This window comes from Stegastes partitus, unplaced genomic scaffold (assembly GCF_000690725.1).
Source record: "Stegastes partitus isolate 25-593 unplaced genomic scaffold, Stegastes_partitus-1.0.2 Scaffold90, whole genome shotgun sequence".
Taxonomy (NCBI): Eukaryota; Metazoa; Chordata; class Actinopteri; family Pomacentridae; genus Stegastes; species Stegastes partitus.
In genome coordinates this window covers 743,474-815,562 of record NW_007577821.1, presented here as the reverse complement: position 1 = coordinate 815,562, position 72,089 = coordinate 743,474, and the positions used below count along the sequence as shown (strand labels likewise).

The 72,089-nt window shown below is 39.3% G+C and overlaps 1 protein-coding gene across 1 annotated transcript; it reads right to left on the bottom strand.

Moving 5' to 3' along the window:
- Window positions 1-12,661: 12,661 nt before the first annotated feature.
- LOC103353958 (netrin-G1-like) lies at window positions 12,662-67,573 on the bottom strand. The gene is made up of 6 exons (XM_008277165.1): window positions 67,328-67,573; window positions 43,949-44,592; window positions 23,436-23,608; window positions 20,812-20,838; window positions 19,619-19,663; window positions 12,662-12,900 (listed from the first exon to the last, which is right to left on the bottom strand). The coding sequence occupies exons 1-6, from the start codon at window positions 67,571-67,573 to the stop codon at window positions 12,662-12,664; spliced, it is 1,374 nt and encodes a 457-aa protein (XP_008275387.1).
- Between the last annotated feature and the right edge of the window lie 4,516 nt (window positions 67,574-72,089).

Below are 72,089 nucleotides of genomic sequence, written 5' to 3'. Positions count from 1 at the left end.
GAGATCTCTGTAGGATTTCCAATTCCACGTGTAGTTTTCAGGAGACCGTGGCATTGCTACCAGTTTTGATATGCATGTTAGCATGTTTGTGAAACAAGCCTTCAGCTCTTTACTCGTTGACCCTTTGATCCAGACCAGTAGCTTGAGAAGAACGGCTGAGCCAAAGTAAAAGAATATGGGTGTGAAGTTCAAATCTCAGCACATGCCACAAGTTATTTTTCATTCATTTGCTGCATGCATTAGGCATGCGCAAGTAAATAAATACTACTGAATAGAATTGTAATTAAAAAACAAAAAAAGGTTCCAATAAATTAGAACCAACATGTAATTTCTTTAAATTAATTTGAAAACCATCACCATCAAAGTGCAGAGGATCTGCCGGGTGGCTCTCGGAGGACTCCAAGTTTTAGGCATTTTGCCACTGAGCACATTTTATTTTTAGGTTTTAACAGCATGTTTCTGCCCTCTGGGGAAAAAAAAACATTAAGTTGTCCTTTAAGAGACACACAGCAGTTAATATTCTGTTTAACATTTAACATGAGATGAACAAGCCAGAAATGAACAGGAAAATACACAGTAGTACTTTCTGGAGGGTGTTTACTTTTCATTAAGTTTTCAGATTTTTCTGAAACTTAGCTGAGTAATTAAATGTATGCTGTTTTTTTTGTTGTTGTTGTTTTGTTGTTGTTTTGTCAAAAAAAACTCCCCAAAACATAATGAAGCAAAGGAAGTTTATGTGTGGAGTACCGTTCAAGCACAAACACAAGAAACAGGTAAATAACAGCAGGCTAAATGACAGCTCCAAGAAGAACATGATTATTAGTATGAGGGTGTAAGCAGCAGGATGATTATCATGAAATACCAGAATCATGATAAAATAAATTGCATTGTTATAGTGTTTTTAGTTACCATAAGACAGTTTACACAATTTTATCATCAGTGATGCGAAATCGAAAATCCTGCGACACAGTGCCTCTCACATGATTTGGTGTCTTGATTATCTATTCATCACAGCTCCCGAGTTTTTTATTTTGTTTATTTATTTTTCCATGAGTGGGGAGAACAACCATCTCCTAGTTTACTGATTCAATTATAGGACATGCAATAGGTCAGATACAATTAGTACATGTTAGACAAACTTTGATCAATAGATCGTTATGCATGAGATAGTTAATTGTTGCTCACAAGTCAAATCGTTGTTTTAGTAGAAGTCATGAGTTGCCTAACTGCTGCTGTGCAACCACTAAACACTGTGCCGCTCTTCTGTGTCATGTCAGTACCTGATGGTTTTGTATGCAAATGCTGTTAAAAGAGAGTCTTTGACTGTATTAGGGTCTTAAGTCTTTACTGGTGTACACATGGGGCCATTTAGGGAGACTCTCAGGGGGTCACGACAACAAAGAAGACAAGGTTCACATCACTGCTTCCACTTTCTATTACATTGTCTGTTCAGTGTGTCATTAATACTGTGTAATTAAGGTGAACTGTAAGCAGAATGTTACTTTTCTTACATCTCTAACCATGTTGGTTGTACTGGTTTTGGTATGTTTTCCTGCAGTGATCTGATGCTCTGAGCCTGTTGTCTTCGTCACAGCGCTTGTCTTTCAGTGGGCTTTTTCTACTGTTTTATACACTCGTGTTAATTTATTACCCTTTGTATTCAGTCTAAACTGTCAAATATGAGACTGCATCTCTACTCCGGAGCCTCACAGTATCAGTCTTCTTGTAATGTAAACAGTCCCTCAGGCTTACTTTTCCCCCACTGCTCTGCAGCCTCTCTAATGACCGAATTCAGCAGAGGGAGGGCTCTGCTGCACTTACCCTCCCGTCACAAAGAGGCAGAAAGAATGGCTCCCCTAATACTCTTCCTCTCCTTAATCTGCCTGTTCCTGTCTTAGCCAAAGAGATGAAAGGCGACGACAGAGAAGTTGGACAGCAGCCAGAGAGGGAGAGAAATGGGTGTACAAACGTGCATGCAGTAGATAAAGTATGTGGAGAAGGAGGATGGTGTGTATGTGTGCATCTGAGAGATGGACAAAAGACAGACAGAGGGAGAGAAGGAGGCCCTGCATCATCTTCATCTGTCTGAATGATCTCCTTAACCCCAGTCTTTGCCAGCCAGCCCCTCTGGATCTCTATATGGGGGTTAAATACGGATTTAGCAAAACCTGAAGCTGCCCTCAAATACGGTGAGCTCTCAGTTCCTCTCTAAAGAGCTTCACTCTCTGTAAGACTTTATCTGTAAGATTTACATTCAACTGCTGACTCGTGACCATCAACGCCCTTACAAAATTATAAAAGTACAGCTACAGAGTATTCTGAATTCAGGCAAGGTACAGAAATAGCTGTCTTGTAAGACAAAACAGGACTGTAGAAAAAAAAAGTGCTTTAACAAAATCCATAGAAGGAGGTGATATGTGCTGTTGATGGCTACCATTACATGATACATTAAAATCAAGATCTGATCTAGTAGAGAGTGACTCCACCAAACAGCCAATACATGAAAAACCTATTGATTAAGAATCATTTGTGATTCTTCTCACATTCTCATTAGTGCTTTTATTGGAATTTTAAGGTGAGTATGTGATCATAAGAAAAGACAATAACATTGATTGTTCAAACAGCTTAACAGATGTTAAGACAAAATCATGATTATTCATTTAACCAACATACTTTCTGTCAGAAACATACGTAAAAGCAGCACAATAGATTGGAGAAATAGCATAGCCTTGAGTCTAGATACCGATTTGTGGTGAAGAAGATGTAGCCTTTCTTATGCATCACCTGTAATAAACTGAAAAGCATGGGGTTGATGAAGGAAGTGGTATCAGCAGTGGGATGAAAGAAGGTAAGATAGAACTGCAAAGACAGAACGGTTGATCGGCTGGATATAAGATGCTATAGCATGAGCTCTAACATTATGGAATAGCAGAATGAAAAAAGAAAGAAATAGTTGAAATTCACCCAACAGAAGAATAAAACATTTGAAAAAGTTACAATTATTTACCATTTGCGAAAACCTTCTGGGGTGATAAAACGTACGTGCACTCTATCGATATAGATGGCTCGCAGAAAATGCTCATTAGTCGTCTTTTTTTTTTAGGTATGTTGATGCATGATATTGAGTCATGTTTATCTGGAATACAAGCACTAAAAATGAGAAGGTAAGAATGAGACCACTCTCCTCCTTCCTCGCCCGACTGCTGCTGTTAAGTCTCAATGAGGACTCTATCAGTGCTCCCCAGCAATTAAGATCTCACAGATCAAAGCAGTCTAATTGAGCTAATCCTTAGAGAACGGCTGTTCTCTCCTCCTCTGTCTATCTCTCGCTTTCCCTCTCTGTCTCTCCCTCACCCCAGTTACTTCCTCCTGACTCATGGCTCCATGTGCTGACTGCGCTTTGATGCTTGACAGCAGTGGGTCTTGGAAATATAAAATGGTGAATAAATGTGCATTAATGGGTAACACTTTAATATCCGTAATTCCAATTTGCACAGGCTGGGGAGCTTGTTTTCAAAGGTCTTAAGACGTAATTGGTGATCATGAAGCTGTAGCCAGTCTATCTGATGCCCACATGCAGTGCAGCTGAGTGCAGAAGTCTAACATAAACGTGTGAAGACCACATCAGCAGAAGAGCATTTAATACAGCATTTGATAACAAGCAATATTCATGTGTCAAAGCCTGCAAAAACAAAAACTTATGATGCAACCAGCCCCTTTTGAGCGTGGTGTGTTGGAACTAGCACAGCCATGAAAGAGAGCGACAGCTTTGAGGTCAATAGTTGTTCAAAGGAGTGTGACGCTGCTAGCTGCTTAGCAGGTAGGTCATTATCACAGAAAAAGCAGAGCATCTGCCTGCGACTCCCAGGGACAGGTTTAACGAGGTGGTGCTGCTTGTCATGGGGGCCGCTTTGGCAGGACCTGTCTCTCTCTCTCTCTCTCTCTCTCTCTCTCTCTCTCTCTCACCCCTCTCCCCCTCCGTCTCTCTCTTTCTCTACAATCCCATCCTGCAGGTCTGCCAAACAGGAGTGTTCATGTTTGCAGCTGCCTCTGTCCATCAGGGGACCATTGTTTCATGGCAGCCTTTTGTGATGAAGGCTTCTGTTTTCCCTCCTTTATTTCTCCCCACTGTAACTTGATTCCCTTTGTTTTTTTTTGAGCCCCTTGTCTCCCTCTCCACTGTCTCACCTCATCTCCCTGTCAGTCTGTCCCTCTCGCTATCTGTCTGTGTGTCTGTTTCTTCTCTAACTGCTTCTTTGTACATGCTATTTGTTTTGGGATTTTGTGCCACCGCCACCACCTGTGCTTTTCCTTCCTCCTGTACATAAGATAACAGTCCTTGGATTGACTAGTGCCACAGTCAGCACTACAACAGACATTGTTTGGCAGTGATAGCAATTACTATTTAGAATTTAAATAGTTCAGTTTAAGTTGTTAATAGCAAAATACAAACTGAAGAGCTAGTTGCTTAAATCACAACAAAAGTAAAACAACAAAAAACACCAATAAAATATATTTAATCACAAAAACTCAGAGGTAGCCAAAAAGTTGTGGTTTAATTTAAGATATTGAGAAATCTATTTCTGTTGCCAACCTAGGTGAGTAGTTTTTATTGAAGACATAGTGCCGTTAGGGTCTGTGGCTTATCCAGACGAGCATGTCATTGTTCCTGGAAAGACATTTTCCTTTTGAATTGTGTAAGTGCAAACACATATCTGGGCCTGATGTTGCACTCCCACCTTGTTATCTGCACATATAAGCCTGCACACCAAAGACATCCCAACAATGTAGGTGACGTGAGTGAGTATGTCAGGATTCAATGCTGTCCTGTTTCCAAGCTTTCTTGCATGTCAACTATTCAGAAAGCAGCAACTGCATCACATTCCTTCTATCAGTCTGTGTATCTCAATAAGTGGTCCATTACAATTCTCCTACAATTCCTCTGTCTGTATAATACGTTTGTGCTACAGGTATAAATGCTGTGAGCATCCACTGTGTCGGGCTGAAGGTAGACATTTCATGGAGCTCGTAGAACAAATAACACCAGAACTATCCGCATAGTTAGATATGACTAAATGAGTTAGAAAATGGTTATTGGCATTTGAGTAATCCCGCTACTTTAGAACTGTAAGAAGCTTCCAGCAGACCAAATACTGCACCTGATGCAAAAATGTAATTAATCATTGATGCTTCCATTTGCAAAATGTATGCATGCTTTTCACAACTATGCTCACAGCTTAACAACCTCAGTATTCATTTTTATCAATGCAGCTTATAACTGTAGCTCAGTTTATCCCTCACAGTAGCAGAATGTGCAAGGTACTTTGGAACAGGTGGTAATCTTTGACACATTCTGCAGGTATGTGATTTTTTGTTACCAGTCAGAGGTGTTTATGATGAAACCCGGGGACCAACACAAAACTACATTCCTCCCATCACATAAAAAAATGAGGAAAAAACGTTTTCTTCCAAGCTCCAGGAGCTCTGGAACAGACTGTGAATGGTATCTTTTATTTATGGACAGTGTTGGTGTGATACATAAATAATTTCTTTAACAGGGTGTTGCAGGCTGGCGGTGCCAATCCTAGCCAGGGCTGATTTGCAATTTAGGTGTGGCCCTGAAGGCCAGAAGAGCTGGATTTGGCATTGAAAAAAATAGACAAGAGCTGTGATCATGTGTGACACTGAATAGGATTACCATCTGTAGCCAAAGAACCGATTGCTGCCTCAGATTGTATTGAAATGAGGGGACATCAGATTGGTTTGTGGTCGTGACAAGCAAGCAAAAAGCTTTTCTTAAAGCTTTTGCTTAGCTCTGAAAAAATAAAATGGTCCTGCTTAAAGCTGCCTAGGCTATTCAAATAAATATTCTTTATTCCATTTTTTGACTGCAAAATTGTCGTGTGGCTTGTGTGAAACCTACATTACTCAATTACAAACAGTTTTTGCAGTAGAAATCTGTAGCAATACAAGGATTGTTTCAGATAAAATAGATAATTGATACCATATGATTTAAACAATAATGTGATTCACATCTTTTATAGGGCTAATAGATAGGAGCAGAGTGGAAGAATTGCTTCGTTTTTAGTTCATTGTTAGCTCAGAGTATAGGAGAAAGGTATTTCAATTATGTTCCAGCAGAGGCAGCTTAACTTCCTTTTTGTTCTGTCTATTGATTCTAGTGTACTCTGGCTCTGTGTGCCAGCCCAGTGAACCACCCACCAGCTGTCCTTGCAATGTCAGGGATGTGAATAGGAGTTTGATAAAGCCACAGATGGCATGCTGCTCCATCCTCTCCATAAGTGCCATTCCTAACATGTTGTCACATAAATGCAGTCAATATACTTTCTACAGCTGGAGCTGAAAAATTGATTAGGATGGAGAGGGTGGAAGGTCCTATAGCTGTTTGTACAGCAGCGTGTCTGGGTACATCTACGGGTTCACATATATAAGCATACAAGATAGACTTTTCCATAAGTGCATGTTTCATGCAGGGTGCTCAATCCTTTTTTTCTGGTCTCCAGGCATACGCATCAAATAAAGTAACACTGCTCATCACAATTCTTGTCAACAAAAAAAAAAAGCAGCATCATTTCCATTTATTTATTTTTTGTCTTTAAATTTTTTTGAAGCAATTTATTCTTTATTTTATTTTATTTTTAAAAAAGTGTACACGATAGATGTGCTTTGATGACTTTAAAAGGTGGATACACTATTTTATAGCAGTGAGGGGATTTCTCCCTGTGGCACTTCCACCCACTTCCACACTTTTTTAATCTAAGTTCAGAAGGGAAGCAATAAGAAACTGATTTGCTCATGTACTTGTTACTTGAGTTGAGTTTGAAATTCACTGTCAGGCCAGCTCGCATCAGCATTTGAGATTTTGGCAGCGAAATCACTTCATTTTGACAGAATTGCAGCAATCAAAGGATTCACTCCCAGGGACCATCTACATAATATTTTTGCAGTGTTGAACTTTGGTTCAAGGAGAGCTATCGAGTCACTTAAATTAAGCTATTACGGTCTATTTGTGTTGCTCCATCCATTTTTATTTAACCCTTCTTTGCTGGATACAAAGATGAATGATTTATTTAATTCTTCTATTCATTCATCTATTTGCCATGGGCAGTGCTCAGTGATCAACAGAAAGATGACCAGGCTCATCTCTACTGCCTAATTTTCATTTGTCGTTCCAGTCAACTTCTTTAAATTGTTACTTAAAACTGGAATTTGCAGAACGTTGTGAGACAAGAATCTCTTAAAGTCCATTATTAACAACTGAAATAAACAAGCTTACCAACAGTTTAGACTAGTCACATGACATTTAATTAAAATCAGATTCAGCATTTCAAAATCTAGTAACCAGAGCCAACTTTTCCTAGCTGTCTTCGTTATGTATTGTTCAATAAGTGTTTTAATTTGATGCATACAAACATTTTGCAAGAGGTGATGTATCTTTTTCCTCAAATGCCGTCTTGCATTTCACAGAAACTTTCTAAACAAACAAACAAACTGACAAGCAAATAAATAAATAAAATAACTTTCATCGCCAGGCAGCAGGCTGCTTTCACTCTATGAGAATAGCACTGCTGCTCAAAGAAAGAGAAGGTCTTTATTGAAGCTGTAGCTCTCCATATGGAATCAGTTTATAGTATCATTTCTTTGTTACAGTGACAGTTGAACCAGCAGCTGAAGCTCGCTTGGTGACAGGGTCAAGGACAACTTATTCTCACAAACAGAGAGCTACAGAGTGAGACGTATAAGGACCTGCAACCTCTCACGTCTATGGATTCTAAGCTGTAAATGTATAGAAACATTGCTTAAATACACCATCTCAATAGAAGCTGCACTTTCCTCATAATTGCTGATTTAAACCTACTGGGGGAAAAAACATGAAATGTGCCATTTTTTTAGCATAAGGATTGTTAATATTCAAATAGTTTGGAAAATAAATGAAGCTGGGGATTTTATACGGTCATGAATACAGAGCATTCGTGCTATTTACAATGTTGACAGACAGAAAAATTTCCCTTTCTATCCCTTAACAGGACCAATTTGTGTTTTGATTTCCACTGTTGGGTTTTCTTAAGATGGATATTGGTTAATAAGCTGAGTGCTCCGGCATGCTGCTGAGCCTCTTCTTTTCTAGATACTCAATACCCCTTGTCTTATGTTATGTAACTTTCTGTTGGTGCCACCAGTGCTGACAGTGGCAGCATACAAGGACTGCTCGTGTCTAAAAATGTCCTCCTAATACCCCCTCCTGAGTCTCAGATGTGAAAGGAGGAAGGACAAGGCGTTGCTGTGACACGAAACAGTAGGGAACATAACTAGTGAGCTGAATCCTCAGGTCTTTCCTTTGTGGTCTGATTCTAACCCCTGAAAAAGAAGCCTCGTGTTGCGTTCATGAAGTCTTACCAAAAAAAATCATCAAAACAAAAATCATAAAATGTTTCACTGTTGCTACATATAAGTTTAAAGGAGTATTAAAATAATATTGTATTAATGCATTTATTCAGTAAAATTGTGCATGTGGTTGCCATCCTCATTTGTTCTCGCTCTAAAGCCGAGTGCAGGAAAAGAGAAAATTGCATTAAATATTCCCATTACCATACTGCAGCATTAGGCAAGCCATGTAGAGGAATTATGGTGCTCATTTTCCCTATGAATGTCAACGCTGCCAGTCTGTTGCACCTGCTCTTGAGGCCGAGCAATGGTCTCCATTCAGTTGTTCATCAACCTTTTGGGGTCATAATCTGCATTGAAGTGCAAGAGACTTGGATTTAACCTTAAAACTTTTTGTGGTAATAGCTAAATACAGCCCAAAGCCAGGAGCAAGGACCATAAAACACCAGTTTTATTGCACTAACATGTCATAAAGGTAATTGTCTTTCACACACACACACACACACACACGCACGCACACGCACACGCACACTCAATGGATCTTAAACACTGCTCTAAAACTTCTTTTCCCTAAACTGTCACCACAAATAGTCTCAAGTGTGCCACTTCACATTCTGCAGAGCTCGTTCAGAGAGAGGAACCTTGAAGAAAACTTTTAAATCACAGAAAGTGATACAATGCTGGACAGATATGGTGTTGCTGCTGTATTGCTTGAAAGAGCAACTGGGGCAGATCAAAATTATAAAGCAAGTGGGTCTTTTTCTAGCCAATAATATGAAAGTCTGTCGCTAACAGAGTTGATTAGTGAAGTTTGCTAAATATTACAAAGCTGTCTCCAAGTTGCTTTTTGCTGTTTTGCACTGACTAAAAATTGAAAAGAGTTTGTCTTTTATGACATATGACTGGATGCTGGAAAGTTCAAATGAAGCCTCTTGAATCCTTTTGGGCATCTGTGTCTGTCCATATCCTAAAATGTACAAATGTCTTCAATACTAAAATGACTGCTAATTCACTTAATATGAAAATTCATCAGTCCTTATGGAGTGATGGCGGCTGTGGCTCCAATAAGTGGTTGTCCTCTGATCACAAGGTTGGTGTTTCGATCCCCTGCCCCTTCACAGTCTAAGAGTTCTTGGGCAAGACACTGAACCCAAAGTTGCTCCCAATGGCAGGCAGCACCTTGCATGGCAGCTCTGTCACCACTGGTGTATGAATGTGGGTGTGAATGAGAAAACATTGTAAAGTGCTTTGAGCTCCGTTAAGGTAGAAAAGCGTTATATAAGTGCAGACCATTGCTTATATTTCTTTCAGACTCCATCAGATAAGACTGACCCCTGTAGGTAATAATCTAATATGGCATCAGCTCTTCCTCTCAGCACCTTTTGCAATAGTTACAGTCATTCTGTTTTGGCAGGATGGCACCTGGTGAACGTTTTTATTTAGTTTTCCATTTAAAATGATCAGCTAAAGCAACTTGATAGCTTCTGATAACATTTACACTATAAATGTGATGCTCACCCCAACTGTTGTGTAAAGGTTGAATATTCTCGACTGGTTATACTGAGAGCAAGTGTCAAGTTTTACTCAGCTTTACCTTATCTACTGCATTAATAAATACCTTATGATTTTTTTTCTTGAAAAAGGGTTTGAAATGTGAAATTTTTAGGTGATTTACTGTCTTTGAACATGAATGTATCGTGCTACAAAATTGAAGCTAAAGCTGCGTGTCCCAGGCAAAAATCAGCATCGCCAGCTGATAATACAAGACAAAAAAAAAAAAAAAGAAAACGCATTTTTCTTGTATGGCAACATAGGACTGTATGGTCAGGAAAACACTTTCATTTTAAGATAGCCAAAGCCTTTCTTGCAGCTCAGCTTACATACTTAGCTACGTAGCTGAACAAGCAAGTCAGATTGTAGCCATGTTTGTATTTCACCAAATGCTTCACTTCAAACATTAAAAAACAGAAACAAAGGAAAACCCTTTTCGAGTGAATTTCTTGCGGATAAATCTAAAGCTATCTTGGATAACAGGATTGGCGGCAGTTGCTGGTGTGAAAACCTCCTTAAATCCAATACAGAGCTACTCGTGTGACCCAACCTCTGACAGCATCCACTGGCGTCCACACATTTGGAAAATACTACACAGTGAATGTGCTATTGTCCATGGAGCTTTAAATACAACATTAAATGCTCCTTTGCCTTTGCCAGTTCCTGTTGTTGTTAGTTTGGTGGGAGGTTGAACATACCAACATTTGCAGCTGATGGTGGTAGACAAAACATTCATTCCTTATGGTTTTGCTCTTGGATTTTTGGTCGTGGAAAGGCTGTAAAAAAGACCTCATCATCTCTGTATGGATACTCTGAATACACCCCAAGGCACACCAACTCTGATGTTGCTGATTTATTTTCTAAATGCAGTTATTTGACAGTCATAAAATAGTTTTGTTTCCTCCATCAGATTTATGCTGACCATTGGCTTTTGTTTTTCTCTTCCAAAAATGTAATCCCGTCCCATTCTAGCTATTTCGCACAGCTGATCAACCTCTTTCTAATATCTTATCTTGGTTTCCAAAAGTCAAAAGGCATTTGCTCCTCTTTTCATAGACAGTGTCATTTAATGAGAGGCACTTACATTAGACTCCAGCACAATTAGGTGTTTCATGACAACCTCAGGAGTAAAATTAATCTCTCAAATGAAATTGGTCTCAGTGCTCAATATGTCACCCAGTGGGACGCGACTTCATTTCTATTCATTGACCCTCCGTGAATTAAAGCTCATTTCCTGAACGTGCAGCTTTTGTAGGGGCTCCCACAGCAGGATCCGGGCTTTCAACTGTTCCAGCTCAGAAATCCTTCCCCTCTTCCCATTTGATTCAAGGATTAGACCTGATTACAGATTTGAACAGGACAACCTCTGCGACAGTCGTGCAATCTCCTTTTCTCTGAGTCTTTTTGTTAAATTAAACATAAAGTTAGTGGGATTTGGCTTGAGATTCTTCTGATACTCCCATGTTTCATGAGCACAACAAGGACGTAATATAGCACAGTAAAAAACAAATTAAAAAAAAAATACAACTGTATAGAACCAGTTATTTGTTGACTGATATATTATCATCAGCAACTGCTGTTTCAGTGAAATGGTCAATGATTGGCATCGATAGTTTAAAAAAAAATCCTTTAAAATGACATTCAGCTATTGTCATTGGCTTGTATGAATCTACAAACAATACACTGTTTCACTCTACACATCTTGTCTCAAATGTCATGTCACTACCTAATAAAATAACTACTATTCAACAACAAGACAAAGACATGTTTTTCTTTTTCCGCTTTGGTGGAAGTGTATTGTGTAAGTGTGTATGTAAACATAGTTTTGACAGCAGCTCTCAGACGAAGAGAACCATGTGCCACACAAGCAAAGAAATAATACAACCAAACTCCTTACACACTCATAGTCCACATCTACTGTAGGACAGCTCAGCAGCAATAGAAAACAAGTAATACATCTTTTTGATCTGCGTAGTCATGAAAATATCTGTTTTATACAAAATTAAATACAGTTACAGTATGTTACAACTTTTTTTTTTCCCATACAGGTGAGCTCAAGCATGACTACAAAGCCTCTGAAAAAGAAAAAAAGTACTATACTGGTACTTGTAAGGGGCTTGATAACGATACATGTGCAGCATTTGGCAAAACAACAGACACCCGTCAGCAAAGTAAAATCACCAGGGTCACCAAAGCACAGGAAGAGGAAAGGTATAGGGAAAAGGGGAGGGGAAGGAGAGAGGAAGATAACAAGTAAGGAAGGAGGCAGTGAGGCAAGATGTTTTCAGATGTTCCCGTCCACACTATTATTTTTTAATAACTTCAGATGATACTTAGAAATCTGTGTCTAGGTTTGTACAGTTTGTTCTCAAAACGTAGGTAGCTCTAGCTGAGTCCCCAGTCTGCTTTCAAAGAAGTATTAGCCACTCACAAAGCAAGGGCTCCAACCGTTTCCTTTGTGAAGCTATAAGAGAGCAGTGTCTTCACCAAGCCTTCTATCATTCTGTACACACAACAGTGCACAACCCGGTGCACTACAAACACTGTCACCCACCTCTGTGGCCTTGGATATACAAAAAAAGTTGCTTATATTGTATGCTGAGCACATTGTCCACAAATTCTTGTTCTTCATGTCCATACGGTTGAGAGTTCAGCCTCAACATTTGCGGTCTTGGGTTTTGGTTGAGGATTTGGTTCAGGTCTCTCAGCAAAGGGAAACAATCAATAGTGGGAGCACTACAAGGGTAAGAGCAAGCTGGCAGCCTATGGGGTGATGATGAAGAGAGGCCCGTCCAGACAATTGGTCATCGCACTGCCCGGGACCCTGGCAGCGAGCTCTCTCGCACAGGACGCCTGTGAAGCCGGGGGAACAATGGCACCGCTGATGGTGGTGGCATGTGCCGCCGTTCTGACACCGCAGCATTGCGTTGTCACACACCCGAGCTGAAGAGACAAAGCAGAAAGGGCAGGGGAGACAGGAAGGCGTGATTAATAGATCACTCTGTGATAGGCCGGCAGAGAACATCAACAGGCAGGTTCACAGGGCACAAGCTGCCTCTTCCTGTCCTGTCTGCATCGCTCTGTGTCCTTAGAGCACAGCTGACACATTAGAGAGGGCGAAGCCAAGGACTTTAGAAAGTGTGCAAAAGGAAGAGGAGACAGAAAGCCAGGGCACACATTAGATGAGTAGTGGAACACAGCCAAAAGTGTGTGAAAATGCCTAAACTGAATGACTATTTATGACAAAACAACACAAACATTTAATGGATTTATGGGTATTTTTAGGAGCACTAAAGGGACATTAGAGCAAATAATCCTGGCAAAACAAAAGAGCAAACAAACCATGGCACTGATGATTAATGATTAGTGAATCAAAGGTTGCCAGAGTATTGTGAAACAGCCCCTGTGTGCTGTGGACAGGAGAACAGACAGACAAGAAGACATGGGATGGATTCTTGGCTCCATGACACCACAACAACCTTTGATATGCAAATAAGCATTTCCAGGTAATTCACCAATTGCTGTTATTTTCTTCTCTGCAGTTAACCTTACAACAAGCACTACGACACTGTCAGAGAACATGGCTGCGATAATCAGAACTGCATTGTTTTGGTGGCCATCAAACATTTCTTTGTTTTGATGTCGACTGATTAGGACTACATAAGCTAATATTCACATTTCCAGACAAAAACTCACAACTCAATTATCCCAGGAAGCCTCTCTGCTGGCAGAGGTGAAATCCTGGAAGAGGTAATATTTGCCAAGAGATTTCAGTGTAATTGGATATCTCTCCCTGCATAAATAGTAATCACATTTTTGGTTTTCAGTAATGTGGCTCATGCATCAGAATAAACTCAACAAATAATCATTGCTCACGCCAAAACTGATTAAGAAGGCATTGGTATTGCATTTAACTTAATAATATTCCTACCCATTTCACACAGACACCACTGCTGTTATGTGCTTTAAATGGAAATTCCACCTGTGGATACAGGGTTTTGTTTTCACTATTTGTATATATGATTTTCAATAACTTTGTGATGAAGTGTTGTAACTAACGCTTTTGGTCGATTCATTTTCTCTGACCCACTTCTACTTTTGCTAGTCCGAAAAACAGATATTAACAATGATGGCCTTGTGTCTAAATGTTTTGTGTATGGAAGTTTCAATAACTGTAGCCTCACATGGGCAAACATAGCAGCTACCCCAGAGCAGTCAAACTTCTTATTTAAAATGCAGGAGGTCTTGTATCTGTGTTGCGTGAGATTAGATAGATAGATTTCTCTCTGTATGGTTGATGAACACTGGCACAAAATAATGGGTCTGGCCAGAACTCTTTGAATCAGAGACGGACACCAAAACCTGACGTTTTAGATAGATTACGTCTTTTTTCTGCCACCAAACTACTGATTTATCGATGAATGTATCACGATGTTTAAAATGAAATAAAACACACAAACAAACCCCAAACACATCCGTATGCAAATCATGAATAAGCTGTTTGTTTACATTAAGTTCGCTATAAAGATCAAATCAATACTGAACAAGAAAAAGAATTATGGTGCAGATGTGCCAGATTTGTGATAATTTTCATAATGACTGGAGCTGTGAAAGAGATTAGCAGTAGTATGGCGATATTATTCGTGAATTTATTAAGCATCAGCCTTTTCTGTTAAAATCAGCTTCTCTTCTTCTGTTAAAAATGAATGTCTTCCCTTTTATGACCTGGATGAACCTGTCATTTTATGTACTCATATAATGTAGACCATTAACAACAACATGGTGCTATACCTTTATCATTGCTACAAAAAGTAACATTTTGCGGTTTTCCAAACACTATATATTATGTTTATACACATTTTCTATGAAAGATGTAACTGTGGAATATATTTAGTAACTATAAGTATCACATTATTGTAATTAAGTTAAAAGTACATCATTTGAAATGTAGCAGAGAAGAAGGATAAAGTTACAACAAATAGAAAAACTAAGCACTAAGTAAAGTCCAAGTAGCTTGGACTAAATAAGTACATTTTCTTAGTGAAGGTCCATCAGACCAAAGCCTGATCTGAATTCTGCCTGCTTTCAACGCCAAACATATTACCACCTTACAAATTTAAAACTGTCTGTAATTGGACTTTGCATGCATGAAAATGGACTCCTGAATTATGGAGTGCGGCTTCCCTGTCCTCACTGGGTTCAAACGTTAATGGCCTTCTGGCTACATCCCAATCAGTGATGTCTAATCAGCTTTTTCCCCATTTTTACAGCTAATGCAAAACACCTGCTCTGTGTGTTTTGGAAAACACTTCCATGGGATCGACTGGGTCTCAGTTGTCTTGTCCACACATTAACATTGTTGCCTGTGGCTAAAGGATAATCTGTGTCCCCCAGCAGACCCTCAGGACCACTGTCTTTCTAAAAGCATCAGTAGCCCAATTAGTTGCTGATGCAGAGCCTTAAGCCTGTGATGTTTCTGTGGAGCCACATGGTGAGCTGTCATGACAAAATACTGTCTAAAATAAATCAGACGGCCTGCATCACTTAGTGACTGAGTATGTGCAAAAGGTTTGTCAGTTGACATCTTTAGTTGTCCTCTTTTATACATAAGATGATGTTTTGTCTGTTTAACACAGCACAGTGCAAGATATTTGTGCTGTATTTTGGATTTTACATTGTATGGTTTAAAATGTGATGCTTTATGCCTGCTTAGAAATGAATAATATGACTAATTTATTTGATATTATATTTTCATTTAAATGTAAATGTGATTTAAAAATGAATATGGAAACACAAGTTATATATGACTTTCAAGAATCCTCCACAGTGAAGCAGCAAAGCCTGAGATATCCTGACTTTTATTCCACTCTATCCTACATTTAAATTTTCATTTCCCATAGTGCAACTTAACACTGTATTCCATTGGACACTTCTTGCCTGTTAAACAGCTATGTTTTCAAACTCCATGCCTCCGGTCAGAACCGGGCTCTCTGCTTTAAAACTGTAGTAACCAAGCCAGAGTTGAAATAACATCATTAGAGGGTTACTTTTTCAGACTTTGGAAAACTCCCTCCAGATCAGAAGAAGACATTATATAAATGCCTTCACCAGCTGTATATTACACATTGGGATGAGTACGCTGGTGTATAAAGTAGCCCTTTAATAATGCACGATCAAATACAATATCATCTTTTTAAAAGGGGCTGCAAGGTGACGCAGTTGGCTAGCACTATTGCCTCACAGCAAGAAGGTTGCCGGTTCGTGTGCCGGTGGGGGCATCGGAATCTTTCTGCGTGGAGTTTGCATGTTCTCCCTGCGCAGTGTGGGTTCTCTCCAGGTTCTCTGCCTTCCTCCCACACAGTCCAAAAACATGTTGAGGTTAATTGGTGATTCTAAATTGTCCGTAGGTGTGAATGTGAGTGTGCTTGGTTGTCTGTCTCTAAGTGTAGCCCTGTGATAGACTGGCGACCTGTCCAGGATGTCCCCTGCCTTCACCCTCAGTCAGCTGGGATAGGCTCCAGCCCCCCGCGACCCTCGTGAGGATTAAGCGTGTATAGATAATGGATGGATGCATGGATCTTTTTTAAAAGGATTTCTCTGTGCAGCTTTATTCATATACTGAGATCCACATATTTGCACTGTGTGACATCATTCAGTCTTGGACTTGTGCTGGCAGCAAGTGAGGAGCAGCGTACTCTCTCTTATGTGCACATATGTGCACCTAACACTTCTGCAAGATGTGTGACATTTTAGCAGTATAACTGTTATGACAGCTCTGTCCTTGGGTCCTGGTGTTGCATGAAGGAACATGGAGAAAATTCACCACAGCAACACCACAACAGGGAAGGGAAGGACAAGCAGCTGAATTACATTTCACATTGCTGTTTGTGTCACTGGAGGCATGATGCAATTGAGGATTTTTTTATTTTTTATTTTTTAAATGGAATTTGGCGTTGCACTGTACGATACTCAGTAACATACAACAAGACAAAAATTATTGTGCCAACTAGGACACATTTAATGTCCTACGATACTTAAATTCTAAACAGATTCTTCCCTCTTTTGTGACTTTTTAGAGGACGTGGCAGTCTGTTTGTGTCCTAAACATACTCGGGCAGTTCTCTAATCCTCTCATCTCAGTGAACACTTGATGTCCTCAGACACTCTGTGACTGAAGTCTCTGAGATACAGAAAATCACAGCATGATAACAAGTTGAAAGTCACAAATCGATGTCCTGGATCATAGCTCCTGTCACTCTTTTTGTGGAAGATCTAGATCTTATGTGGAGGAAGTTCTATTGAAAAGCCAACCGTGTTAAATACATCGGTTCATATCATCAAATCTGATAATACATAAATTGAGTTTTGTTCATACAGCCTGAAAGAGAGTTATAGTATTAGACCCTACAGAGACAGCAGAGGTTCCATTTAATTGCATATAAAACAAAACAAAACAAATAAACCACGTTCATGGTGACACTTTTAATATTTTTTAAAGGGCTGTATGACTACAGACCGTCAGTGCAATTAACTATAACTGGAGACAGTTTTCAGATACAGGATCTGCTAATTATATGCTCGGAGACAGAATAGCACTGCTTCAATTACACTGGATCAATATCTTTTGCCATGGTGTCAGTGTAAGCTGACACTTGTGTTCAGCCATGCCTCCCGTTATCATATTAACATGAAGGCTTCATCATTAGTCAGTAATTTTAGGCTCTAAAATTCAATATAATGTGGCATTTGTGTCGTAGCACTTGACAGTAGCGGGAATACAACATTACATCTGAAGACAGAAAGTTTCTGATTGTTCTTTTACTAAAGGCACTGCAACAGTTAAAGCTTGTCATGCCAGAATGAGAAGATTTGAAAATTGCTTTCAAAAACTGGTTTAAAAATTTAGGAAATGTGTTTATTTATTTTTTGGCGGCCTGATACTTCCTTCATATCTGTGTTCTAAATGTGTATACAGCCAACAGTGTGTTAGTTTAGATTAGAACAAAGAAAAAGACCAAAAAAAAAAAACAACAACAAAAAAAAGATTACGTAGTAAGCTTAATAATAAACATGTTGAAGACTGTTTAATCTGTTGTGCTTTTACAGTTTTACATGCAGGTCATCATGGCTTTCTTCTCCATTTGCTTTGCTGCTTCCAAGCCGCTTTTTGTCAAGCAAAGGCTACAGTGTTAATTACTAATTAGCAATTGGTTAAGCAAGGCAGCAAATAAGTATATTTCACCTGTTTTAACTATTCCTGTGCAGATCTGTCATTAAAAAAAAAAAAATTCTTGGGCTTTGATTATAATTTTAAAACACCTACAGTATATGCAATATTAAGTTCATGCTGGTTTACAACATAAATCTAGGTCTGTCCAGGTTGAGATTTTAGTCTGATAGAAATGGGTCATGTTTCTAAAAATAAAGTGAATGATTTGTGGTCAATCAACAGAAATAGACAGATCATTTCTCAATTTAAAGACTTAAAATATTTTCTGCTTTGAGTTCAGAAATATTTTGCTCTGATTAACATAATTATATTTCGATGCTTAGATCAAACAAGTGTTTTAACGATGTCACCTTTGACTATTTTGACATTGTACTGAGTACACTGAGATGTTAGGGTTAATGTATTCATTTGTCCATTGGCCTTACCCGCTGTGTCCTGTGGAGGGTCAGAGGGGTGAAATGGCAGGGTTCACCCTGGACAGATCGCCAACCCAACTAATTATTTCAATCCTTAAATTAATTGATAATAAAAAATCATTTAGGTGTAGTTCAATGTTTGGCATGAAATGTTTTCCAAATGAAAACATCCTGGGTGTTTCAAACAACTCACCTAATACAGAAAAAAGATGTACAGCTACATGAAAAGCTGTCTTAGACATGTTCTGTTTTGTGTGTTCTGACTCTTTATATGGAAATGACAGCGATTAAACCAGAAAACTGGAATTAGTTGTAATTGACTAGTGACTAGCATTGTTGTTTTTTTCCCCTGTGGACTGCAGGAAATACTGAATTACATTTTGTAGGTGCCTTTCATCCTCAGCTTTGAGTCCAGAAAAAGTGAGGAAATCACCCTCCCTTGATTGTGGAAATCCTCAAAGTCTTCTTTTAATTTTTTTTTTCTCTCCTGGCTGTGAGAGCAGTGGTGCAGATGTGACTTAACACTCACTACACAGGATATCTGGGCCTGAGGATTAGCTGGAGATAGCTGGAGATCAATCTACATAAACCCCCCCTGGAGCCTCTTCTCTCCTTCCCTCTCCTTCTCCTCTCCCCCCCACCTTTTTTTTTTGTTTTGTTTTTTTTGTTTTATGTCTTGTGAATATGGCAGAAAGGGTGCGCCCCCAGAGAGCATTCTGGGTAATTAAAAAGAGGGCATGATCAAAGAGGTTAGGAGGCTAGGTGATCATGAGGCATGTGGTCCATTCCCTACAGTGTTCTCACAACAAAAGGTCTGCCTTGTAAGGACCAGCGTGTGATTGTGTGCATGCAGGATGAAAGCATCTGGGCTTTGGGAAAACAACCTACTGCATTCTGCAATTTGCATATTCTGCAGTACACTTTTTTTTTTTTCTCAAATGGCCAATCAATAAGCAGTCAGTTTTTTCCTTGTGTTGTTAATGTCATGCTGAAGTTACAAAGCCTATAAGCCTACCTTGGTTACGATTTGCAACACCAAGAGATGAAGCATTTGCTCGATCTGTGTAAAAATGGGAAAGGTTATATATTACACTGGGTTGTCATATAATTCATGCTGTAATGTAGCTAAAGCACATGGACAGCATGCATAGATCCTCGTCTTTTTCAGTAACGACTTTTATCTGACCTGATTTATCTCAGAATTATCGGAAAGTTTCTGCCATACATTTAGAATAGTAAATGGGCTAATGTAAAACAGGGTGCATGCAATTTAAAAGAATTTTCTATAAGGGAAATGCAGAGATGTTTATGCATGGCAGCTGCTTTTGTTATCCAGTATGTTGAGTCACTTTCTGGCATTAACATGCGTGGGGATGCATGGCTGGAACCACGCCTTCGTAAAAGATGGTTCTTTTCTTTGGCTTAGGGCAAATTTCTGTTGTGCGGAAATAAGAAATCACTCTGTGTTGTGCCAATACGCTGCCCAAACATGCAGGACTCCCTCTATGGATTAGAAAGTCACAATAAATGCTCAACAAGTCAACAATAGTGTTCTTGCAAGTTTGAGCACAGTTACAATTAATATTTCTGACCATGCTGCAGAGTTTTAATAGTTTTTTCTGCTTACAGTTTAATTCAATACCCAGTTTTTAAAGATTCATTGTTAACAGCTCTTTGATTAAATGCCTTGTGGTGATCAGTGAACATTCTTTTCCATAGTTTTTTTTCTTTTTTGCAGAAAAGGCAGAAAAAAACAACATTTCCAAGCTATGAAACAGGGCAGCATGGTATGCTAACAGGAATGTGAAGTATGAATGGTTCTTAGTAAATTCACTAAAACATGAAAAATGTGATACAGTCCTTTAAATTTTATACATGAGAAAAATTGAACTTCTTTCACATACAGCTTATTTGATTTCAATAATTTTTTGGAACATTTGTCACTTTCAGAAATGCATTGGAGAAAAAATAAAGTTTCCACATCACCATGCATTGGTTCACTTCCCTGCATAGAAGTAGGATGCTAGGATGCAGTTCTATATGAAAGCCTTGTTGAAATGGATTTAAAGAAAAAAAGGAAAAAAAAATGGTAATGGCAACGTACAGCACAATTTCTGGTACAAACCTCATCAGTCAAACAAGAGTTAGTCATGACTGATAGAGGAAACCATTACTCAGCATGCCAGTTAGAAAGCTTTATTGACTTACGCACTGGTCCATGATTACTGGGAATACCTGTGGAATAGGCAAAGAAAGAATGTTTCATTAAAGTGTGGACTCATTTTGTTTCACACTTGAAATAAAAGAAACCATTTGATGTTGTTGTTTGTCTTGTAAAAGCCCACCAACATTTCTCCAGTTGGTTTGCACTGCGTCCACTGATTAGCAAGAGCTATGACTCTGCAGAGAACCCGACCACTGCATGGTCCAACATCCGCCTTCGTCTGATGATAATAACAGGTCTGCCAGTGACAAAATGTCAACAGATTTAAAACTATAAATGTGGACAATGCGTTTTTGCCAGCATTTTCATTTGTGTTTGGAATAAATAATTTGTTTTTCCTATCGGCTCTGCTCATGTTCAGTCATTTTCTGTACCATGTTTAAATCAAGAATCAAGAATCAATCAAGAATCGCTCAGTCAAAGAATATCTGCAAAATATATGTTTGTTGGAATTGTTTCTGACATTCAGGTTAGTGGTATTTCAATATGTAGAAAACTAAGGCAATCAAATAATCTTCATAACAAATTCTTTTTATTCTGACACCCCTGTTATTGCACCACACGATATCTCACCTAATGCTAAATTTATAAAAGATTACTAAAAGAAAACAGAAACCACACATCTCCAATCACTGACTCAGGCTTGTCTGTGAGCCTTTGGCAATTCTGCAGCTGCTGTCTGAACCATATGTTATCAGAGTGAGGCTGCGGATTCACCATCTCTGTGTGATGTTAATGTCACCACTAAGCAAATTCTATCCTACAATCCTTTTCATATGGTTTATCACTTTGTCTTCTGTGGTTATATTTCACTGAGATTTTCATATTGTTTGCACCCTATTCATCACTCCATTACCCGTTCTGGGCTGTCACAACAGCTGCTGGCAAAAGCACAACACTGCAGCAGCAGGAAAAGCACCGATTTTAAGCTCTAATTTGCAAGAGAGCGAACAGGCTGCTCTAACCAATAGTTGTTCTGTTTGAGAAATGGGGGCCAAACAATATTGCCCTTCGAAGCCAAAACACATTCCACAGTCTGATCAAACTCACAGCCGCAACCCCTCTTAACCTCTGAACCTGCTTGGGAACACAAGATGAGTTGACATTCCCTGCAAAGTGGACTGTCAACATAATTCTCAAAGTGATTCCTCTTCTGCTGGCAACCTATGGATATTTCTCCTCCATTTTTACAGAAAATCTTGGATTTGAATCACTCTTAGTCACCCTGTTGCTGGCAGCTATGGCCCATAGCAACACAGGGCTCCAGTTTGGGCTCCAATTTATTAGATGAAGGGTCACATATGTCCATATATCTGCATATACGAGGATTAGAATTTGTAATAGACCCTACCCTGTTCTTACCTGTGAGATTAATGACTTCCATGATTAAAGAGGAAGACTTGATGACAGATGAACGCTATTAAACCATAATTACATTTTGCACGTTCAGCAAATTTATCTTAATACAAGGGCTGTATGTTTAATATCTGCATGGAAAATATGAGCTTCACATAATGGATAAAGGCATGTTATGGGGCCCAAGCTTTACTTATGAGAGAAATCAGAATAATTCAAGACAAAAGTGTGTTCATTCAACACCTGGGGGACCAATATTCTTACGTCACTTCCATGTGCAACATTATTGCATTTTATGCCACTGCCAAACAAGTGCTAATATTGCTTTTGATATGGCTAGACCTTGGTTTCATCAGTTCAGTGCAGATGCGGCCAAGTGTTGGATTTTTTAATAACGCCCTGTCAATCTGACAGTGAGCACCACATTGCAGGGAGACTCATAACACAGAAGAGGTGGAAGGGTAAATCCAGCTATATCTCCTTAGAGTTCACACACATTTCCACAAACAGACTCCTACACACAATTAAATGTGCTGCATGCGCACACAGCTTTGTGCACACACTACATGCATACACAACAGCGAACTCATAAAACACATATTCATACAAACAACTGGGCAACCTTCCAGTTCATCAACAACAAATAGCCCTAAGAGCAGCACGAAAAAGCAGTGTCACCGCACAAATTTACTAACACAAAAACAGTGGATCAATAGCAATATCATATCTCTGTACAAATCTAATCACAGCACCACATCTGAGAAATCAAGTCAGACAATCAAACTGAGCATCTGAAAAACCTGCTGTCAATCCCAGCAGACTGCTACCATGAGTGTTTCTGATTGCAAGGCTGAATCAGTGCGAATGGAGGACCAGAGGGCTAGATCTTCCACCATCTGGCCTCGCCTGGCCGTCTACCACCACATCCCTGCGTGGCTGTATTAGATTTATTGAAGCAATGAGCCCCCCGCCTCAGGCATGGGATTTGATAAATGTGACTCAACTCCCGTCCAAGATTATAATGGGGATAATGCAAAAGATCACCTTCTGCCTCAGAGATACCATGTTCACACTTGTCACGGAGTTGAGGTAGCGATACCAAATTCATTGTTAAAGAATCAGTAGGAGTGCTATTCACATTAATTTAATAACAAGACTGGAAATGGTGTGTTGTCAGCCAGCAGTATCACTTGTAAATTAGCTGCATGGGCAGTTCTCATCTACAGAACTTTAAAAATAGTTCCATACTTACATATATTTGCAGTTCCTTTGGGTATAGGGAGATAGGAGCCCACACTCCAGGCCCTTCCGTGGTAGTGTCTCTTACAGCGGCTGCAGTCTGGCCCTGTGGTGTTGTGTTCACACTCACAGCCAAGCTTCCCCTTGTCAAACACACAGCTGTTGGCATGCAGGTTGCACTTGCACCTGAGACAAAAGGATAACAACAAAAGACAGAGACATGAATAGGCATCATTCTGCACCCATTGAATCAATACCTTCTGGGGGGAATACACAAAGTCTGCCCTTGTGGCAACGTTTATTCGTGCCTTTCAAAATTTTTGACAGGGGTAAATTGAAATCCTGGTGGGTTATCTAACTTGGATCGTGCCTCCACAAAGCTTCATTATGCTCTCCTTTAAAAAAAAAACAAGGCCTCATTTGTTGCTTCCCCTGTGGAGAGAACAGCGATGCGAATAAGGTCACTTTTGCAACTCCGGGAGCTAAATGAAAAGCACTCTGTAAGATTCACTAATTGAGCACAAAATAGCGATCTGATAGAGAGATGATAGAATAAAGAGAAGCTGCGTAGCCTGAGAATTCTCTTTTTTCTCGGTCTTCAAAGTTACTGTGTTGTTTGGCAAGGGAGCCTTCAGGCAGGAAACCGTACCAGTTGGCGGAGCTGGTTTATTAGACCGAATTGTGGCAGTGCTGACAGATGCTCTTGACAGGAGAAGAGAGAAGCCCTGACGTCTTTAAACACCCAAATCCACCCCCCCTTCTGACCACATGGAACAAGCGTGCTTCCAGACTTCAGTTCAAAAAAAAAAAAAAAACAAGTTTGTTGCAGTTTGTTTCTCTTGTGTGAATCTAACAAACTGAATGAGCAGAGAGTAAATTACACAGACTCCTTAGCGTTTCTCAATTCAGAGAGAGCTGTGTTTACTCCCGGCAAAAGAGCTCTTTCAGAGGCAGAACAGGCTGTGTTTGTTGTCACATGAGATAGTGCCGTTTCATATTCCACTTGTAATCCAAATATAATTCTTCGTATTGGATTTTACTCCTAAGAGTGTAAAGATTACAACTAGTGACCTCAGCTTCTTGCGAGGTGGGGGTTGAACGATAAAGAAACAGTTGGGAAGGAGACCATCGAATAAACGTGACACTGGAGACGTCCCCAGAGCTTTGGGCAGCTCATGGTTTCACATCATGCCTGTGTTTGTTTTTACGAAAGGCTGCCAAGGTAAGATTTTCCCCATTTGAGACCAAGAAGCTGGGTATCTGTTGTCTACAATTGCCAGCGAACATGAGACAGAGAAATGACAGCGGCAGTCAGAAATACATCCATTCTAATTGACTTCCTGGCCTTACTGTGACATCTCACATTATTGATAGATAACTGCGGGAAACAAGGGAAACTATACCCCATTCTGTATCACTGATAAGCAGCAGTAGGAAGTCAGTGAATAAGGGCTAAGGTGAAGTGGCTGTTTGCTAACATTGTTCTTTACCCCACTATTTTACATTTCAATGTACCATTCACACAATTACTGGGTGTTTAGAACAAATTACAACAAGCCTGAATTCTTCATAAATACAACCTTCTAAAAATTCTTATAACAGCTTGCTTAATAAACATTTCTATTACCTTATTATGTACAACTACACTATATTATGTATGTACAAATCTTTCATATTTTAAGATTAGACACAAGACCAAATTTATGAGTAGCAAGACATACAATTTCACAATGTGTTATAAAGCTTTAAGTAATTGACCATGACCATGAGGTTTTAACTGTTTATAATAGTGTTGAAAGGTACTAACAAATTAACAAACTATGTTATGTGTTATTAATCCTTTATTAACTGTTTTTACATGAGTAATTAGACATGCTAATAATTGTTCATTAATGCATTTAATGAACAAATAAAAGCGTCTTGTGTACAGCCATGCAACAGTGTTTTAAAAGTGTTATCATCATTTAAAGGAGGACTCTGTGATTCTGGAGAAAATCTGTTAATATTTAATATTTGCTTGGTATATTTTTATAGTTTGCCTTCTTTTCCCACCGTCCTGTTCATTAGAATGGACATGCATGAGTGCAAGTGTGGACAGCACATACTAAAAGAGTGTTGTGTAGAATAGTTTGTGTGTTTCCCATTTACAGTGCCAGGGATGTGTGTGAACATCAGATTTTTATTTATTTTTTAACATACACACACACACACAGTCCAGACAGCGAGTGAACTGTATTTGCTGAATTTGACAAAAATTTGAATCACATACTGCACCTTTAAATATTGTGTACACAGCTTGTACAGGTCACATAGGGGAGTTTATAGATTGTTGCCAAATGGCAAAAAAGTTAAGTTTCAGTAGAAAGTCAACATTTTTAGAGGCAACGGGGTTAGACATCCATATATCTACTTTGAGAGGGTCACTGCTGATGTTGGACAAGAGGTACACCCTGGATAGGTCACCAGTCCATCGAAGGACTGACATGTAGAGACAGACAATCATGAATGCTTACACCCATTACAATCACCAGTTAACCTTCCATTCATGTCTTTGGACTGTGGGGGGAAGCCAGAGCAGCCAGAGGACTCATCCTGGCACAGGAAGATCACGCAAACTCCACACAGAGAGACCTCAGTGGACCAGTAGGTTCATACCAGGAACCTTCTAGCAGTGATGCAGCAGTGCTAACCACTGCTCCTCCACGCCGCCCCCACAAAATAATTAATACTTTTCCAAAAAGTCAGAATCTGTTTATAAAAGGCTCACTACTCCTTATTATTTTTTTTATTTTTTTATTTACTAGTGCTTTGGCTTGCTTCTCCTTCTTTTTCTTCTTAATTATATGTTTAATATAAAAAAAATAATAATTTAAATGACTCATCACGACATATGTACGTCTGCCATTTTTGCAGTCTTAGGTTGACCACACATAGTACAATCACGGACGTAAAATCAGGGCCTTGGGGTTGAAGAGAGGGCTTGGGTGGGGTGGCATGAGGTGGGCATGGGAGGGGAATGGCAGCCTTAAATACTGCGGCGGCTGCTGAATGTTTTTGTATTTTCCTTTCAGCAATGTGTGCTGCAAACAAAATGTATTGCAGTGAAGTTAATGGAAAACTCAATAAAAACTGTTAAAATAAAAAAAATAAAAGACTCACTACTGTCTATGCATTTTAAAATTGCTACATTAGGATCAAAGGTTTCCACAAACAAGGTCCATAAAATGAATTCAAACCTTCTGTTATCGTCCAGAAACTGTCATTCACAGTTAGATAAATTTAACAGTAATGAGTAAGTTAATAAGGAAGTAAAAGTCAATAAAGACAGCACAAAAGTAGATAATCACAAGGCCACAAACAACCTGAATGCTGTGGTAAAACAAACAAAAAAACAACAACTCATCTTTCTTCAGGTAAATGCTGAATCACAATCCTAACAGCCATAATGGATGAGACTGAATAAAGCCCACATTCACAGCAACTAAATAGTAGTGCCTCTCACCACACATTCCCCATAGTCCTTAACTTTTTAATCAATTAAAGTCCCTGCTCCATAAAATTAATGACTGGGTGTAGCTCTTCTGCCATGCAGACAGCAGCCGCTCCCTGAAGTCAAGAGCGATGAGATTTGACCTTCCTCTTAATTAAAAACCAGCAAAATCTGGATCATCAGGCTCAACCGGTGCAGCTTGCAGGCTGATAGAGTAGAGGATGTGGACTCGGGGGAGCTTTGGGATGCGATGCTTTTGCCGCTGGCATTGTCATATTGAAATAGGAGAGTTTTTCTGTAACCGGTTTTGGTCACAAGAGAGAAGCGATCCCCTGCATGTCCAGCCTTTTGAACCAACAACCATTACAAAGACATATTTCATAAAGTTATAATGACCTTTTATTCCATGTACAGCTCAACAGCAATTGGTATTATCCATTATCCAAACAAGTGACCCTCCCTGAGGAGGAACGAGGGATCATCTAGCCTCTCTGTCCCTCCTTTAAGCCACGCTCCTTCAGCTACAGCAGGGGTAAAAATGTGCTGTTAGAGACAATGAAATGAATGGTGTTATGTTACAGATAAAATGGGTTAGTGGGAGTTACTACTGGACCTTATTAAAGTGTCAGTCCATCTAAATTACCTATTACTCCATATAACGAAACTCTACAGCTATCAAGTCATATGGCTATACATATTTTTTTGTTCAGATTTTGAAATATTCATCTGCAATACGTGTCCAGGCACCAATACAATACCAAAAAACTGAAAACTGGATTTTAAAAAAAGATAAAATCAACAACAACCTTTTGATGTATGTCTGATTTATGCCTCCTTTATATCTGGCAAACAACATAATAGAGATACTGGTCTTGATTTTGACTAAACTGTAGTGTGGTATTGTGCATGCTACAAATAAAACAAATGAACAAATCTGTACAATAAAGTAAGTTGAGATTTGGATGTAGTTTCTGTTGACATCTGAGAGGAGACAGCAGCAGTGCCCTTTGTCTTCTCCTCTGGCTGCTACCTAACCTTGGCTTCTCCTGGCTGCTTGGTGCTCTGTTGACAGGCTCACTATGTCTAACACAGCTTTTCTTCCTTGTGACAGCTCCGAGCATCACCGATTCAAGACAAGACAGAAGCACAGAACTCATTAAATAAAGAACCCGAACTGGCAGGTTCGTGAAACTTTCACTTTTTGCTAATGTTCAAGTTGAACTTCTCAGTGGCTCTCAGAAGCAATACCATAAAGCCATTAATAAAGTATACGTTTTACTAAAGAGACATGTTTGTAAATGTTTGTTACTGGTCACAGATACGTGAATAAAACCTTGTTAAATGATAAAACAGCGAAACAACATACTGCTTTCTTTGCCAGAAAGCAATAATAAAGTTTGACTGTGTTCGGAATGCATGAAAAAATGGGCTAAACCTGTCTTTTTTTCTCCCACAACAACGTAAACATTCAAAATTTGTGCAATTTTATGTGAGTCCCATGGAGGGGAAATGACAGATTGAACATTTCACATCTTTAAATTTGGATAAAATCTGTTTGGGTAGAACCATTTATGTCACAATCCCACCACTCCTATCTCCTCACACAACTCCACATGGAAGTGGCAGCTATTGCTTCACAACAATGAGACAGCAAAATGTGAATCTCTTCCTCCTTTCCTTGTCCCCATTGTCATCTACTCATGAATTTGCTAACTTCACAGGACATTGCGTGTAACATCTGTGTTATGTTTCTCTTGTCCGTTGAAGACCATTACTGATTCACACTGGAACACAATATTGGTCATATTTTTTATAAAAAGATATTGTGAGTTATGAAGCAAAAAAAAAACTCGCATCAGCAATACATCTGAATTGAGCGCTAAGACTTGTTGTATGAACTTAGCTTTTGTCACTGTAAGGTACACTGTATATACCTGAGGTCACTGTGGACGATGGCGTATGTCACAATACAGTTTGTTGCTTCTCTCCCACACAAATTTACAGGAAGTAACTTTGCTTTGAACTCAGTTCCAAGTAAAATAGATATTTCACTAGTGAGAGATCATGCTTATAAGAGCCGGTGAGTCAAAGAGAATTTAAAAAAATGTGACAAGAAATATTTATCGGACATAATACTTGGAAATGCGCAGGATATATTTGTCTTTAATAACTGTTTGTTTCAGCCAGTATCTTCATACTTTTTTTTTATTCAATGCCCTTCAAGTCCACCCACTTCGCTGTTTCCACTTACTTGCCTAATTAGAGCTCTTAAGATGGTGTGGGCATTCACAGACTGTGCTTGATTGATATCACCCTTACTCTCTAGTTGCTGGGCGGGACAAATTACACCTTTTCATTTGTATAGGCCTTTATCACAGAGGACATGTTGACATGTCACACTGAGAAAAGTATGAATGATACAGTTGATGATGCTGAATTCCATTTAGGAGTTTTGGTTTCAAGTTCCTGCTGGTGTTATGCATGCTGGCTTACTGTCACACTAAGTGCATTTTTCCATCCACTTGTCTTTAATGTGCAAAGAATGAGATGAAACACTTTGACATTAAAAATCAGAATTAAAATTTTGAAATATTGCAACAAAAACATTTTCAAGCTTGGCTGAGGGTGGACAGTGCATGTATTGATAAAAATGTGACAAAATGCAGTGGAAACAAACTTCATATTCACAGTCATGATGTGTGTGAAGCACTTTAATAACACTTATCCTTGAAGAGAAGCAAAGTAGTGGCAGATCAATGTGGCCTAACAATGGAATTCATATTGTTGCATTTAATATGGGAAATAAACATACATGCAACAATTTTATTATGTTTTCTGCATGGTTTTATGTCGTTAAAGGTTTGAGCGGCATTTTAAAAAAATTAAGGCCTCTAGTTTTGATTTCTTCTCCAGTGATGAATTAAAGCTGAGGTAAGCAGTTTTTTTTTTTTTTTTGGCATAACTAGGTAAAATTATAAACTAATGTGTTTGGGAGGAGGCCAGACTTATGCGCTCCTCCTAGCTCCATTTGAGACTTTAGAATATATATGTGACAAGAGACTTTATCCAGTCACAGGGCTTTCATTGTGTGGTGAGGAACAGTGTCTGTATGTGGTGGTGTAATGGTATGGACAGAGGACTTGTACTCTAAAGGATGGGGTTGAATCCTACATGTTTATACATGTTAAAGGTGCATGCATATGCATTTAAGACAGACAGGGGAGAGAGAAGAGCTGCAAAAAGAGGACTGTGTTTTCTGTCTGTATTATTTTGGTTGTTTGATTTTTGCTTACTCAGCTTTAATGGCACTCGACTGGAAAATGAGTACAACTGGACAGCAGTGGTTGGCTGTTATGCTGAATTTTCTTTTGACATTTTTTCTACAATTAATGGATACTGTTAAGACTTACTTGGGAAATTAAATAGAACCCAATTAATCTGCTTTTTTCCTACTTAATGTGTCTGAAGAAGTGCATTGAGTTTGTCAAGTCAAGTCAGTTTTATTTGTATAGCGCAGTTTACAACATATGTCATTTCACAGCACTTAACATAGTAAGGTATAGATCTTACAAATTTAAATAGAGAACCCAACAATCCAAAGTTGCCTTTGGACTCCCTCTGACCTTTCGTTATTTCCAGCATCGCTGTGCTAACCGCTAACCTCAGCCTGAACTTAGATCCAGTCAATCAACTGAAACATCTGAGTTGTGGGAAATTCTGTTTGAACCGGGCTTTTAAAGATTAAAGAAAAAAAAAAAAAACATTATCTATTAAAAACAAAAAAGTTTTTTAGAATGAAAATGCATCTTTTCTAAGACCAGTGTTTAAAACCTACCAGTGTTTACAGAGTTACTACTTTCTGAGAAAATTCTAAAATGTTTATTCTGCATCATCGAATGGAAAACCTTTTTCTATCAGAGCTTTAACCCATGGCCGCCACTCTGACTGATAAGACAAACCAGCCTCCCTCAGCTCTGTATCTCACCTGTTCTCTCACACATGTTAACCATGGTCAGAACCTGTAATGTGCCCCCATGTTGCATAAATACATACTGAGTTTTCCTGAAACTTTCTTCGACAAGACACTTGGAGAGCTTCACAAATCCTGACCAGTGATAGCGATGACTGATATGGAGAGATCAAAGCTGTTGAGGGAAACTTTGGCCTTGCTCAAAGCTTTAGAATGTCAGTGTGTTGTCTGGGCAAACCAGAAGAACCTGCCAACACCTTACAAGAAGACAGAGATTGTTTGATATCTTTCCATGAGAGGAAAGAACTCTGTGATACATGTGAGCTGCAGGGGCACCAAAATGGAAGAATTTCATCTAAACCAAGAGTCTGTGTTGCCATTATATGATGCTTACTAGAAATGGGGTCCCTTCCCTCACAGCACTATTTTTCAGTGAAACAGTGAGTGTCTTAGACAATTTTTGAATTACCAGATAAATGTAGATACGTATCACAGGATACTGTCGTATATATGTGTGTATTTATTTATATATTTATACTGAATATAATCCTGCTGTGGAAAGATGTTAAAAAAACTTTACTTTCATATGGAAAACATGTTATCTTTTGTGCTATGTGTTCACACTTCTGAAATAAGCTAATTTCTGATGGAAAAATTCTATATTATAACTTGCATAATGTGCTCTAAACATAAAGATGGTCTTAAGATAAATGTCTATTGTAATGTGTAACCTAATTTGATGCATTAATTTAGGTTCACAACAGTGAATTTACCACCATATCTGCACTTCTCAAACTCTAAAACATACAGTTTCTTGGATAGAGGAAAGCAAAGACACAATTCTCCGACATAAACAAAAGGAGTCTGAGCAGGAACAAAGCAAATCCAGCTAACATAATTAGCTTGACAGCATTGCTTTAGATCGACTTCTTTCACATTTTGGATGGCACTGAAGTTTTTCACGAAGAAAGGGGAGAGTCACAGAGTCACCTCATTACAGCAGGCTGTGCCACCGTGAAATTGGAGAGTCCGATTAGGCTTGTTTTTGTTGCTCTGCGCTGTGGCCAATTTTGTCATTCTTCGTGGTGTAATGTAATACATATCGAGCAAATTGTTTGTGCCCCCCATCGAAATATAAAGTAGCCCCGCCAGGGCTCCCCAAATTGTTGGAGAAATATCAGGATTGGATCACAAGTTAATTCCCCATGCTCCAATTTTCTGCCGAGGCGAAATGAATTTTGAATTTGCATGGCTTGGGCCACTGCCCCTGAAAGCCTGTGATTTGTTTCAATGACAGGGACTATTATTGAGGTTGTGCATTGATGTAGGCATACAGTGTGGTAATGTCTACCCCCCTAATCCCACCTCAGTCCTCATCGTGGAGGGCTATATCAATCATGACGTGATGTAAGCAGCTGAGACAAGGAAGGAGCTGTGAAAAAAAATACCAGGCAAGGGAAAGATATATTAATATGGAAATCAGAGGTTGGCTGCATGCTCCACAGTATATTTGTGTATGCAGTAAGTATGCATGTGTTGCTTACTGCATGCAGTCATCTCCTTGAGCATCAAGAGCAAAAGTACAAATAAGAAAAAAAGAAAAATCAGAAAAGTGGTTCAGTATGTGGATGAGAAAAAAGAGCCTTGTTACTGCATTAATTATGTGAGGAAACATACACGCATGTATACAGCACTGGAACTCAAGAAGTCACAAAACCTTGTCTGTTCCACTGCTGGTAAAGCTTGATCATACAATAAATGTAGCAAAAAGACATGCTGATGATTTTACTATTCGTGGCTACTGCCCCTCCAGAGTCTGCTTATGTTGATGTACTTTCTCTGGCACCCATATATTATTTACAAAGAAATCAAGGGCCTTAATGAGCACTAATTAAACACTGGAGACTCGGAGATGACTGGCAGAAAACATCACAGCATGTGACAGACATCTGGTGGAAGATAAGTGAGCAGGCATTGGCAGAGCTGGAGCGAACCTTACGGTGGAAGCAGAGTGATGCTTGGGTCATGTGAACCTGCACTTGAACCTGACTTTCAAACTCTGTCAATCAAGCTGGCTACAGCTGTCATGGTTCACAGGGCACAGGCTGAGAGGATTGGAAGAATGTGTGTGTGTGCATGTGTGTGTGTGTGTGTGTGTGCGTATCTGTGTACTGTATGTAAGAGACTGGATAAGAGCCAGCAAGTAAAAGTGTGCTTATTTTCTATGTGCAGGCGTGAGTGCAGTTTGTGTGGTTGTGTGAAGGGCAAGTTTGCAATGTTGCCCTTAAAGCGATAACAAGAGAGATTCCAGTCCAGTACAGAGAAACTATCTTGTGTATTTGATGGACTTGACCCAGTATTTACTTTGGCTTTCAGCTATATCAATTTATCTCTTCCTAACTCGTTTATATTTTTCAGCTGCTAAATAATAGACAAAGCCAAATACTTTTTGTTAGTGAAGAATTCCCTTGGATCTGTATTCATCAGAGCCATGGCCCATAACACATTATAGACTAGACAGTAAAAAAGTGCAAACTTAGATTATTATTTTTTTTTTTTTTAAACTTTAACATAAAAATCATTTACAGGGCAGAAAGCCCTCATCTCAATTCTTGCTAAATCCTTTTAAAATTAGACTGGAGAGATTAAGTCAATACGTATCACCATGTCTATTCTGCTACAGTCCCTGAGCCACGAGATTCTATAACCTGATGCTGTGCTGCAAATTGGATGCAATTTTTTTTTCTTTTCATATGTGCTGCAGCTGCCCTTGCAACCTATGTACTGTTGCATGCAGTGCTCACACAATTGGGACATAATACTCAGTAAGAGCCTTCATCTGTGTGTGTGCCCTCGGCAGCTCAAACTTGTTTTTTTTTATACTGCAAAATATGACCAGATCTAGTTGGTTATCCTGGTATGTTTGCCATACTGCATTTGACATTCTGGGTCATACTAAATCTTTTGCTGGCATCATAAACAGTATAGCTCCAGCCTTGAAATTGGAGTATAATTTATTTTTTTTGAGTTAGAGTCTGCTACAACTTAAGAGGACAACTTATACGATTGCTAAAAAAAAACCCCAAAACAAAACAAAAAGACACTTTGCTGTTCTGCATTACTTAACATGTAGTGTATATCCTTTTAACATTAACCCTCTTTTATTTATTTTTTATTACAAAAAAAGACTAAAAGCTTGGAAACATTTTGTTAATTGGAAAATACTGTGCAGCACATAGCAATTCATCAAATATGTTCCCCTATAGACAGAACACATAAGGAACTACCATTTTGCTGTGTATACACTTTTATTTCAAAGTAAGGAGCTGCTGTTGTTGTTGTGGTGTTTTTAATTCTTAAATGGTTTCACTGTTTGAATTGTGAGCCTTTGTTGTTACAAACGATAATTCAGACGAGGCTGATGCCTGTCCAGGAAGTTTCAAAGTATGTGTGTCTGGATGCTTTGTGGTGGCTGAAAAAGCATTCGGTATTGCCTCACAAAAGTTGAGCAAGACAGTCTGCAACATGACGTATAGATATGATACCATAGATGAAAGAGTAAAATAGCAAAACTTACTGCCTTTAGGTACAACTGCATTTGCTCTTGGTATAGCAAAAGTGTCCCAAATCAGACACTCTAATTGTACAGATCTGCACGAGTTCACAGACGAGGCTGACCTACTATACGAGCATTTATTAGTGCCACTAAACTGCAAGGAGCAAGAAACAGGCTGAACTAAGAGTCAACAAAATATTCCATCAAGCTGCTCGACTTCCTTTACAAACACTCAAGAGGAATATTGATTGACTTCCTCCTGCTGCATTCTGTCCTGCATCATAAACTGAGAACCTTTAGAAAATTAAGAACAGAGAGAGAGGAGGCTCTGTCTTCAGGATAGAAGGAAATTCACACGCCAGTTTAAACGAGGATGTAAGGCACATTACACACCAGAGGACATAGTGAAACACTGTTTTTTTCCTGATTTCCTGTGTGCGGCCCCTTGGAGAGCACAAACTGTAGATATCCTCAGGGTTTAGATCCTCTGAATGTGGTTCACTGGAGTGCAATGCCCTTCACGTGAATGCACTGTGGAGAAGTTACAAATTTAGACTCCTTTTAAGTGCAATATACAGTTGAAGTGTGTGATACGGCACTTTTATGAGCTCAGGATTCCCACCGGGGGAGGGAGATACAGAGTTTGTCTCTGGCTCGAGGGGAACATTGGGGAGCATAAAATAACACTAAAATGTTTCATACCATATCTAAAACTATGATTCTTTTGTATCTAAATTGACTTTGAATAACTTCCATGTATGCCTCAGAGGGAAGGTTCAAGATAAAATGTTTTTCTGGTCTTTGAAATTTGCTTTTGTTTAACATTTGTTTGCATAGACAGTCAGTGGGGAATAAAACATCTCTTTCTAATTTCTACAAGCCTGAAGTTATGTTAACATTACACAGTCTTACATTCTTATGTGTTACAAAGCAGCGTTTTTCTGCTGGATTGCGCGCAGAATTGGCATATTGTCTAAAACTGGCTCATTGCTCACTGTAACTACACAAGTCCAGCGCCAAATCCTGGAGATAAATCGAAATGCAACTGGTAATCTTGGATTCAGCTTCACCAACTGTTCCTAATTCAAACTTTTGCATTCAGTTGTAAAAATGCAAATATGTTATAAATGTTCACTAACTGGACATCTATGCATGACTGAACAAAAAAGCCACAGAAAATAGTTGTAGATAGAAAATAGAATCATTAGTCTCAGCCAGTAATTGGCAGATGAAACTGTTGCATAGCTACCTGAACCAACAAAGAAGCTACAGTACTGGACTATGTTGAATCCAATAGTTTGCCAAGTAAAATATAGAACATGGAACACTAAACGGATACATTTGCGACAGTTGTTGCATTATAGTAGCTGCATTTTTACATGAGTGAATGGATTCTGGATGGGGCTACAGATGTTTCCCAAAAGTCAACTCGCAGTACATATTACTAAAGTTTTTAATTGTAGTTTTAATTGTGCCATCATCACAGTTCCTTGCATCTCTGGTTCCACCCAGCAGATGTCCTCAGTGGTTCAGCCTATCCTACCATCTACCACACCCACCTCACCTGCTCCAACAAGCCCACCTGTTCCCTCTCTGGTCTTCACTGCTGCAGTACATAATGAACTCTTTGCCATGTTGTCTTTGCATGTTCAGCCAGGCTGCCCAGCCATGTTTTGCCCTAATTGTTGTTTTATTACCTGTTCTGATCTCTTGCCTGATTTACAGGCTTTGATCCCTGCTTGTCCTCGAGTATTGTTTGTTGGCCAGCCTGTGTTACTCCCTCTTAGCTCCTTTACCTGTATTTCTGTTTTTAATAAAACACCATGAAACTGTTCCTGCCTGCCAGATCCCATTCTGCATTAGGGTCCTCATCCATGCTTCCCTGCCACTGTGTCAGCAACACAGTGTTCAAAATCGCTCATTTAAAACAAGCTAGCCAGTAAGAAACGTAGAAAGCCTTTACACACACACACTTGGATTTGTGATAAACTAATAGCAGATATAACCCATTTTAAATCAGAAAGTCTTTTCTTTAGAATATGTAAGAACCATGTGTGATGACACTGGCTCACAAAGCCTATACTGTTAACAGTCTTTACTGCAGTTCAGTGGAAGGGAAAACTGTAAATTGCATTAACCAAGAAGATACTCAAATTCATTTATAGAGAGGGTAACTGCTTACAGTTTCTTTTATATGACAAATATCTATTGATCCATGCATTTACAGGACAAGCAGAAGTTGACATCCTTTCATACATCTACAAGATTCATTTTTCTTAAATAGAAAATAAACGCAGCCTATTTCCCTGGTGCTTTTGTACCACAGCACTTTACAATGTGTCTATGCTCACCGTCAGCCATTATGAGCAATCAGAGTTTTATGTCTTGCTCAAGGACGCTTGAACAGGGGCAAGTGGACCACTTTTTCAAAGAATTTCTGAAACGTATTTTATATGCGCACACTTTCTGTTTATTTAAGATCTACATTAGGTCTTAGTGTATTTTTTAAATTCTGCACGTCAATAAAAAGGAGGTTATAATGGACAACCTTGGATTGCACAGTCCGCGATATGAATGATCTGTGACCAGGATTTATAGTTATGTTTAAGGATACTTTGACACAATGCTTGAATACTGGGTAAGAGCGGAAGTGAAAGAGAACGAGTGCTGTAGGAAAAAAAAGGAGAAAGGTTGGAAAAAATAGAGAATGACATGGGGAAGAGAGAAATAGCACATTAGCACTTATGGATTAGCTGCCTCTCATTCCCAGGACCCGCTGCAGCCCTGCAGATGTGCAGCGCTGACCGAGCAGCCAGCCGGTAGCGGTCATGTCTTAATTAACAAGCAGACATCTGATCAATAAGTGAGGAACAATGGAGAGAGAGACGTGAAAGGTGGGACAGCCTGCACAGTTCAAGGTTTTTGTTTTCTGTTGATGTGGAATAACATTAGAAATCAATAGCACAGCTCGCCCTGCCTCACGCTCCCACTCTTCACTTAGAAGTGCAAAAGATATTCCCCTTTCTTTTTTTTTGTTTTTTTTAAATTTTACTATCAATTTTCAGTCACATAAAACCATTGCTGATCTGTTGATTGTGCATTTTGTGTGCCATGTGAGTCCGAGCCAAACTGGCAGCATGTACAAGCATTGAACAGTGTTAAAAACATACTGACAACAAAACAAACTGAATTATGAACTCTTGGGCTATCAATTATTTATATGTTAATTGTCTGTTCATTTTCTGTTTATGCATTGCTTTTTCTAGGTTAACTATTTCAGATGGAGACTTTCAGCAAGCCTGTTTGTGTGCAGACTGCGTAAGGTTGCAAGAAAAGGAAAAGGCTTTGGGTTCACCCAAGAGACGTTTTGATCTGTACAAAGTCTTTTGTCGTTTTTGACACAGCATCTCTTATGTGATATTAAAAAACTGATAACGGGAACTAAACTATGTATACTGTTTAATGAAAAGGAATTCCGATATACAATATTAAATACCAGCAACCGAGCAAAGTTTTTTTTTGTTGCAATTTTTAAGTTCAGCTGTTACGGAAATGTATTACTCATGTATAATGTACGAATGTACTTATACGGACGACATTTATGAAGAAGTTTAACTTATTTCAAGCTGTTGACTAAGGTATGTTTTCCCACTCAGGAGGACAAGCTGTACGCTTGCTCCTGAGATCGTTCAATACAACCCCATACAAACCCGCATACCTTAACTATAGATCAGCTGCTGCTGGTACAACCTGCGGCACATGCCTGCAGCCATTCACACCTCCTGTGCATTTTAAGCTGTGCCCATATGACGAAGAAGACTGGACAGATGCCTTGGAGCATTCAGGTCTTGTCCGATTTGCTCATACACCTGAGTCAAACAGTAAACTCAGTGCTTGTTAGCTTGTGGCCTGCTTCCTGCTGTGTGCAGGCTATAGAGTGACTGGCTGCCGCAGTTTAGTAAAACACTTTGTGAACGATTTTTGGGAGAATTCTTTTATTGTTGTAATTTCTAAAATATAAATCTTGAATGAGGCAAAAGTTTCACAAAATAACATGGGAATATAATTTAACAACCATTCAGCCACTATCCATCCTTTCTGAGCCTTCACATTACATTCATGAATATATCTGCAGGTAACCTGACACTGCAAATATTCATTCCGTGTGAGTGAAAGTTTATCAGCATTTATGGAGCATTCTGGGAATTCTCGGACAGGATGGCCATTCTGTGATAAGGCTTTCACATTTGGTTGTAGCCAGAAGGCTGCTGAGGTTGGTGGGGACTCTAATCTGTCTCTCCCCACCTGCCTCTATCACCCTCTTTCAAGTGAGTTACTGATCCACCTCTGGACAGAAATCGTATGTTTATTTTCTTTTCTTTCTCACTGCAAACTTTTGGTCGAAAATTGAATTTGATGCCCATGGGCAGGATGGAAAATTGGGCAAAATAGCTTATTTTCCCCACATCCAACCTTTTGCTACTCTTTCTAATGAATGGCAAAATAAGATATCTGTGGGAGATGTTATTCTGTGCTGGGCAGCAGGCCTTGCAATTTAGAACTCATCAATTTATGTTTACAGTACAAGCGTGAAGACTGGAAAGCTGTGCCTGACTGCAGAACCTGTACATCAAATGGCCACAACATTAAAACCACCTGACTCATACTATTTTGGTCCTCCTCATGCTACCAAAACACCTCTGACCTGTCGAGGCAGAAACTCTACAAGACCCCCCGAAGGTGTCCTGTGGTATCAGAGACCAAGACGACCAACACCTCAAACTCTTTGTCATGTTCCTCAACCTATTCCTGAACCATTTGTGCAGTGTGGCAGGGAGCATTATCCTGCCGAAAGAGGCCACTGCTACCATTGGATGCTGTTGCTGAGGGGCATATGTGGTGCAGCAACGTTAAAGTAAGTGTCACAGTAGCACACACATGGATGCCAGCCCCCAAGGTTTTCCAGCAGAACATTGTCCAGACCATCACACTGCCACCATGCAGCTTGCCTTCACCCCATAGTGCATCCTGCTGCTATTTCTTCTCCAGGCAAACTACACAAAAAAATAAAATAAAAATGAACTACACATCCAGCTGTTTATATGATCTAAAAAAAATGTTTCTGCTTTCCATCATGGCAGCATTGAGAGTTTCAGCAACTTGTGTTACAGTAGCTCTTCTCTCAATAACGAGCCATGCACAACTCCCATCATTTGTCCTTCCTTGGACCACATTTCGTAGGAACTAACCATTGCATACCAGGAAAACTCCACTGGTTCGGAGATGCTCTAACTCAGCTTCTTAACCGTAGTCTGGTTCTCGTAAAATTTGCTCTGATCCTTAAGCTGGTCATTTCTCTTGCCTCCAATTCATCAATTTAAAGAACTGACTGTTCACTTGCTGCCTAATATATCCCACCCCTTGACAGCTGCCACTGTAACGAGATAATCAATGTTATTCACTTCATCTCTCAGTGGTTTTAATGTTGTGACTGATCGGTGTACGTCTCTCATCCACGGCACAATTGGGAATATCACACTCCACTATTAAACAAAGACTTGTTATGACATGTGATCAAAGACATCAAGTGTCATGAAGCGTCAGAATTTTTTTGCAGACTATGACAGTTTATGTTCAGTGAGTAATTTGTTTAGACTTTGTGAGTTGCAGTCAAAATAAAAGCAAGAGATTTTTCAAAGTGTGTCCTTAAAGCAAAAACCTGAGCGTGCTCTAAAAGGAAACCTCATAGATTAAACCATAAATTCACTCTTTATTAAACAGGGCAAGCCTAAATTTGGATTCACAGCCTGGCAATTTTGAATGCCTTCACGTTTCACTGATGTGTCCCCGATGATTACCATTTAATCAGCTGCAAATGCTCTTAATTACAAGATTAGTCTCCTACCAATTAGCCAACGTGCTAATGGTTCTAATCTGCCACTGAAGTCGACTGAATTCTAATTAGGGACTAACTGTTTCAATTCACCTAGGGCCCATCTGATGGGTCATTACCAACCTAGTTACCCTCATATAAACCAACTGCAGCAAGCAACACGGGTCCCATTTAGAGAGCAGCTGTGGAGGGTTTACGACCATCATGTGGGCCATTTCCATGCATCATGAAATGACAATGTTTCCATTCCCTGAAAATCACAAAGGCATTCTGATGACTCACTGACGAAAATATTATTCTCTGCAACACTACAAGCTGTGAAACTTAAATATGCACCAGAAAGCCTTCTCAATCTTATTGAAAATGCAGGTTTTAAAATATGAGATGTAGCAAATTAAAGGGTTTATTTTAGGTGAAGAGGGTTGAGTAAAATTCAAACATTTAAAATATAATTTAAAGACAATATCTGGCCAGCATTAAATGGCAGACAGAGTTAGTGTTTTCTGACCAGTTTGTTGTGAAGACTTTACAAGCTGATAGTATGTGTGTTGTATTGTTCCTTTGTACAAAAAGTCACTAAAGGCTCTTTGAATCTATTCATGTTCAGCTTGCAATATAAAGGTATGGAACTTTGCTCATCAGACGGATAAGCAACACTTATTAAGAAAGTATATCAACAGTTGTTTTTGTGTTTTTAACTAGACTAGCAGCTGAGTTTCTGTGTAAGAGAACTTGGCTGTAGATAGACAAGGGACATGACTGCCAGATATTGCTGCCTGGAATACAAGTGACCAACACTAAAGATGTTTTTAAATGGTGGATGTTGGTATCTGTAGTTAGACGGAAAGAATTATTTAGAAGAATGAATTATGTCCACTTCACACCAAATTTGGCAACTGTTACAAACACAAGAATGTTCATAGTCATAAAGAATTGTAGCAAGGAAAAGATTATTTTCATGTCCTGTTGGCAGTATTTTAAAACATTTAACTAAAGAAAGTTCAGCTCTTGGTTTACTACCTGACCCATTATTGTGACATCATATTATGGGATTCTGATAGTTCTGTGGAATCGTAATGTCTGTGTGTAATAAAAAATGTAGAGAGACATGCATTAAAATTGTTCACTTCACTGCAGCCCACTGGAGCCAATCTCCGCCCTCCGTCCTTGTTAGCCATATAATAAATCATTTAGAGGACTAGAGTTCAGTATCTGCTCAGGCGGTCGCTTTTACCCTGATTTAGATGAACAAACAGAATTTTGGGCTGGAATGAGTTTACAATTTAAACAAATTTGTGGTTACAAACACTGAGCAGCTAAGTTGGTAAAGGAATTGTTGAGACACATTTTCCTGTTGAATTTATAAATTTCAATTCATCAATCTTTGAGCCTTTTCACATAATTAGGATGCCTACTTATCAAAATGCATCTGTGGCCTTTTGTCATTTATTTCCATTATTATCTGGACAGGTAAACGCATATGCTATTGCAGCTTTTCTGAAACTTGGTTTCTATTTTGTTCGCTTCATGCACGCACACAGCAACACACGTGTAAGCACACCCCAGTGATGCCATGGCTTCACATTCAGGGGGCTGGACTGCAATGAAAATGCAGATAAGATGACAGACCTGAAAGTGACACAAACTAGGCAACTTCACAGTGCCCCTTTTAATTCTGCTGTTCAGTTGAGGGTTCTTTTTAAAGTCATGCATGTGTAATTTCTTTTTGATTGACAGCAAATGATAGAGGACAATAATAAATTAATGCTGTCCTTTGGAAGATGGGAAGCAGTTCTATTTGATTTCGTAAAACTCTGAATCAAAACTGGTCAAAATTATTCCAGGATCATAACTTTATTTAGTTTTTTGTCTAAGCTGGCTTGTTTATACTAGATGCATCCAACCACATGCCACAGAGAATCAACAATCAGCAGGTTTTCCTGCTGATCCCCCTAGCAGGTGATTTTACTGATGAGATCTTCCTCTGCAGACTGTTACCACTCTTGGCACTGCAGGTAATACGTAAATTCTGTGATCATTTTTATATGAGTCGGTCTGTCACCATCCAGGAATCTGAGGTGTATTGACATTTCATCAAAGAACTTCTGTTGTTTTGTGGAAATATTACCTGAATAAAGGCTATTTTTAACTCACAGAAAATTGGCAGCTCTTTCAGTGACAGAATTCCATTGTGGTTTTCAGGTTTTGACTGTGTCGATACTAAAAACATTTCTCCTGCCAGGTTTCATGCTATTCACAGAATGACAGTTGAAAGTCAATACAATTAAGAAGACACAGAAAACAAGTAAATATGGATTTACAAGGCAGAATTCAAAATATTTAAAAAAATCTACAGTGTAACTGCTATATAAGGAAAGGAGTTCAACTCAGCATGTCTGTTGAGGCCTTGTGCGTACATGTAATGCCTTTTGGGGGGAAACAAAACGCCCCAGAACAGTTTGAAATAGGTTGTAAACAGCAACACATTGTTTTTAATTGAAAGTTAGAGAAATCATGATGTACAAATTGAAGGTGTTCCAAACGCTGTCAGAATTTTTAGACGGTATTCAGACCCCTTCATTTTTCGCACATTGCAGTGTGTGGTATATTTAAATGTACATAAACATACTCATACTTTGTCATCAGTCTACAATCAATGATTGATATGGAAAACTACACATATGTGTTTAGAAATTTTAGCAATTTTACTGAGAACCAAAAGCTGAAATTTCTCATTAACAAAAGCTTTCCAACCTCCATCGTTAGCACTTCAAACTGTGATCACGTTCATCCTATGTGCTTTAATAATCTTTAAATATATTTAGAATTTGAGTGGAGGCCCTCATGTGGCAAACTACATGGATAACAACACACATTTTTCATAGCAGATATAGGGCAAATCCCAAACTCTACCCTTTGGCCCAAACTAAACCCTCACAGACATAACAGACATCACGGCTGTAGTGCTTGAGTTCATTAGTTTGTGAAGGCTCGAAATGGACAGACACTGAACTCTTTGGGCATAACTCCAACCATTATGTCAGTTGAACAGCGCGCTGCTCATCATACGGCTAATACCATCCCCACAGTGAAACATGGTGGTGGCAGCATTGTGGTGTGCGGGCAATTCTCTGCAGCAGTGACAGTGAGATTTGAATGGGTCAGAACTGAATGGAGAATGAACACAACCAAATGCAGAGAGGTTTTTTAATAAAACCTAGCAGTGGGGTGTGAGTTCACTTTCAGTACAACAGTAAACAAAAGTGTACCACCAAAACAAGACTGGAGTGACTACTACAGTCTCTGACTGTCCTTGAGTGGTTCAGGTAAAGCCCAGATTAAACCACACAGAACATTTGTGGAGTGACCAAACGATGACATCTCCAAGACCATATCCCAACCAACCTGACAGAGCTTGATGGGATCTCCAGGAATGATGGGATAAACTTGTCATATGTAGGTATGTAAAGCCTGAAGAGTCTTAGTCAAAAGGACCTGAAGCTGTAATGATTGCCACATGGGCTTCTATAGAGTAAGTGGGTTTTTTTGTGTGTGTGATAACAATTTTGTTCAATTAAAATGAAAGAGGTCTGAAAACATATGTAAATGAGTCTTACCTGCCCTGCACTTTGATATCAGATATTGCGTAGAAGTATCTGGATAGGTTGTTCTCATCCACCATGGTGGCTCCAGTGGCTGGCTTCAGCAGCCTAATCCTCAGATCAGTAATCGTGAAGAAGTCCCTCAGGTTCTTGGTGGTATCCAGCTGGCCATATAGCGAGGCCATGTTGTGTAGTCGAGGGCCAGCAAACAGAGCAAAGCGATCCTTTATCTCAAAACGTACCGTCTTGTCATTCTTCCACACGTAGCCTCGGGAGTAGTCTTCAGTGCAAATGATGTCCAGCAGGGTGCGCTGAGTGAGGTCATTCACTGTCTTGGGTTCCATGGTAAAGGCGTCCAGGCAGTCAGTGGCGTAAAACTGGTAAGGGGTCCAGGTCCGGCCATAGTCGAGCGACTTTTCCAGGACCATCTGCTCTGGTCGGCCTGACTCAAAGGTAAGCACAATGTCATCAGTCAGCTCGATTGTCTTGTTCCATGACAGAGTGATGTTGACCTGCAGAGGCTTTGGGTATTTCTTCCATGACGTTGACTGCCAAAAAGTAGTGGGGTTGCGGCCTTCAAAGTCAAACATCAACTCAGGAGGATGAGCCAGCTCCTCAGTGGCGGCGTCACATTCATTGTTGCACATATAAGGGTTCTCCTACAAGAAAAACACAATTACATACAAGTAAGTGCACAATGCAACCACAGGACAACAATGTGTTTCTCTAAAATCTTGCTTTTTCTTTTAGTAAAATGTAGGGTTATATTTAGGGACACAAGCAGCATATGCGACACCATAAAAGAAATCTGCACCTAGTAAGGAAGTACATAACAGTACATAAAAGAAATAATGCAAAGATAACATTCAGTGCATTTGTTACTTGTAGAACTATTGATGCATTTTTATATAACACAATCAGTGCAGAATCACTCCACCGTAAAACACAGTACAGCAGGTACACTCCATACAAACGCAAGTAGTATTTACCAAAGGAAATAGGACAGACAAATGAAAAAAATAAAATAAAACAAAAGAAATCCAACAACAACAACAGAAACTATGCCTACATGAATTATACCTGACAGCTTGGTCATTAAATTAAGTTTTCACAATATGCTGACAAGGACATGGTATTATGGTACGACTGACTCCTTTGAATTCTCTCAGAGAGCTGCTCCCTGTGCTAACTGACGGGTAGATAACCCTACAGTAAACTCATGGATCAGAGTGGTGGTGGGAAACAAACTGAAATCAAGGCCCAGGATGAAAATATCCAAAATTTCTAACAGTTTATCTTCGTGCAGAAATAGTTTTACACAACAAACTTGGCAGGGACAAGCTGTGCTCTGTGGTTTTAAGGAAGCAAACTCAGTAACTGAAATGTCAAAAAGGTAGTTAAATATTTACTGTTGTATGAAATATTCTGTGAAAAAGTGGAATCCTTGAACACTTGTTACTTATAGAGCAACTTGTTGTAGGAGAATCACCAAAGCCATTCCAAACCCTAAAGCGTCTCTCAGGTTGTCTGTTGGGCCACTTTGTCTTTAAAGGTTGTTTACGCTCCCAGTTCCTCACTGTCTTGTTATCCTATCATGATTCCACTGACATACTCAAGAGCATTTCTATCACATTCAGGTCAATGTGTACTTTATAACCAGTGTTGGTTCTAGAGCTGCAGAAACAGTGACCCTCTCATTAAGATGCCACAGAGGCTCCCATATTCTCGTTCACCGTCATTCCTGCCTACACTGCCACCCAAATTGCCGGTGTAATTGATATTCCTGTGTGGTATTTCAGCTGAGATGGGAATGGAATCCAGATGAGTGTTTCTTATGAAACACGCAAAGGGACATGCATTTTTCATGGGCCTGCGTCTGCTCTGTACTATAGACATTCAGTGAGTCTGGATGTTTGTGTGAGCACGTTTGTAGGGAGAAAGAGAGGCGCTCTTGATTCATTTGTGTTTGTTTGTGAGAGGGATAGAGAGCTCTGAATGTGTTTGCTTGTGTGTGCACATGCAGTATGCATTTGTGTGTGCACAAGTGTGAATGGATGGTGAAAAGAGGAACAGAGGGAGAGCTGAAGCAGGGCCAGAGAGCAGAAGACACACTCCAATTGACATTCCTCTCACCTCTGCTCCAGAAACAATGAGGTTAAGTGCTGATGAGATTCAGATCAACTGTAAAGCGATTCGATAATCAGCAATCATCCGACACTCTACACGCAAAATTATCTAAAGGTGAGAACACGGCTATCCGCAACATTCGTCACTTATCTCTCGAATATTGCAGTGCATTCAGCCCAGACTGCCACTTTGTTGAATGAATATCCCTGGCAGGAATACTGATAGGCAGACACCATTATATTTCATCTGAAAAGACCAATGGCGGCTTTTTGTCTTTGAGTAAGTACTCTGAATTCCTCTTGCCCAAAGAAAAAAATGTATTTGGTGCTTTATCTTCTTCACAGGAGAATGTATGGATGACTTCCCTGTTTAAGATACAGATCTCCAGAGTGCATTTTATTTCCTATGGGACCGTGATATGCTGTCAGTGACTTGCTCCTCAGCTAAAAGCAATAACTATCCGATCTAGTAAAACAAGACTGAGGAATTCTGGGTCACTATGTCTGCTCAGCTGACTCAAAGAAGCATTGCATGATCCAATTAGGAGGGTAATAAGGGTTATGGTGCTAAGAAAGAGTGTGAGAATAGAAGCGAGTGGGAGAGAGAGAGAGAACGTAACCTTTTTGCAATGTTTTTTTAAAGGAAGATATCAGCTGCTAAAAGTGTTCTCCTCTCACGCCCATGCACACCCACACACAGACAAAGCTAACACAGAGCTTGAAAGGCCACTGTGTAGCCTGAAACCAGAAACACAGAAAAAGAGAGTGTTGAATGAAAAAGTTAAGGGGTAATAGGGGGGACGGTGGTGGCCTGAGTTCTGCCACAGGGACAATAAATTGCACTTGAGTCAACTGTTTACCAGTGATGTGTGCTGAGGCTCGTTATATTCCCTACTTGTGCTTGAACAGGCATGGAGGTCTGCTTAGAGCTCAGACCTTCATAAGAGAAAGGGAGGGACAGAGACGCTGTAGGAGAGAGTGATTTCCCCGTTGTCATTCAAGACCATGATTTTTCACTTCTATTTGTTTCATTTGTTGTCACGGTTTGGTTTGGGGAGCAGCGGGTTGGCTGCCTTCGTGTCTTCCGAAATGGGAGCCTTATTCACAGATGATATAAAGAACTTCAACCGCAGCGTCCGTGGCTAATGAGAAAAACAATTTCCTGGCAAAACAGTGAGAAGCAGAGTAAATAGAAGCTTTAAACAGGGAGAAATTTGCCTCACTACGCCAGCAGAAATGTTCAGAAAGCAGTGGAAAGCAGTCATAAATTCAGTTCATTATCATTCTCTTGGTGCCTGAGTTGACTTCAGGCCTTCAGGGACGAGATCGTTCAAACCAAGGGGGCCATTCGTATGTGGGAGCCGGCTGGGGACAAAGCTGCCATAAAAGCTCAATTTATCATTAATAATACTCAATAATTTCTCCAAGTAAAAACCACCATGCTGGTTTAGGTGTTTAGCTGAAATGAAGGACTTGGAGAAAGGCCAGGACCTTTCATTGGATTTCCTGTGGTGGTTATTTAACATCAAAAACAGTGCCTAATAAAGATCAATACTGTCTACGGCCATTTAAGACCAAGGGCTTCAGTGCGACGCCTGGGGGCAGCTATTGAAGACAATAAACCCCATCAAATTGATCCTTTACCTGCGATCATGGCTGTAAGAGGAAACGGCCGGCAGAGGATTTAAAACAAGCAAAAAAATTAATACCCAAATGAGACACGGATCAACCAAAACACTAGGAGCTGGCCTAACAAATAAACTGCGGCCATGAAAATATAATCTAGTTTTCAGTGAGGGGGTATTGTACCACTTCTAGATGATGTCATTGTATTCAGATTATGGTGAAATAAATTTACTTTTACATTTTCCATCCATCCATCCATTATCTATACACTGCTTAATCCTCACTAGGGTCGCGGGGGGGCTGGAGTCTATCCCAGCCGACTTAGGGTGAAGGCAGGGGACACCCTGGACAGGTCGCCAGTCTACTTTTACATTTTGAAATACCCAAATAAATCTTTTTATAAAAGCAGTTGATATTGGGCATACGCCTACAGACATTATTATTTCCCTACGATATCCTAAATACATCTATTTTTATCCATTTAAGCATTTATGCATGAATTACATCACACGTTACATATTAAAGGGGCATGCTGTCCAATTTTATGCCCTTATCTTGTATATCTAAAAGCAGTTTTCTGATCTCTAAAACAATGACTGATTATGCAACGGTGAAGCCATCTAGGTTTTCTTAGCTTGGGCTCTGAGAAGACACATATTTTAACAGACAAGAAATGTAAAAAAACAGGCATTTACAAATCAGGGACCACTAAAAAAACAAAACAAACCAACAAATAAATCGATGTTGCATTGTAAGAACTGTTGTAGACAACATCCTTGGAGCTTGACCCAGACACTAAAAACTTAGTTTTGACTTATTTAATTTTGACCATTCTTTAAAACAAACAAACAAACAAAAAACAAACAAAAAAATCATTTTTTTGCAAATCTTCCAAATTTCATGGAAGTGAAACAGTAAATCATTAACTATTTAATGCTATATACATTTCTCACTATATTTTTTTGTTGCAATATAATGTTTGATTAAATTAATTTGTCAAAATCTAAATTTAAATGTACACAGGGTATCACAGATCCCATTAACTCAACTTATTTCCATTCAGTTTTATTTATATATCGGCCAATTCATAGCATATGTAATCTCAAGGTGAAGACCTTACAAACTAATAGAGAGAAACCCAAAAAATCCAAAGACTCTCTTTGAGTAGCGTTTTGGCGAGCAGACTCTGCCTGGACCGTTTGGACTGCAGGTGAAGTGAAGAGAGAACAGGATAGCTCATATATTGTTTTGTAATGCTGACTTATTGTTGTTCATATTTTTTTATTTATTTTTTTTAAAATATTGTTTTATTTTAGAAGTCTATACATACCTATTCATTTACCAATAATTAATGTATTTAATAATGAACCAATGTTTTGAAGGAAAGTTTTTGAGAAATCAATAAATACCTCAACACATCTGACTGAACTGTCTGTGAACTTTTCTGAGTACTGAACTCCATAGTTTTTTTCCAAGTTTTTTTTCTTCTCAACAGTACACTTTTCCTCTCTACCTTGTGCTGCTGTAATGCTTAATTTCCTCCTCTAACATCTGTCTCACACTGTTTTAAATGTGTCACATTTCTAATCCTTTAGAAAACCAATTGTGTTTCCATGTCCTTCCTTCCATGATACATTTTTTAAATTTTACTCTTGATTTGTATGTTTCATGGCTCACGTATGTTTGTGCAATAGAAAGTCAGACAGCCATCTCAATCTCACACCTTTTGACATCACAGTACATACAGTACTGCAAGAGCTCCTAATAGCCTGTCTGTCGTCGCTATTCCTGACATCTCTATTGCCACCGTTGCCGCTGTGTAACGGAGCCCAGCTGGTTTCTATCAATGCTATATGATCCGTCCGGGGGCACTGGCTTAGTGCAGGAGGCCTGAGCAGCAAATCTGTGACTGGTCGCAGCTAATGATGTCCTGATCTCTGCAGCCTATAAGGTCAATCCAATATCAGGGAGTCACACAGTGGGAGAGAAATAGAGCAAGAAAGACAAAGACTTAAGCTGGGAATGTGCATCCAAATGTCATTTACTGGAGAATATCAGAATAGTGCAATCAGAACGCTCAGAATGTCAGATTGTCATAAAGACTTAAAGGATATTTGTGTGTAATTTCATGGTTGTCCTCAATTGTTTATAAAGGTTTCAATTATAGGAATCAATGAACTGTAACGGAGCAAGCAACACTACACAGAATACATCCACTGCACACTAATTAAATCAATAAAATCCTTAAAATATTGACACTTAAGTCTGCACAGAATATGTTAAGTGATGTGTTTTCCCTTTCAGAATTAAACAAAACAAAAAAAAAATGTGGAAATACATATTATGCAATTGGCCATGAAAAGCTAAATACACTAACATGTGCACACACATGGGCATATGATGCGGTTCAAGGCAGATGTTTAAATGAATGACACATGGCCTATGAGACTGACAAACACAACCTCCTGCAATGTGCCTTTTGACAGAGGATGTGACTCGGAAGATAAATTCTCTGACCAATGACAAGTGCTGTTGAAAAATGGGTGCAGGCAATCTAACCAATCAGTTTGGCTGACAGATTTCTGGACCTGAAGCTCACATCACAGATTGAAGTCACTATTGTTTTCTACTTCATCCCTCTTCTTTGAGGCAAGCAAGCTTGTTATTTAAAACCTGTGACGTTTGAGCTTTGAGCTGTGCTTGCTGCTTTGTTTCTATATAAATCGCTCTGAGACAAACAGCTTTGCTTAGAAAATGCATCCAAAATTAATTTGGCTTGACTTTATGTGAGCGATGCCCCCTTTTCAGGAAGAAAAAGAAGAAATATGGTACTATCAGTTACCAAACAGTCCTAGGGGAAATTAATTTTGTTTATTTTCATTGTAAAAAGAGGCCCGCAGCATATAAAGAGATCATTTAGTGCATAAATTGAACAGCAGTCAAGTCAGAAGCTACAAGAATGGAATGTGTGTATATATATATATATATATATATATATATATATATATATATATATATATAAAGAGCTTGTCAGTTAGTAGCAGCAGTCAGACTAAATCAAACTGTAGGTCAATCAAATAATCACTCATTCAGGTTTTAACATAAGTGCCCACCAACCTTTACAATGACATAAAACCAGAAATAATACATACAACAGCATTCCTATGAGGATACACTATATGCACATATACATGCAATAATAGTGTCTTGATGAATAATATATTTGTCTAAGCTGTGGGCTTTTTGGGGGGGAAATTTATGCCCGAAAAACATGTTCTATTTTCATCAGTACAATGCCCACAACTGTAAGAGCAAAATAAACAACCTTGGGCAGAACTTTTCTTTCTCTCCGTCCACACCAATAGGGCAAAGTAGGATATGAAACCTCTAGCAAAGATAGATAAAAATAAATACAAAATTCTACATCTGTCTCATAAAAATTCTAGATTAGAGCAACATCGTCAAATAAAATCCATCAGTAGACATTGATAGTAAAAAAAAAAAAAAAATCTTATTTGCAATTTCACCAAAATGGATGCAATAGAAATAAAGCACAACAAAGACATCTTTTTTAGTCTTGGGTAGGAATAGGAAGCCAAAGTGGATGCTGAGATTTAAGAACACATTATTGTTGGTCCATTAAAAGTCTTAGGGGGCCTGTGACAGGAAAGATGATCAGAAAAAGCTACCAGTTTATTCAGAGTATCTAAACCGCCTTTTCGAGCTATAACCAGATGTAAGTAGGTCTAAAAGGTCAATAGCAAAGTTGAAATTAGGAAGTTGGCTTGTTGTGGACATTTATAATAGACTCTTCAGTAAAATTTGTTATCGCTTTTCTTTTCGACTAATCTGTGGGCTTCTTGAAATACATGATAGTGTGACTTCTATGTGCTTTGGATTTTGTTGTTGCATGGTCACTACATTTCCAAATCTCAGTCATTAAATAGACGAGTACGGTGCTCTCATTAGCACGAGGCTTCAACTAATTTTCTGAAGGCCATTTGGAGTAAAACTACAATTTGAAACATACAGTAATGTCACTGAATGACCTGTATGTACTTTACTCATTTGCGCTGAGCACTCGATGAGCTTCCCTGACACAGAGCCTCTGTGGCTGTGAGAGAAGTCACTCCCACTGGACCTGAGGTGTTGCTGGACTAATCAGCCCATCTTCCTGCCCAGCCTTACACCTCCTAACCTGCCGCATGTCACCTGCAGACGTGTCACTGGCCCAGACCCCCTCTATTACACCTCCGGACGCCCATCCTCATTCATGGCTGCACCAGAGGAGAATGCATTTATCAAATGACAGTTTGGTGATATCACTCAGTTGCGATTTACTGTTCAGGGAGTTGATCCAGGAAAACAAACCCAAAAAAAAAATGCTAATGATTTGAGCTGAAGCACCACTTGATGAAATCCAGAAATGCCCATTAGAGATCGCAATGAATTCTCAACTTTCAGGCAAACTCTTTTTGTCCTGCACTCAGTACCTCAGTATAACTGAGGATGATATAGTGGAGGTGATGCTCAGAAGACACGCCAAAAGGATGATATCCAGATAGATCTAGGTCGACTTTTTGAAGATGGAATACTCGAGTGTATAGTGAACACAGAGACTGGGTGTTGATCCTTTCAGGGCTGGGTATAAGCTGGACGGAACAGACAGCTGAGATGAGCCATGGTGAGATATTGGTAGAGTCAGAGCTTTGGCAGAAACTCAATAGAGCTTTAATGACCTGCAGTCAGGGCCAGCAGTGGCTCACAACAGAGCCAGGCTTTTCATTCTTCTGACCTTCAGAGGAATGAAGGACAGGCGATTGCATGTCTGACCTATGAGTACTCCATCATATCATATCTGAGGCTGGATGTTTATGAACCTAAGAGATCTGACATAATGGCAATTCATTATCATGCATGTCCAAAAAACCCAATTTTACATCATGGCTTGATCATCAAAGTAAACGGGACACAAAAGGATAATTTGCATTTAATTGAGTCTTTTTGTGATAATTATACCCATTTATGAATTACACAGACATTACATTGCCGCTAAACTGCAATTCTGTTTTCGACACTTCTTTTTAAAACTTGCTTGGGAAGTATAATCCAGTAATTGGCATCCTGGGGGTTCCAGGATAATTTTTAAGAATCATGAGATGATTACACAACTCAAGTAGGTATAAAACAAGATTGATTTGGTGCAGATTAATTTTCTGTCTTCATTTCTCTTGCTTGGAGCTCAGTGGTATATAAAAATGTGTTTTTTTCTTTTTAGATTTTTGATTTAAGATGAAACACTTTGCATAGACCTAGCGTTTGCATAGGTCGGGCTACAACTGAGGAGACAGAAAAGTCATGTATTGGCACTGACTGAGTTCTGTTGTCCAACTATTAAGTCGATCATTAAAGTGGATCTAGGAGGATTTCAGATGTGGTTCATAGGATCAAGTTATATCACATTATTTGAATAGGTTTTAACTGCACACAGAGATGATACAGGTCCTATACCTCATATTGAGGAACTGATGTCTTATTTTTCAAATTTTGACAACAATGAAAATGTATGACATGACTTTGTGGATAAAAGTTCAGTGACTACTGGAATAGGAGGGTTTGTCAAGTTTCATGTGTGCACCACGCACAAAATGCAAGAATATGCATCAGGTGGTCACAGGTAGGTAAACAGGACATCAGAGGGGGCAGAGGTGACGACTGTAACTTGCTATTGGCGCAGACATCTGATCAAAACGAAAACGCAAACTTCTCCCGGCGCTTGTGTTTCAATTTGCCACATACCAATCACTCCGCCCTTTGGAACACAGCCCTCGCCAAAGCAGTCCCTTTGAGGGCTGCAGCACAGCCAGTCTGGCCTTTTGAAGTACACTGCTTGGCAAATCAACCGCGCCGCAATCCAGGGCCGCAGCCTTGATTGGGATTCGCAGGGTGTCAGCAGACGAGGGGAAATGCACTCCACATTAATTAACACCTGGCCTCATTATCTTTCCCATGTGGCAGAGTTCCACTGGGGTAAATTTAACACCGCCTTATTATCATGGGGGATGGTGGTGGTGGTGAGCTTTCATGTATGTTTGTGCACACTTGATTGTGTGTATGAAAATGTGTTTAACTGTGGACAACTAAAGCAAAATGATTTGTGCATGTGTGTTTGCTGTTTTTGTGTGTATTTGTGGATATGTGTATCTTCATGTGTACACACCTGTATATTTATCTGTGTATTAATATGTGTGTGTGGTTGCAGGGTTCTGCTTGTGTGAGCTCTGCGGTGTGTGGGATTAGATTCCCTCTGATGTCAGGATTCAATAAAAAGCTTTAACATTGCTATAATGAGAGGATGTTTAATTCTCTTTGGTAGATCTCTCTCTCTTTTGATTCGCAGCGCTCTGTATTCCAAGGCAGCCACTGGATAAAACACCGCCTGCTTGTGTGGTAAAAACTGATATCTCTCTTGTCAAGACTCTTTGGACAGAATACCTAACACACACAGATATTTGTGTGTAAAATAAACACATCACAGGAGTTTAAAGGTTTTTAATTCTGCAGAGAGCATGACAGTGCCAGGGGTGGTACGTTTGAGTCTCACTGACTTCAGCTGTGTTGAAAATATTTACACTTGTTCAGAAAAGACTTGTGGTCCAACTCCTATAAATACACTCATATGTTTTAGACCTAAAGTTCATATTTAATAATGCTGCACAGTCTGAAGATTTTGTGATATGTCAAACAGCATTATCAAAGACACCACATATGCCTTGAGTATGTCTGTTTAGTCCATTTATATTTTTCATGTCTTGCGTTTATGTCTTATACACAGTAATTACGAGGTACTAAACTTGTAACTTTAACTCTTACCATAGAAGTCCTTTCATGATGATCTGTAAAGTTTATGAGTTGGTAATCTATTTACTTCCCATCCGAAATGTACATTTTTTTTTTCTTTCATGTTGTCCAAATAGCATATATGTAAATGTATTGTGTGTCATAAGCTATGATGGCAGATACACAGAGCTACAGTCAAAAAGCAGATAGCTTCACTTAACACTCAAAAAGAAACAGCTAGCTTGGGTTTTCATACTTCTAAAGCTCCGAGTTGTATCTCATCTATCTAAGACATACATACACAGGAATTTTAAAATGGAAACATGTGGTTTTTGAGGGAGCTACTTCAAACAAAAGGCGGCAAGAAATTTGCCACAGATAAACTGTTTAAACTCACTGTTGGAGAGTAAATAACTACCTCCCTAAGGAAGTGCCAGTGGTAAAAGTTTCTTCAGGTTTAGGCACCAAGTCAACTTCGTCAGGTTAAGGACAAGATTATGACTTGAGCTGAATTATGTACAAGCTAGAGGGTTTTGTTGTTATGACTACAATAATAAGCATGTAGTTCAGCTTATACGGCAGTCCTTGTTTAAAGTATCAATGCTGACAATGTTGTCAACACAATAATCCACCATGACCTCCTGCCCAGGTGGACTTTGTGGCTCCATTACAACATCATCATCTCCCTTCATAACTACTATGGTCACGTGACGGTTGTATCACTTGAATGTAAACATAAGCTATTTTTTTCTGAGAGGACTGATGCTGTCTCACATAATTCCTAGAAATTGTTTAACAGTTGAATGTAGCAGCGAACAGAGACAGTGCATGGAAGTCGTGGGCAGAAGGATTAACTAATTTTCACCGAGAGAGTCACACCACATAGCTCCACCTGGAACCCCATCCATCCATCCATCCATCCATCCATCCATCCATCCATCCATCCATCCATGGAGGGCATTCCAGATGACCCTCACCCCAGCGATGCTTTCCTGTTCCTCCTGGGGGATCCCAGCATTCCCAAGCTAAACAAGATATGCAATCCCTCTTGGGAGTTCTGGGTCTATCCTGGGGGCTCCTGAACATGGCTAGAAAACCTCTAAAGGAAGGTGCCAAGGAGGCATCCTAATCAGATACCTGAACCCTGTCACGTGAAAGAGCAGCAACTCTACTCTGAGTTCCCTCTAAATGTCTGAGTTCCTTACTCAGACATAGACTAGCTATTTCCCTTTGCTTTCAGTCTTGATGCTAAGCCAAGATAAACCAAACTTGATGCACAGACAGAACAGTTGTATTGACCGTCTCAACTAACTCTTTCATTAAAAAAAAAAAAGAAAATATTTAAGTAATGTCAAGACAGCTGCATTGTAGATTTGTCTCAATTCTATTACGTTCAATTTAAAAGCACCAGATAAATTTATTTTATACTGAGTGATCCACTGAAATGAGTACACTGACGCCTGAATTTATAAATACAAATGAACTATTACTCAGGGTAAACTGCTGTCTGTTGAGCAAACAGGCTCATGTGATGATGAACTTTTGTCACATAACAAAATGAAAATTAAAGTGCAATCTATTTGCTACCCAAGAATGCATACAATCTAACAGTACACTGATAAGCTACCCTCAAATCAATGCACTGTTGATTTAACTCATTAGTTTCATATAAGGAGCTTTCAATCTGCCACTGAATCCAGGTGTGCTCTCATTGAGAAGAAAATCTGAGGACACTGACTCAGTTTTCAGTCATTTACAATGAGGTTCAAGGGTCATCGCAGAGAAATTGAGAAAAACTGGAATGTAATTGAGAGAGTGAAAGAAAGAACAGGAGAGTGCGAAAGTGAAATTGCTGCATTGTTCATCAGTGCGTTTGCTCGTACTGTGTCAACTCATCCTCCATCTTTTCAATCTGCATAGTTATTAGAGGCTTTTATTAATTTGAAATGCCAAAGTGAGGAATAAAGCATTACTGAAATGTCATCCCTTCACTGAGCATGATAAAATCACATCAGCCACTTTTGGAAACGAACATTCTTCCCTTCTGTATTTTCATGTCCACCACTCTGACTTCCTCTCTCTCTCTCTGTCTACTGCACAGTCGTTTTCATTCTTTCTCAGAGATCGATATGGCCTGACAATATGATGACTGGGTTTCCTAAGGGGAGGTGGGTCGCAACAGTTGCCTGTCATCTCACCACTATTTCTCTCTTTCAAGTCATGCCCCTTCCACTCAGTGCATGATTCTTTAAGAAAAACTGCTCTGTAAGGCTTGACCTTTTCAAATGTTATTTTTATTTTGACTTGTTTGAGATTTTAGAGGTAACGTAACACAATGCTGATGTGCCGTACATGTTAACGCCTAAATGAATATCCAGTAATAGTCAGACTCATACTTACATTTTAGTATGGCACTGGAACAAACACGCAATGGATGTTATGAGCCCGTTACATGACTGTTGTTATTGCACATTATTCCTACACATATGAGCCTGTGGGGACCTCTTCCACCTTCTAACAAGCCAGAAGGTGCTCTATCATTCATCTTTACTGATACACAGAAAGGAACCACGTTTAACAACGACAACCTCTTGCAATCATGTTAATACATGCATGTAAACATTTTTTGGGGTAAAAATCTTACCCCAAACCACAACCTTTTTGCTAATCACGTACTTATGGTGCCTAAACTTAACCAAACACTGACTTAAAATGCAAGTAAAAACTGAGTAGCAAGTGACAATAAAAGTCAAAATATTGTCAAAAAATGCTACTAAAATAATGGTTAGATACAAGATTCAAATTCAAGTTTCCTGGCTAAAAGTACACCAACTTACAACACCACCAACCCTCCCAGATTCCAGATGTGGACTTTTGTTCCTCTGTATAGATGCAAAATCATGACTCTGCTGCCATTACGTTAAGTGATAAAGAAGTACCATTAAATGGGATGGGAATGACCTACTGAGCCTGAGAGATGTTGGAAAGGGTCCCTTCTGGCCCATTTGTATGGGAACGGTATGTGCTAACATTATTACTATTGTAATGCTTTGCTATAGAAGAAAATATTCTTCTTCTTATTATTAGCATTATTATTGTTGTTGTTGTCAAATAATAAGAATATTATTATAATCATTTTTATTATTAATAATAATAATGGCCAGAGGTAAGCAAGTTTACCTTACATACTTTCATTCCATTCTAAACTCTAAGATAAACTCTTCCAACTGTACCTCTTGATTTTCTATGATGGAATCATTAAGAACACCATCCATCCATTCATGCATCCATCATCTGTACACCGCTTAATCCTCACTAGGATTGCGACCCTGGACATGCCACCAGTCTATTGCAGGGCTACACTTAGTTTCACACTCACATTCACACCTACAGACTATTTAGAATCACCAATTTACCTCAACATGTTTTTGGACTGTGTGGGAGGAAGCCGGAGAACCCACAGGGAGAACATGCAAACTCCACACAGAAAGATCACGGTACCCCCACTGGGACCAACCAGCGACCTTCTTGCTGTGAGGCAACAGTGCTACCAATTGCGCCACCTTGCAGCCCTCATTCAGAACAGGTATGTAAAAACAAACAAACAAACAAACAAACAAACAAACAAACAAAAGTCTTGCATTTTGTAAAAGTCTGCTGGTCAAAAATATTCATACAGCAGTGTTAAGATCCAGTTAAATGTCCTTTGGCCATTTACACCTCATGTAGGTGCTTTTGGTAGCCGTCCACAAGTTTCTGGCAAACTTCTGGCTGTACCTTTCACAGCGACCCAAAACCCAACTCCCTGCCTGATGATTTTGAGTCTTCCTGAAAAAAGTGGAGGTCATTCTTCTTCTTAGTGATTCTATCAGCTTTGTGTAAAGAACCAGTTCCACTGGCAGCAAAATTGTATTTATTTATTTATTTATTTATTTATTTGTTTATTTAGATGGGACACTGCGTATTAATGTACATACAATCTCAGGTTGTAGTAAATACGCCGGATTTAGTTTCCATCAGAAGAGTAAAATACTGCCACCACCATGCCTGACAATAGGTTTGGTGTTCTTGGGTTTCACCTTCTCTCCTCTAAAGATATTCCTGTCACTGTGGCCAAATGCCCGTCTTTTTTGTTTCATCTGACCCCAGAACCTTCCTTCAGAAGACTTTTTCTTTGTCTATGTCATCAGTCGCAAACATTAGTTAAATCTTACGGTGCTGCTTCTTGAGGAAGCGCTTCCTTCTTGCATGGCAGCCTCTCAGCACATGGCAATGTAAAACACACCTGACTGTGGACACTGACGTCTGTGTTCCAGACCTGGAAGACCTGCTTTTTGATGATTGTTGGTTGTGTCTTGACCAACCAAAAATCCTGACCAACTGTCTCTCAGCAGCGGGTGATAGTTTGCGTTTTCTGACTTGTTTAAATCAATGCTTTGCTTTTTCAGATCTGTACTGAGCTCCTTAGATTTTTCTGTTGTAGATTGTGTGACTGGGTCTAATGAGTGTATCAAATGGGTCTTGTTTAAACTGATTCAGAGAAGTCTATAAATGTAGTTAATTGTAATCACAGAAGTGAAGACGCCATGCCACTTGGAAAATTTGATTAATACTGCTTTGTACATCGGCAGAACTGATAGTTCACGTTCCTGTATGTATATTTTTGACCCTGCAGATTTTGTCACATTTCCAGAAGACCTATCATAAATCACTGAAAGAACCAAAATGCATGTGTGTTTTTTGTAACAAAGATGGATGTGTTTCAATCATTCCATCAGGGAAAATTAAGAGTAATTGCACCTTGTGATTAATAAATAATATGAGTCAAACAAAAACCGGCATCCAGAGATGAACCTTGTCAAATGTGTGGCCAGACAATCAAGAGTTCAGATTGAGCTGTTGTTTGCTGAGTAGTGTGATAGAGGTGGGAATAAAAAACTGTTTAAAACGATTGCTCTTATATTTTCAGACTGTAATGTCTACCTGAAGGTAGTAGTTTGTATTCTGGAAATAAAATGTGTGAGGGTCCTTCAGGGTCTTGTGTGTCTGACACTAGACATGCACAAACTACAGATTGGTGTTAATGTACAATATTCTAATTGTAGCTCCTGCATAACATTCAGACGGAGACTATCTGCAGTGTTTTCATGTTAGACAGCTGAATGCAGTGTCCTATATTAACAACAACACAGACTTTTGAGGTTACAGCTTTCAAAGCATTCCTCTCCCATGAGAGCATTGCTTGATTGCTTGACACTCCTCAGTCTGGACAAAATAATAGACAGTGTCTTAAGGGAGGGGAAGTCCTTCACACACACACATGCGCTTCCCTTGTGAGAAAAAAGAAAAACCTTTGGCAGATGGGTGAGCCAAGTTGAGTTTTTGGGCAGCAATAGAGAGTGAGCCTGCCAACTAGCTTTTGAGTATTTCAATTACTGTATCTTTTACAAGAATCCCATTCAGCTTGTCAAGCACAAAAGGACACTGAATTGCTGTGCAAGCACTGAAGGCTGTGAGAGCGAAAAGAATTCAGTTTAATGATGAGGGAATTCCTTTTATTTTTGAAATTACAGTGTGAGGCTTCCAATTACTCATTTGTTTCCTTGTTGAAAAGGTAGAGGTGCTGAGATGGACATAACAACATAGGAAGCTCTGGGGGAGTATCAAACTAAAAGCAGCTGAGGCCTCTTGGTTACCGCAGCCATATCATCGCTGGGGAAGTACTTCATCGACAGCTCGACATTACTGATGCTCTCTAAGAACTGCTGTCATGTGCTAGTGGAAGTTGCCACAAATAATTAAATAACAAATTGTTTAAGTTCTGATTTACCAAAAGGACATTCATGCTTGTATTATGCCTTTGCTAGGGAAGCAGGAGAACGTGTTGACATGAGTTAAATCTGACTAAACTATTTTGAAAAAAAAAATTGAGTCAGAGAAAGATTTTCTTTGAATCCTTCAGAAGTACCAGCTTAACACCTACAATGTAGGTCCTTAAGGACCGCCCAGTAAATGTAAAAAAAAAAAAAAAAATAATGGCTTTGTCATCCTGCTTTAAAATGTGATGGGAATAAAAAAAAAAAAAAAAAGTGATCGTGAGATATGTTTGTACAGGTTTTAGATGTTGAATTTGAAAACAGCAGAAAGATAAGATGAGGAGTAGAGGTGCAGTCAATTTCATGCTGCTTGTTTAAAATGGAAACATGCAATTAAGTTGTTTTGTATAAGATTGAATCTATATGTTAATCACAAATTGTAATGTCAAGTTTGTTTTTCCTTAGTATGACTAAAAAAAATCTAATATATTTGATAAAAACTGTGATTTGTGTTGTACTGTGCAACACATGATTTTCTCAGTTATCTTGACATGTCATCTTTACATGCCTGCCACTGTTATGAATTGAAGCTTTAGTATTCTGTAAAACTGCTTGACCATATCATAATAATAAAATGTTTTCTGATATTTCTGCTGAATCTACTCCCTGCATTGCTTGAATAACACATGCCTTGACCCCAGCAGTGTTAAACGGAGACATAAGTAGGCAAACATTTTATCAAGAAACATCAAGGTATGAAAGTCTGCAAGGTCAAGCAGCTTGTTCCATACTGTCAGCTGAAGTAGCTCAGTATAGAATGCAATATAAAAACTGTACCATTTTTTTTAAACAGACTGACAGGTGTTTGTAGAGCTCATTGTTTTCAAAATAGATAATAGTGAACATGTAAGAGAATGTCTGTACATAACAACATTTGGATGTTCTGAGAATTTCAGCTTAGAGGCCACAAAAGGAAACCTGCAATTATTTGTTGTGCTGAGAAAGTCCTATCTGTGCATATATGAACGCAAAAATATTCAAAACTAGCTTTCTACATTTCTGCTTTAGAAAAACAAATTAACAAATGAAGCACTTATTTCAATAGGTATATGTGCTCCATTTCAGGAAAGAATAAAAAAAACCATATGCATTCAAATGCTAAGCTGTCCAGAATGACTGTCTATTTGAACCACAAAGCCCATCACTTTCTTTTATATCTCCATGCATAATTCATCTGTCTTTGTATTTACAACCCTCTAAGAATTAACCTGTCACAGATCCTGTGGAATAATGCCACCATATCTCTGTCAGGTGCTCACCTCATATGGAGCATCCAGCCTCCACATGTTCAAACAAGACATGGATATTATGCATCATCAGCTGACAGAAAACAAGGGACGGGGAAATTAAAGAGCCAGGAGACAAAAGAGGTGGCAGGCGAGTGAAAGAATAAATGATGACTCTCCCCCTCTCCTGGAGTCAGGGGACATGTTGCATGTCATCTCGGTGTCTTGGTACGCAGTGGTGCGGTGATGATGTGCTGGGCAGGGCCAGTTCAGAACAGAGTCAAGGGCACCGAGGTGACGGCAAGTTAAACGCTCCAACTGTTCCCTGTCTCCAAACAAATATATGGATGAGTGAATGTCCCACAGAGGAGGAGGGGGGCTGAGATCAAAGGGGGGCAATGACAGTTTCACGTTTGACCTCTGAACTGCTTGGTTATTTCAGCAACTGGAGACAGACATAAAGTTCATGATGTCGATGCTTAAAGTTTGCCACAGGCATGCTGATCATTGACCAGTAATTTATCTGAGCATTCTAATTCAGAGTTTGATATGTATGTGTGAAGATCTGTGTGTAGTTTTCATGGTTTGTCACGTCTCTGTTCTGTAGATGGTCTTTCATGGAATCATGTTTTATTGTTGCCAAAGTGACAGTTGTAAGACACTACAGCTGATCAATCATGATCTAAAGAAATGAAATGAATATAAATCTTAATGAGGTGCTCGCTACAGAGTGAACTACTGTCGAACTCAGAGGAGAAGTGAATGCGTGAAAGAGGTAGTGATATACAGTATATGTATATATATATATGAAGAGTTAGACAGTTGCAGATGACCAGTCCTAAACTTTCACTTTAATCAGGGCTAATCACTCAATCCTCTCCACTAAAAATTGCATTGTAATGCAACTAGTTAGTATAGTAATACAATGGGCCTTGAGCTACTAATTACAGCGCATGTTCACATGTTAGTTGTGAACCTTATCTTTTTTTTCCCCCATAAATCATCAGCCTGCTGTCACCAAGGCTAAGAAATCATGTTTTCCGCTGCTAAAACAAGAATATTGACTATGGTTGGGGAAAGATAATGATCTTGGTTGAACATTTAGTGTAACTTTAAACACATAGTGGAATTCATTTTTTAAAGTATTTTACTTAAACCGAGGAAAACATGTGATGCGGGACACAAACTGTCACTGATTACACTTTACACTGCTAACTTTTCTGGATTGGGAAGAAATCTTGCCAGTGAACTTAATCCACCCATCATTTTTTCTTTTTTTCCAAATGGAACTGGTAAAGCATGTTAGTAGTACAGACAGAGTTGACACATCAACCATTATAAAGATTCACTATTTCTGTCAATGACCTCACAGCCTGCAGATTAAGCAGAGGTTACTTTCCTTTCTCTCGTCCATAATCTACTTCTCGTCCTAAAGTCTGTTATGCCCGTTATTGTGAGCATGTAAGACACAGATTGAAAGTTCACAATGACTCCTGTCATTGCCAGCAAAGATAAATCTGCTGCATTGACTGTCAATAATGTGGCAGGCTCCGAGCAGCTTAGCGGGAGCTCTCGTCTCGTCTTTCCTTCCTAAGCCTCTAAGGGGGCCGTGTGGCGAACTGGCAGCCACAACTCCTTTCATCCATTTTGAGAGAACCGAATAAAGTTCAGAGGAATTACAAGAATCTACCCAGTTAGACCCAGAGTAGCTGGCATAAACATGATTAGTGAATCAGTCTCAGAGCTGTTTACACAATTGCCAACGTGACGTGGTTGAGTCAGCACGGCTGTAGATAGTGTGGAGTATGTGGGCAGTTGACACTTAACTCAAAGCTCACATTCACTCATTTAGATCGACTGCAAGATCCCTAGATGTTGTGGGAGGACATAGTATCTCTTATCTTTTTTTTCTCAAAGATCTTCCCTGCCATGTTTCAAATCACCAAACCACTGGGTTCTCTAATCAGTAGAGTGGGATCCAAACACTACTCTACTATGGCAGTTGCAGTGAGAAATGCTTGACAGGGTGGTCTGTTTACCGAAACAGAATTTATTTATCTAGCATATCCAGAATTTTGTGGCAGCCATCTGCTCAATGCTTATTTATGTTTTGTGGAATAAACATGTCCATTCCCATTATTTGGCAACGACAAATAAACTGGTTTAACTCTGAAGTGCAGGAAAATTCTGTCTCTGTCCTCCATGAAGTCGATGTAATGGCCTGACACTTGTGAATTGCTATTAAATCCAACAAAGCCAACCTGATTTGGACTTTAGAGACAGAGAAAAGTGGTGTAATTAAAACACTCTTGTGTTTGTTAACCATATCAAAAATGGTTATGAGAGGTTTTAGATGCAGATGTCTTTCAGCAGGCGTTCTTCTGCATTAACAGCTATTGTTCATTAGAGCCTGTGTGTCTCGCCTATAACCAATCTAATGCGTCTAATTGGATCATTTGTATATATACTGAATATTAAAAATATCTTTTTTTCCCCAATTAATTACAACAGCGCAAATGATTTAAGAAATTTTATACAAACCTGGAAAAGCCATTAAAAGACAAAATGTATCAATTAATCCAACCCTCTGACTGCCCTCCTAAGCTGTAGGGGATATATTTCAGTAGGGCAGTTATATACAATAAAATCAATTTAACTGTAGCTCGCACATTGCCTGTTGTGCAGCGGAAAAAAGACCTTAAACTGATGTTGAGTGATAGTGAGTGACAGTGCCACAGCGCACCGCATGAGAACAGACTTAATACCAACACATTTTGAAGAACCCCTGAAGGTCTGCAGCTAAAAATAAAAACAAGGCTAACTCCTTGATGCAGAACACCTGTCCTAGACACAGTTTGTCTTGGACTCCTCCTTGTTTATTCTCAACACTCAAGAGGAAATGGGCCTCAAATCAGACAGAGGCATGTCTTTACCATTTCATCCAAAAGTAAAAAAAATGTCAAACCTTGAGCAGTTAAAAAAATCCATTTTTGAATGATTATTGTCCTTACATGACCACACACTGTGTCATCGCTATATTTGATGATTCATTTAAAAACATCCCTAAGAAAAAGAGATGGGAATCATATGCACAAAATGGTGGGAAGGGAGGGGGGACGAGCCATCCAGGATTCTATGACCATCCGCTATGAGGCAAACCAACTCCTGGGGAAACTGATTAGAACGGGCTCACAACTGCAGGCAACTCAGCGATTGGCTGAAAGAGCTCATTTGCATGCTCTTCTCATCTCCAACAAATTCTCAGGAAGCACCGGTGGATAAGGTCACTGGTGTCAGTCTGCCTGTGTGCCAGCTAAGAATGTAAACAGATCAAACACACAACAGCCATTTAAGCGAGTCCACGAGGAGCCTCTGTTCTTGATCATCTAGGCAATGTTGACCTCCAATTAATGTCAGAGGTGCTAGACTTCCTGGCAATCAGATGTAGGGACATCTGAAAAGTCATATGACTGAACCTGTCAACCAACTGAGCATACAGCACGAATGTACCTATTTGGAGGCACTAGAGATTGTAGACGCCGTATTGTACTGATGAGGGAAACAGGGTGAGTATTCTTTGTAACTCCCTTGACCGAAAGTAATGTCTAAACTGGGAATTCATTTGCTGCTGGTGCTGTGAGCTAAATGCTGATGTTAACATGCTAACATAGTCAACATGGAAAAGCTAAAAACATTTACAAATTAGCACCAAATAGAAAGAAGTGAGGCTGAAAGGAATGTCATTTTTTTCAACAGGTATTCTATCATGAAGCAAAATATTACAGTTTTGATGGTACTCAATAGAAAGAGATGACATCACCACAGCCACACAACACATCCTGAGTGGAACATGAACTTCTGTATAACTGACCAAGCAAAGAATGACTTCCTGTTCTGGAATAATCGTCAGAATTCTTGACCGCTGTCAAGAAAACGCATTTATGTTTTGTTCCAATTAACCTTCTTTTAAGATCAAAATATATGTATCTTTTGCACTGGTGAGCAGCTACTGCAGTTGTCACCACACAGAGACTCAGACAAGGTCAAGTAAGCATTATTCAAAATGAAATGACCAATGAGTCTCTTCAAACAACTATGTAATGCTGGTATTTAATCAATTCTCAAAATTTACTGGCAAAAGTTTGATTTAAAAATGTATAAATAAAACATAAAAAAAAACATAACAAATTCTCTGCAAAACACTACAAAGAGCAAAGAAAAAACATAAAAGAAATACAAAATATGTGACAATCATTTTAAATAATTAATCCAATATATATGCAGTATGCTGTATGTGCAATCTTCACATAACATAAAAGGAAACATGGATAAAATTATGTCAAGGTGTCTAACTATGAGGAACTACTGTCGTGAAATGACAGGAATTAATTTAAAAAATGAGTCCAACCACTTTTACTCTCTTTGTTGCTCTTTATGCTCCTTGTGTTGTTTTAATGTTGCACATTCAGGATAATCTACTGGGCTGATAAAGGTTTCGTAGTTTGTTGAGATATAAAGCTTCACAGAACGTCACACACGACTGGAGAGTAGCTCCTTTTTCATCCTACAGTGGCATTAAATGTCTCAATGCCATCTGGAGCTGCGAGAATAAAAACTCTCCTTTTAAAGATGCCCATTTTAATTGGTAAATATTTACTTGCAGGAGCTCTCGGTGGGCACACACATGACTCCTAATGAAACACTTTAAAGCCTATGGGCTCTGGCTGCTTACTTTAAGAGTGATTCTGAATAAATGCAACCTGGGGTTGAACTGTTGATAATGATTGATAAGGGCCAGTGAAACACAGCACTGAACAGTGCAGTGAGCATGCAGTGTATAATAACAGCACTAGGAGAATTACCCTTTCACCGTCTCTGTGTGTTTGTATAATTTAAGTGGTGTTTTGATTGTGGGTAGTCATGTGAAAAGCTGTACTATACATGTTTGTTTGTGCATTTGTGTGCATTTGGTGTGCGTGGACTGGGTAACAGATCTGATATCATAATATTTTTTCCAACCACCTTGATATTAATACATGTTATTAATACAAATAAAAATGTGACTTCTACCGAGCTGTAGGAGAGACATGAAGGAAAAAACTAGGGGAAAAAAGCAGGATCAAAAAGAGAATACAAAATCATTTCTGAACACACACACACACACAAGCAAAAATAAAAAACAAAAGTGGGTCTGTTTTTCCATTTCCAAATACTGAATCTCTATGTCTTTGCATACTAAAGATGTTTGAACACAAATAATTTTTGGCACAGATCAATAAAGATCACACTTTTCCATAAATTGTGTCTTTGCTTCTAGAACCTATTATGTGCATGTAGGTTGTCTGAGTGTCTACGTAGGTATGATTGTTTTTTTTCTTATAGAAGAATGAATCCATAGTGTGCACAAATATCCATCTGTCCATGTCCACACCTGCTGGTGCCAATCTGTCAAAATTCATGTAAGATTTCGATATTCTAATGTGAGCCTTAGCTCATGTATCAGTGTACATGTGTGTGCTCCTGCTGTAGTTAGAACTCGTATCCTAATCTATACTGTGTCTATGTGTACATTAATCTCTGCTGCAGCAGCAGAGCATTGCCTTGTATGCTCTGCTCTCTATCCCTGACCCAGTATGCTGTGTGATCGTGCCTTACAGCCTCATTTGTCTCCATCAGGGGACAGGCGAGGTTACGACTCACCAAAGCGCAGTACGTTTCTGGCGGATCTCCACACGTGATATTTGGGGGGTCGAGGGCCACTCGCAGGTACTTTGTCATGTCAGTGGCTTCTGGCTGACAAGCCATGTAGTCCCACGCCAGGCCCTCCTCTGTATAGATCTGGGACTTGCACACGTCATAGTGTCCCCAGGCCGCTGGGTAATGTTGCATAGCATGTGCCACAGTGGTGCACACAGCCTGCAGAGTGAACAATACAGGCCAAAGCATCGCTGATCTCTTTCTGTATGGTATCTGTAGAATTCTTCTTTTCTTTTTTTGTCTTTATGGTTGCTGTTTTGTCAAAGAAATGACAATATCACAGAGAATGTTCTAAATTAAATGCAGCTTTGAACAGTGCAGTGGGGCATTTGGGAACTGTGGCAGCATCTTGCTACTTTTGTGTATGCAGCTTCAGGCAACGATTAGCCTCCATTCAGTTATTTTGTCTTTGATTGCTACCACTTCTGCCTGGATGATGTGTCAAAAAGTGAGATTCCTTGCTAGTGTTGATAGTTGATGAAAGGGTCAACTAACGGTCAGATGTGATGTGTAGAAAGGAGTGACACTCTTCATAAGTCAGCAGATGTCTGAGCTTGATCTTCTGTCAATTGTGTTCTTTGCCACTGGCAGCATCCTAAAGGACAAAAGAAAAAGGCAGTTTGGTGAATTAAATGGATTACATAAACACACAAAAACATTTGAAATGCAGTATTAAAATTTTAACAGAGTTTTAACATGGCTTGAAGGCACTTAGGTGAATAAGTAATGCATCTCACTACCACACACACACACACACCTACACACACACACCAGGCAAAGTACCACTGTTTGTATATATCCCTTAATAATATCCTTGCCAAAAACATTGTATAAAATTCAAGCTGAGTTTGTTCTTTAAAGCTTAATCTCCATTTGATTTTCATAGAAAACGGCTTGTTTCCACATGTCAAGTCACTGCATTTAAGGTATTGCTTTTTCTCATTCATACTCCTTTATAGCTGCACGTAGAGTCGCGTTTGTCTCAACGCCTTCAAAGGCATTTGGGAAATATTAAAATAAAATTGGGAGACAGAAGTGGTCTATTTGAGCAATTGTATGTTTCTCAGAGCTATCACATCAGTCAGATGGCCTATCTCATCAGGTAATGGTGCCTGGCAGCCGTCAGTGGAGACCTACACGATCTCACTGTCTCAGGTAAGAAGTGAGTGGTAGCAGGGAAAAAATGGAGCAGCTATATACAGCTGCCTCCAACAGAGTAAGACTTTAAATAGGAGTTGAGTTGCTGTTGACTGTCAATGTGCTTAGATGGCCTGAGGTTTTGCCTTAGTGAAAAAGAAGTCGGTGTTGCCAGGAATAGCTGTGCAGAAAAATACATTCCAATTTAACCTTTGCCTACACAGGGCACAAATTAGAAAAAAAAAAAAAAGTTACAAGTTTATAGTGTCACATCACATTTAGTCTACAGATTCTAACTGAAAAAAATGCCTTGCACAACCATCACGGTCATACAGAATATTCACTTAAGCAGCTGGAGGTTAAATGCCTCATGCAAGAGCATTTCAGCAGTGCTGGTTGTGGTAAAAATGTTACCAATGAATTTCTTTGCCTAGATTCCCCCGGCTGATACATGCAGCTGAACCGGTAACTTTACGGTCAGCAGCTTTACTCTCTAGCTTTGACTCACTGTCACTGCTGAAATAAAATAATAGTAGAGAGTCTTCTAAATTCAGAAGAATGCATTGCTTTGAGTTTTATTCTCAAAAAGATGACATTTTATCAAACAACAATAAATATCAAACTAAAGGACAGTAATTCAGATCAACAATAAACTCATCTTAAGAGGTCATGTCTCTGTGTGTGAATGTGCTCCCTGCCAACATATGGAGTCATTAGAATTTAATATTTTTATTTGGTCATCTTGTCTTGGATGGAAAATTGTGCCAATTTGAATGGGTTTTGACCACATCTAAGGCAATTACTGCTCTCCTTCTCCCAACCTAATGCCCTTTTTACAAAATGACTACAGGCTTGAATACATTCCAACTGTAATGAAAGATGTTCATCTGAGCCAGAGAAATTATGTGTGCTGCTATTCAGACTCGGCAGACCCTTCAAAGTGAGCCATGTCAGGAGGTATGGATGGCAGGCTTCATTTGACAGTCTTCTGGTGGGAGAAAAGAAGAATCGGGTGGAAATAAAGGCGAGGAGGCAGAATTTTGGCTCTTTAAATGTGTTCATGTCAATCAACAGCACTCCTAAGGAGAAGCCAATTACAAATTTGATAACGCAGCTGGAACTCTGAGTGATGAATAAGCCATTTCTTTCATTTGAATGGTGGTATCCAATTTCATAAATATAAATGTCAATCCCTGATCAGAGATGCGTCATGGGATGGACTACTCTCATTTCACATGCTCTCTCTCTCTCTCTCTCTCTCTCACACACATACACACACACACACACACACACACACATCTCAACACCCCATCACAGTCCCTCACCCCCGTTCATAATGCTGAGGTTGACTTTCATAATATAGACAGTCAAATTAGGTACCAACGGCAGGGTGGTGGAGGTCACTTATCTTATTTTTATTTAATAGGGAACGTTCGAAGCTAATAAGAGACATCAAATGGAGGTAACCATGGGAATATTGGATTTAATTCATAGACACCTGGAGTAATGAAATCTGTACAGATGAAAGGAAGGTATCAGGGTCCTCAGTGAACCTCCATAGTCAGATATCACTCAACATCTGAGTGCTATAAGGTGTCAGTAAGAGAAAAAAGAAAGACAGAAAAGGAAACGCTTAAAATACAAAATATTTCAAATCACTGTGATGTTAAAGAGAATATTTCTGCACACAATAAGTGTCCCGACACCAATTACAACACCAATTCATCTACTTTTTCTTTTTTCTTTTTTTGTTTAATTTAACCATTGTACTACACTACCATTTTTAAACACCACTGAACAACGTGTGGTGTATGACTTCGTTTTTTTTCTTTGTTTTGCTTTTTTCATTTCTAAAAAAAGGAATATAATGTGCCATCCTGGTTGTCATATCACACTGGGCTTATATACCGCATAACATTAAAATCACTACACGAAAAGGAGAACTAAAAATGCAATAAAACAATAATCTTCAAGTCTTCCCCTCTGCTTCCTTCACATATGTACCTCGTACCTCAAAATGTAAGGAGAAACCAATGAATGTCATAATTTTACGGAGAAAAATATGAGGTCAGATTCTATATTAAAATTCATCAATATTTGAGCAGCTCTCCGTATGCAGGGAGAGAGAGCTTAGAGCTCAGGATGACCACCTCACCTCTCTCCCCCCTCTCTCCCTCTCTGTCTCTTTTCCTTCACTTGTTTTTGAAGCCTCTAAAACACCCCCTTGTGTCCGCTTGCATTCCATCCCCTGGGCAGCTCAAGCATAGCAGAGTGTTTTAAAAGTCAGCAGACAGCCGTGCCCTGTGGCTTATATTGGTTACAAACTCCCAGCCAGACTCTTAAAAACCATGGCGGATGTATCCCATTCATTTTATAGTAATCCCGCTTAAGCTTGGGTTTGCTTTCTGTCTCTGAGTGTGGCTTTCTGATCGCCTTTTGGCTCCCACATTAGGGCCAACGTGAAAGAGAGCTGTCCTCGGTGCTGAAATACAGGACATCAGATCCGCTCCTAAGCTCTGCATGCCCTGTATGGACTGACATCACTGACTGCAAGATGACACTTTTATTGATTTCAAAATAAAAAACAAAACACAAAATCGACAGCGACGGAGCAGACTGATGCTCCCTCTGTGGTTCATCCTGCGACAATTGCTATTTTTTCTCTACTGGGCACCTAGTCAGGATTTTGGATGCGCTCACTACAACACCTCCTCATTGTGTTTATTGATTTTGTTGACTTCCAACCAATAACTTCTGATCCATAGCCAGTTTTAGCAGACTGATGCTTTGTTTCTGGCTGATGAGTGCAACAATAAATGGGTTAATACTTCCAATGATCTCCAAGCCAAGAACCAACCCCTCAATATGAGTCACAGTGGGACTGACTGGCAAGCAGAATCGTGTCTGTAGTGGAACACATTTGTCTTGTGATTGTCCCTCCTCTCTATCTGGATCCTCACTAAATCTCTCTTTCTTCAGCCCTTTCTTTGTCTCTCAATATCAACCTTGCTGCACTACATCCATATGCAAATTAAACATACAATTACTGGCCCATAGCTACACCTTTCACCTCTTCAACTGGAGCCACATTAGTTCTCCTGGTATTTACAGCAAGGACTTGCTGAGCTTTTCTGCAAAGAGTCATTTCCCAGAGAGGATGTGGTTGATGTGGTGACAGTATGATGGTCCCAGTCGTAGCCAACCAGCCAGTCAACACCACTGACACATTCACTATTTGAAGTCTGCCGTCATGTATTATTCAAAGTTTATTATTCAAAATGCACTGCATGTTGCAAGCCTGGACATAAGCACCCATACAATCAGAAACACATGACAGAGACAAAAGCAAAACTCTTAATAAATACAGAATTTTCTGGTTTTGGTCATTAAGCCGATCTTAAAATAGACATTTAACAGAAGCCTTGTTCATTGTGTTCTGGGTCAGATTTTGCGCAGAGGCGAGGCACACCTAGATCTGACTTCACTGACCCGCTGCGCAACAGGTTAAAGTCACATTATTTTATTTATTAAAAGACTGAGAATACCACGGGGACATAAAATAACAACA

Excerpts from the sequence above, each read along its gene's own strand:
- LOC103353958 (XM_008277165.1), bottom strand. The coding sequence starts at position 67,573 with ATGCTTTGGCCTGTATTGTTCACTCTGCAGGCTGTGTGCACCACTGTG. Across the intron at positions 23,609-43,948 it reads GATATCAAAGTGCAGGGCAG|GTGCAAGTGCAACCTGCATG; the intron begins GTAAGACTCATT and ends CTTTTGTCTCAG. Across the intron at positions 12,901-19,618 it reads TGTTGCAAATCGTAACCAAG|CTCGGGTGTGTGACAACGCA; the intron begins GTAGGCTTATAG and ends TTGTCTCTTCAG.